The 72089-nt window shown below is 43.1% G+C and overlaps 1 protein-coding gene across 1 annotated transcript; it reads left to right on the top strand.

The window, feature by feature from the left end:
* Window positions 1–14739: 14739 nt before the first annotated feature.
* LOC119171496 (uncharacterized) lies at window positions 14740–43276 on the top strand. Its single transcript, XM_037422291.2, has 4 exons — window positions 14740–14754; window positions 40021–40177; window positions 41106–41195; window positions 42966–43276. Exons 2-4 carry the CDS (start codon window positions 40031–40033, stop codon window positions 43155–43157), a joined length of 429 nt encoding a protein of 142 aa, XP_037278188.2. The 5' UTR covers window positions 14740–14754; window positions 40021–40030; the 3' UTR covers window positions 43158–43276.
* The last annotated feature ends 28813 nt before the right edge of the window (window positions 43277–72089 follow it).

Here is a 72089-nt window from a genome sequence, read left to right as displayed (position 1 = left end):
CATGACATGCATTTCATGAGTATCATGTTTGTACCAGTCACATACCTTCTTCGTTTATTCACGTACCGTAGTACCAAATATTGTATTGTGACGGTAGCGAAATGGCCGAGAACGCATCATGAGCGCGGCATGTAGTCATGTTGTTACATTACACGCATGTCATAATTTTAATGTTAGGGTCTGTCGCTTGTGTTCGCTATGCAATCATGTCATACAATTCCTGTTTTGCAACATGCCATGTGAACGAAACCTTCGCAAGAGCAACAAGACCATGAAATGTAAATCATGACATTATGACATGCATATTATGATTTTCACGTTATGACTAATCAAATATGCTCGTAATCAGTAATGTTATGCCATACTAAGTTTGGTATCGCTACCATTATCCAAACGGCCAGGAGACCTAAAAGTCGTAGGCGGCTATATAGATAGATTGATAAATACATAGATACGCCTAAAGTCGCCGAAGTTCGCCAAGAAATGCTTCAAATAAAAAAAAATCCAAATCTCATATAGACGTGTCTTCTGAAAGCGAAACTTTCGCCTAAGATGTTACCTGGCTAAGATGCCTGCCTTTCTTGCTAATCGACGTTTGCTTTCCTGTGGGCAAACGAGCCCCGCGATTGATCGATATGGCTGCTAACTCAGGGTGTGAAGAAAAATTCTACTTGGCAATTTCAATTTTCACCATACATACTGCAGTTTTAGAATTGCTCGATATGGCTAGAAAGTGCTGAGCTGGTCTGTAGACAACAATTTGTCGTGCCTCAATGCTCGAACTCCCACATTTTTGCGAAGTCGATCACGCTCTGACTTGGATTTCTTAGCTTTGCAAGTTTGGATATTGGTAGCATTTTATGGACAGCCATGGATTGTGCTAACAACAGTGAGAACTTTCCTATAATGTTCGATATTTCGTGCACAATTATGCCATCATGTTCCCAAGACCGGATTATTAAAAACTATTCCACATTTAAAAATGACCTGGAAGCAGCTTCTGTTTCTCTTTCTGAATATAGTGATAACACTAAAGCTATTGAAGTAAGCGCAGTATTCAAGGAGCATACACAAGAACTGAATTTGCTCTTGAATCAGCCGAAAAGGTACCCCATTGCCCGTAGTAGATATTCAGACTGCTCACGCAATTGTAGAAGACGACAGACAGCTTGGGGAACCCTAATTCTTAATCTGTCTTCTGAAAACTGGTCAGACTTTATCTATAAATTTAGTGCCACTGGAATTGAATACATGGTGTCCCAAGCTAAAAGAGACTATTACAAATGTTTTTCGATTCCTAAAAATAAGAAAGCGGTATTTCAATACATAAGATCTCGCAAAACCCTGCTGTCTGCAGTAAATATTGAAGATGAAGCGGTACCATTAGAAAAAAAATGGCAAAATCTTTATTGCAACTGGGCAGATGCCCGAAAATTAGATATTCTTCTACTGTGCCATTTGCATTCGAAAATAATCTACCATTACAACTGACTTTTAAACAAAAAACAGTGTCAGAAGCATCAAACGCGATTAGACATTCACACTAGTCAGCTCCTGGTCCTAATATAATGAATAATGAATAATGTTTCATTAAAGCTATCGCCCGGTAACGTCGTCAGCATTATAGAGTACTCTTTAAACAAAGCGTGGATACCATAAGAGTGGAAAATATTCCAAATATTTCTAATCAAAAATGGCAGATCCTACGTACAGTGGCAATCAATAATATTCGATGCACGACTGCGCGAGGTTGATACGTCATTTTAGAATTGGCACAACGATGCGAAGTAGAGGCGAATGATGGCGTATCATGACTTCCGTGCCATGATTATTATGTTTGGATGTGTTCTTTACCTTCATCATCGATTCACGTCACGTGATATCAAATTTAGTATATGCGGATAGCGAAGCGACTGCGAGCACGCTATGAGCGTGGTATGTTGTCGTGTTCTTACATGACACGCGTGCCAGGACTATAATGTTTGCACCAGTAATTTATTTCGTCGTCTATTGCAGTCACGTAACACCAAAATTGGTACATGTGGAGCTAGCAAAATGGCGGCGAGCGTATCATGAAGGGCCCAATATACTCCAACATAGCGCCAACGCGCGCGCACGCTGGGCACAGCGACGCTGGGTTAGAAAAAAATTGCCCGCAGCTTCCCTCGGGGGAACACTGAGGAGGATGCGGAGCATATAATTGGTTAACGGGGTGTTAAAGTGCGACTTACTTGGGTCGATGGCTAAATTGGTTAACGTGGTTGTGAAATGGGGTGTTAAATTGCGACTTACTTGGGTCGATGGCTAAATTGGTTAACGTGGTTGTAGGAGGGGGTGTTAAATGAGTGAACACGTACACACGTATGCGAAAGGGCGGCGCTGGTCGAAGGGACGTCGATCATTGTGTTTGTGGATTCGTTGGAATTCATTTCACCGCGACCTTGGACGTCGACGCGCCGTACAAACCAACCGACGAGCGGCAACTGAGCGAGCGAGCGCCGACCTTGAGTATATATACAGCGCGACGGCGCATGCACTATCAGCTGTCGAATGTTCGAGAAGGGGGAGAAGCGCAACGGCGCATGCGCGCGCGTCAGCTTCCGATGTTCTCGAAGCGCGATGGCGCATGCGCGCGCGTCAGCTGCCGATGTTCTCGAAGCGTGACGGCGCATGCGCGCTAAATTATACAGCTAGCGAATGTTCGTGAAGAGGAGAAGCGCACGCGGTGTGTAGAGGAGGAAGGGTGCACAGATGGTGGAGGAGTGAAGCGCGCGCGGTGTGTAGAGGAGGAAGGGATGCACAGATGGTAGAAGAAGGAGGAGGAAGCTTGCGGACGGCGCCGCACTACAAGCCTCGAGTATTAGATGCTCCGCATCTAAAACGCCAGCACTCTATAGTCTGAGGCCGGGCGCGACCAGCGTTCATCGGAGCGGCTCGACGGCAACCAGCGCGAAATGCGACATGCTTCATTTCGCGCCAATGCGTTACCCAGACAACACTGCAGCTCCCTATTTTCGGGATGAAGGTACGCCGTACGCGCTGAAACGCACATGCGCCAAAAAAACGCAGCGTGGCACGCGCCTGGGAGTATACGGTACGACCGGCGTCTGGCGTCACAACGCCGGCCTGCCGCTTCGAAATGAGGGCCGGTAAGCACGCGCACCGCGCCATGTCTAAATGTATTGGCGCCTTGACTGTGGCATGTAGTCATGTTTTCACATGACACACATCTCACGATTATCATGTTTGCATCAGTCACATACCTTCGTCATTCATTGACGTCAAGTTTTACCAAATTTGACACGTGTAGAGCTAGCCAAATGGCCGCAAGCGCATCATGAGTGTGGCATGTAGCCATGTTGTTACATGACACGCACGCCGTGATTATCATGTTTGTATGTGTGTGTCATTTACCCATGTCGTCCGTTCGCGTCACGTTAAACTGAGTTTCTTACATGTGAAGCTAGCGAAACGGCCGCGACTGCATCATGAGTGTAGCATGTAGTCATGCTGTTATATGACACGCATATCATGTATATCTTGTTTGTGCCAGTATCATACCTTCGTCATCAATTCACGCTCCGTAATACCGTATTTGTTATAAGTGAAGCTAGCGCAAAACGGCCACCAGCGCATCATTAGCGTGGCATGGATTCATGTTTTTACATGGCTCCATTTACACTTTACATGGCACCAGTAACATACCTTCGTCATTCATTCAAGTCCCATAATACGGATTTTGGTACATGCGAAGCTAGCGAAACGGCCTTGAGCACATCATAAGTGTGGGATGTAGTCATGTTGTTGCATCACACGCATGTCATGATTTTGATGTCACGGTGTGTCACTTGTGTTCGCCATGCCATGCCATACCAGTTTTGCAACATGCCATGTGAACGAACCCACCACAAGAAGTGCAGGATCTTGGAATGTAAATACAAACATTCATGACATCCATGTCGTGATTTTCATGTTATGCGTAGTCAAATATTTTTTTATACAGTCATGTTATTACATACCAAGTTTGGTATCGATACCATTATCGAAATGGCCAGCAGAGTCAAAAGTCGTAGGCGGCTAGATAGATAGATAGATAGATAGATAGATAGATAGATAGATAGATAGATAGATAGATAGATAGATAGATAGATAGATAGACAGATAGATAGATAGATAGATACATAGATAGATAGATACATAGATAGATAGATAGATAAATAGATAGATAGATAGATAGATAGATAGATAGATAGATAGATAGATAGATAGATAGATAGATAGATAGATAGATAGATAGATAGATATGCTCAAAGTCGCCGAAGTTCGCTAAGAAATGCTTCGCAATTAAAATTGGCAGATCCCACCTACGATGGGAATCGATCATATGCGATGCACGAATGAGAAATGTTCATATATCCCTTTATTATGAGCACGAAGTTACGAGGTGGAGGTGATGATGCCGTACATGGCTTCTGTGTCATGATTATCATGTTTGGATCTGTTATTTACCTTCGTCATCTATTCACGTCACGTGAAACCAAATTTAGTATATCTGGAGCTAGCGAAACGGCTGCGAGCACGCTATGAGCGTCCTATGTTGTCTTGTTCTTACATGACACGCATGTTAGGGTTATCATGTTTGCACCAGTCATATATTCCGTCATCCATGGACGCCACGAAACACTAAATTCGGTGTATTTGGAGCTAGCAAAACGGCCCCGGGCTCATCATGAAGGGCCTAATATACTTTAATGTAGCGTTGATGCGCGCTCACGCTGGGCATAGCGACGCTGAGTTAGCAAAAGGCAAGCCCTCTATATTCCTATGCCAGGCGTGACCAGTGTCCGTCGGTGCGGCCCTACGGCAACAGGCGCGAAAGGCGTCATGCTGCATTTCGCGCCAATGCGTTACCCAGACAACACTGCGTCTTCATCTTTTGGTATGGAGGGACGCCAGGCGCGGTGAAACGCGCATGCGTCATTGCAACGCAGCGCGGCGCGCGCCTGCGAGTAGATGGCAGGACCGGTGCCAGGAGTGGCTATGCCGGCGTGATGCAATGAAATTAACGCCGGTGAGCACACGAACCACGTCACGTCGAAGTGTATGGGTGCCTTGACTGTGGCATCTAGTCATGTTCTCACACGACACGCATGTCATAATTATCAAGTTTGCACCAGTCACATACATTCGCCATCCATTGTCGCCACGTAATACCAAATTTCGCATATGTGAAGCTAGTCAAACAGCCGCGAGCGCATCATCAGTGTGATATGTAGTCACGTTGTTACATGATACGCATTTGATGATTATCATGTTTCCACCAGTCACATACCATTGTCATCCACTCACCTAGTGTAATACCACATTTGATGTACGTGACGCTTGCGTAATGGCCGTGGGCACATCATGAGCATGGCATGCAGTCACGGTGTTACTTGACACTCATGTCATGATTGCAATGTTAGGGTCTCTCGCTTGTGTTCGCCATGCAATCTTGCCATATTATACCAGTTTCGCAACATGCCATGTGAACGAAACCACCGCAAGCGCCGCAAGACCATGAAATGCAAATCATAACATTCATGGCATTACACTTTATGATTTTTTCGTTATGACTAGTGAAATAAGTTGTTGATACAGTCATGTAAAGCCATCTGAAGTTTCGTGTCGATACCATTATCGAAAAGGGCAGGAGAGCCAGAAGTCGTAGGTGGCTAGATAGATAGATAGATAGATAGATAGATAGATAGATAGATAGATAGATAGATAGATAGATAGATAGATAGATAGATAGATAGATAGATAGATAGATAGATAGATAGATAGATAGATAGATAGATAGATAGATAGATAGATAGATAGATAGATAGATACGCTCAAAGTCGCCGAAGTTAGCTAACAAATGCTTCGCCTTAAAAGCACGGATTAGGCTGTAACATAGAAAAACAATCGACCATCTTTCCAAGCAGCAGCGGTACGCACGGCGTTGACCCGGTTGAAACGGGTGTCGTACGCAGTGTTGGAAGAACGGTTTGAAGCGATACTCGGTGTAGTGTCCTCTCGAGTACAGCACTTGATATTGACGGGATACAAGTTCAACCTATAAAGCATGTCATTATATTCCTTCTTCCTTATATAACGCATATATTCAATTTGTGCCTTAGCCGGGCTGTTTTTCCCACTAAAATGCAAGTTGCACGCGTTACCGTCCTCTTCAAGAAAGGCGATAGAAATAACATGTCGAATTACCGGCCTGTGTCCATTCTGCCAGTCCTATCGAAGGCATTAGAAAAACTAATATTAAAACGGCTGACTAATTTTGAAAGGAAGTTTCAGTTGCTTCATGACTCGCAGTATGGTTTCCGCAAAGGTTTCAGTACAGAATATGCTCTCATGGCACAGAAAGAGTACATTTATCAGCAATTCGAACAGGGAAACGTTGTGTTGGGGTTGTTCGTAGATTTTACGAAAGCTTTTGACCACATTAACCACAAATTACTTATAGAAAAACTGGAACGGTACGGTATTCGGGGAACGGCGGGATCATTAATACAGTCTTATTTACAACACCGTATTCAGATTGTTAGCTTGGGTGGTTGCAATTCCGATTCTTTGTCAATCGTTGCAGGAGTTCCACAGGGAAGCATTTTGGGACCTTTCCTCTTCAATATTCACATTAATGACATCGTGAACATCTCCTCTAACGTGAAAATTATAATATATGCAGATAATACGAATATATTTTTAACAGGAAAATCAGTGAACGAATTGATAACACATGCAAATCTACTGCTGATTAGATTAGAAAAATGGACAAGAGAAAACGGTCTAAAAATAAATGTTGCAAAGACTAAGGCTATGGTATTTCAAACTAAAGATAAAGCGGAAATTGTAAAACAAACGATCTTTTTAAATTCCACCCCTGTCGAGATAGTCCCTTCTCTTAAAATATTAGGAGTAATATTTCAAGAAACATTATCATGGGATCACCACATACACTTCTTAGCTACGAAGGTCTTTCAGGCAGTCGGCCTTGTGTACCGAAACAAGCACTTGCTTCCTCGGAATATTTTGTTGTTAATTTACAATACCTTATTTTTATCAAGAATCAATTAATGCCACCTAGTTTGGGCTCTAACTTCTAAAGAAAACATAAACAAACTTCATATGTTGCAAAAAAGGTTTGTACGGGCGGTAGAGAACGTGCCACGTACTTATCATACTCGTTCCTTATTTGAACAATACAACCTAATGCCAGTAATAAAAATGTATGATTTTCTTTTGTCCAAGAAATATAAGCAAGACATAAAAAAACTCTAACCCGTTTCTAAAGCAGTTGGCAGATTTAATACTCAACCAGCCTAAGTATAATACCCGGAAAAATGAAGTGTGGACTGTTCGAATCTTTAGAACCACATACGGTCTTCAATCGTAGGGAAATAAACTTCCAAGGTTACTAAATGAACTTAGGGATAACGAAATTGACTTAGAAAAAATCACCTTTAAACAACTGCGGAATCAATTCCTCCAGACGTTATGATCACTCGTTTCTGTTACTTGTAATTTCTAAAGAATGTCTTTTTGTATTTTGTTTTTGTTGACGTGTATTTTGTATATTGCTTTGTGTTTTTTTTTCCCGATATGTTTCTTGGTGTCTTGTTTTTTTTTTAGGAAATTAGTATGCATTTGTGGTGTTGCCAAAGCAATAAATTAGGCATATTTCTTCTTTTTATGATGCTTTTTTCTGTGTTTTGCAAGGAATGCGCCTGTATTTCACATTGCGAAAGTATTTGTTTATAGAATTATATGTACCATTGCTCATTTTTGTCGTATACATGTTTGTATGCTTCGCTCGGATGTATTACGCAAATGCTTCCTTTTTTAAGGCAAATACGCCAACATTTTTTGCATCTTTTGAAATAGATTTTTTGTTGTTGTTGTTTAAGCATTAGACGTTTCGTTTTATCACACATGTACAGTGATGATTTCTTTCTTGTCATAGACCTGTTTATTTTACGCGTATGATGCCGAATGTTTTTATGAAAGTGTTACCGCTGCTGCGATGTGTTCGGGGAGGGGGAAGGGGGGCCTGCGGCCTTGTCAAGCTGGCATCACGCCAGCTTTTTCTGCAGGTCTCCTGCATCAAGTATCCTTGATGCGAAATAAAGTCATTATTATTATTATTATTAGTAGTAGTAGTAAACGTTTGTTTGAAGCGCAAAGACAGGGAAAGCGGGACGAGTTGAAGACGCTTGCGCTCAGCATTCTAGCTCGCGTCTCGTTGGTGTTACTCGGACGCTGTCTGTAATTTCGAACGCGATCGGGGTTTCAGGGGCGAAGCTCCTTAGAGCGACACCCGTTCGTCCCTCGTAGCCGTTGTAGTGTGTAACAAGTGTAACATTTTGGTCTCCAAGGTGGGGCCGGTGAGAGATTTCTTCTGTGCGTTGTTGAGCAATAAAAAATAGTGTTCAATGTACATGCCAATGGTTGCTATTGGGGAATGAGAGACAGGAGCACTCGTCTTTTAGTTAACGCGCACGCTGTGATCCCCATTAGCAGCCGTTGGCATGTACATTGAGCCTTACCTGACAAGAAAGGGTTGCTACATTATACTCGCTGGGTGCAACCTCCTTAGTTTTAGAAAGGTTTAGCGAGCGTTGAGCCGCAGGGACATGAATACAATGAGCTAGCATATACCATGACTGAATTCGAGGTGGTTAAAGAGGGAAGCAGATACGAAGCGCAAGCCGTAAAAAATTAAAAACTGAATCCTCCTTTCTCTCATTTTACATTAGCAGCCACTGGCATGTACATTGAGCACTATCTGACAGGAAAAGGTTGCTACGTTATACTCGGTGGGCGTAACTTCTTTGGTTTTAGAAAGGTTTAGCGAGCATTGGGCCGCAGTGCCATAAATACAGTGAGCTAGTATATACCATGAACTCGAGGTGGGTTAAGGGGGGAAGTACACCCGAAGCGCAAGCCATAAGAAAATGTGCGTGCGCCACCTCTCGTTTAGTCCTTGGAATGTCCGCTGGATGGCGCTGCTTCTATATGGGGAATGTCACCCGGAAAAGAAGACACAAACCCAAAAGTTGGTGGGATGAGGAAGTTAAGAGAGCCATAGAAAAACGTCAGGAAGCCTCTAGGGAACACATACACGCTAAGCAGCGGATTGAACCGACAGATGATGTTGAAAGAAAGTGGGAAACCTTCTAAGCTGTAGAAGGGATGTATCCCTTCTGATCAATGAAACGATTAGAAGAAAGGGAGCCCAGTGGCTGGCAGAAACACATAAAAAGATAGAAAGGCAGCTGAAAAATTTTGGAACCATATAAACTCCCTGAGAAATGAGGCGAACCTAGATCAGAGGTTTATAACTACAGCTCAAGGTGCTAAGCTAGAAGGGCACGAAGCTATTGAATATATAGAAACAAGGGTGACAGAAAAAATTTTATCACAGAATTGTTTTATGCACCACAATAGACAAGGATAAATCAAGTAGCGCAATGGCTCCATTTTCACAAGAACAGTGGGAAAGGGCTGAGAAAAGGGTTCCAAGTAGTACATCAACAGGCCCAGATGGCATTCCAATTATGCTGATAAAGACATTGGGTGCGAAGTCTAAGCAGACCTTGAAAGAGGCAATGAGCAAAATAATAATCAATGGAGAAGTTCCTGATGGATGGAAACTTAGCAGGATGAGCATGATCTATAAAGGAAAGGGGGACAAAGCTTACATAAACAACTACCGTCCTATAACAGTGACATCAGTGGTCTTCAGGCAGGCGATGCAGATTTTAAAGGAAAGACTGCAGGCATGGATTGATGATGAGGGGATGCTGGGGGAACTGCAGAATTGGTTTCGGAACCACAGGAGGTTGGAAGACAATCTTTTCTCACTGACGTACTGCATCGAAATAGCAAAAAAGGAACACAGACTCCTGTGGCTACCACTTTTCGATATCAAGGGAGTGTACGATAGTGTCGTTCAAGAGCATTTGAGAGGAATACTGGACACACTAGGTGTGGAAGATGTAGTCACTAATTTTTAAAGGATATCTATAAAGGTAACAAGTTAATTATAAAGTTGGAAAAACAGGTATTCAAGCCTGCAGAGGTAAAACGGAGGCTTAGGCAGGGGTGTCCCCTGTCACCATTATTATTCATTATGCACCTACAAGGATTAAAGGCCAAATTATAGGGAAGTGAACTGGGCTTATACCTCTCTTTCTTCAAACAAGGAAAACTCATTGAACAGGCACTACCAGCATTGATGTGCGTAGATTATATAGTGCTAATGGCCGACAACAAGAAAGATTTGCAGAAATTGGTAGACATCTGTGGTGATGAGGGAGATAGGTTAGATTTCAGATTCAGTAAAGAAAAATCAGCAGTCATGATTTTTAATGATAATGTAGGTAGTGAGTTTAAAATACAGGAAGTCACGCTAGATATAACCGATAAGTACAAATATCTGGGTGTATGGATAAGCAATCGGGCCGAGTACCTAAGGGAACACGAAATATACGTGTCGACTAAAGGTAACAGGAATGCAGCAGTAATGAAAAACAGGGCACTGAGAAATTACAATAGGTATGATGTTGTGAGAGGAATATGGAAAAAGGTCATGGTTCCTGGTCTGACGTTCAGCCATGCGGTCTTGTGCACGAGATCAGAAGTTCAAGCAAAATTAGAAATTAAGCAACGTGGAATGGGTAGGCTTGCCTTAGGAGCTCACGGGAATACACCAAATCAGGGAGAACAAGGTGATATAGCAGGGAAATCATTTGAGGGCCGAGAAGCTAGCAGCAAGATAAAATTTGAGAAGCGATTGAGAGAAATGGGGGAGGAGCGTTGGGCTAGGAAGGTATTCAGCTACTTGTACATGAAGATTGTCGATACAATATGGCGTAAGCGAACCATAAAATTGACTGGTAAATATTTGGAAAACAGCAGGGGGCCAAACCAAAAAGAATTTTCGGTTAAGAATAAGGTGAAGGAAGCTGAGACCGAAATGTGGAGAATTGGCATGATTAAGAAGTCTGCACTAAAGATCTATCAAACTTTTAAGCAGTAAATAGCCAAGGAAACGATATATGATAATAGTCGGGGTAGTTCTCTACTGTTTGAGGCCAGGACGGGAGTATTGTGAACACAGACATATCGGGCCAAATACGAAGGGGTAGACATGGTATGCTGTGCGTGTGGAGAGAAAGAAGAAACTGCCGAACACTTGACAAAGTTCTGCAAAGGGCTTCACCCTGTTGTTCAGGTTTGTGGCGCAGAGTTTGTCAAAGCACTGGGGTTTAGGGACAGTGAGGGCAAAATAGACTTTAAGCAGGTAGAATTAACTAAAAGGAGGTTACCTGATTGATGGCTAAAGTCAAGGCACGAGTGAAAATTGAACCCTTCGCTGCAAAGTACAAATCCTCAACCTCACTATTTAAGGGGAAAAAATATATCTAATTTTTGGTTCATTAAGTATTACGGCTTGGTGGCGCTATCCACCGCCAAATCTAAAGGGTACAGCCATATCCATCCATCCAGTATGTGATGAAAAAATGCTTGATGGTGGTACTTGAAGTGTTGAATAGATGGACAAACTGATACACAGACATATGCATGGATGGACGCATGAACGGACGCAGGGACGGACGCACGAACAGACGCACGCACGGACGGGCGGATGAACGCATGGACGGTCACACGGACGGACGCTTGGACGGACGGATGCAAGAACGAATGCACAGACGAATGCTTCGCCCCGCTCTCCATCATTCCCTCCGTGGATATCCGGCCAATGTTTTTGACTTGCTCCTCGTTGGTGTCACTGTTTTTCCACTGCCGATGCTTGCGTTCGGCTTCCCCGGCTCGTATCTGGTCGTTGTCGACGTCGCCATTCACGAACGCGATCGGCTTCGCTAACCCTCGCAACGCCGGTAACAGCCAGGAAAGATGCGCGCACATTAGCGGGAAGCATGCCGCCACGGCGTCCCAGCCATCGGCGTAATCACACGGAAAGCCGCGGCGCGCTGTCCACATTGGCGGCGTCGCGAGATTCTCGCGACGCGCGCAGCACGCGCACTCGCCTGTCGCAGCTGCTTTTTGCTGACAGATGGAGAGAGATGGCGCAGGTGAGATGATGCCCACGTCAGGAGTGGGCTCGAGTGTTGCGAGCGGTGGAGTGGGCGAAGCCATAGAGAGCTGACACGGGGTGAGCGCGCGGCAGGCGAGAGAGAGAGACGTCACCACCCACTGCTACGAGGGCATGAGCTACTTGGCACCGCTCCAACACCTGCGGTGAGGGGAGCGGTGTGGACGGAGGAACAGCGTTACTTAGGCTAGTAAAAGAGGTGTTTCGCATATAATGTATAAGACCCATGTCACTAACATCTAGCATGATCAAACTATTCGAGAGGATCCAAGATGGCCTATTAAATATCTGGGTGGCAAATATGTTCTTAATAAAATCAAACCAATTTCGTCTTCATATCTTCATAGTGACTGCTCGATTTGGTTTGTCCATAATGATTTATAAACTTGAATAGAGCTTGCTCTGAAAGGAAACAATACGCTGTATTAGTAACCAGTAACCCTCAACATTGCCACAGCCACTGGATAAAAAACTTCGTTATTTGTGCAGCGGCTGTGGCGTTGCTTGAGTTCATGACAGCGTCGAGCACTTCATTTTACTGAACAATCAGCAAAGCTTTCGCTATAAATGATTGATTGGATAGCAGACTTCTTAAAGCCGAGAGAGTTTTATTGCGTTAAGGATAAATGTTGTTCACCTAAATACACGCAGAAACGTGAAGTTCGGTGTGTGCTATATTCAGTGTTATTTAATGGACTGATGAGCTGTATGCCAATTGCCAAGAACGTCAATGTCTGGCTTTACGCAGATTATATCGGGTTCTTCGTTCAAGAAAGCGACATTTACTCACTATATAAAAAATATACAGCTTAGGGATCACAAGTTGGCAAAGCCCTAATGTGGGGCGACGGGAAAGTTTACTTTTGACGCTATAATTTCTATCAACTTGAAGTGAATCAGGTGAATGCACTATAACTTCTATTACAGAAACAGCTGTATAACTATCTGTACTTTAAAATCTTTTTGCTTGAGCAATAGTTTGTAAGCCTTCCATTAGCGAAAAAAGTCAAAAGACGATACAAAAAAGACCCATATAAATAGCGCTTATTTTTCTTGTAGCACTTCCGTAATCTTCCAGTTGTATATGAAGTGAGGCACATTAAAGCTTGTGGCTGCTTTAACCAGGCCTAATAACTCATTAAGAATTTTCTATCTTATTTCGTAGCTTTCCAGACATTGTTATTGTAATGACAATGTAAGTTCAATTGTTAAATATTGAGAAGTAGCAAATATTAGAGCATTGCACATTTCCGTAACAGAGAGTCGTGAAGGTCTACAGCAACATTACCGACTGTCATTTTCTAAAAAAACGTGTAATGGAACAATTGAACTACGTTGTCCCACAGTACAGAACTTAATTTTTTTCTTCCCCTTTACCTGCGATGAACCGAGTTGTCGTACACATTATAGACAATGTGGCGTCTTACAGTGTTACTTCAATTGGCCCATTCTTTGCCTACATTAAACGGAGAATGACCTCTTAGGAGGGCCAAATGTACGATTTCCTAGTAAGCGCACCTCAATAATTTTGTTAGCGGAATCTGCAGAAGGCAACAAATTTAAGAAAACCGAAAGTGCTACATTCATTTCGTGTGGGAGCGTGAACGTTCATTATGTACGACGGGTGCTGCCTCGAATTGTGCATCCAGGCTGTTGTGTTGAAAGACGGTTGCGCCTCTCGCTTTTATTTCTACGCAGTGCTGCGCAACGTTGGGTGAGCTTTATAAATGCTTTGTCTTTTTATTTCAGTGGTATTACGCAACATATCACGTGATGGCTGTTTAGCAGCTGTAAACGCCCATAATTAACATGTGGATAAAGCGCAGCGCATAAGTTCATTAGCAGGGATACTTATTTTCAAAAAAGAGAAAAACAATAGCTGCTAGGGATTGTAATGAGTGTGATCATAAAATAGTAGAGATAGTCCAAGCTTGTTTATTGCTTTATTTATTCAGTGTACGGTCGTTTGATACGATCTTTCAGAACTCTAAACTGTAACGTGAAATTTACCATTTTTGAAGCTCCATTCCGCCTCATTTTATTAACCAGTGATTTCATACGTGCGCTAAAGTTTACGCCCTGAAGCTCCTTGAACCATGATCCCAATGCTCTGTCATCGTATGGGTGAGAAGTATCAGTACCTAATTGTCATATAGGTACAGTATAAGATATTGAAAGTCATTGAAAACTATTTAATGATAGTCTTATAAAATATGTAGCTTTTGTAGTATTCGAAAGAACTAACTGGGTTCGAACAGAACCCTACTTCGAGTGCACGGAACTGTCCACGTAGTTGCGCGCGAGCGAGCTCCAAGCGACCACACGGAGTCGCAATGAACGCCCCTGGAATGTACTCTGATTGTGTCCTAGGCATTGGCGTGATTGCGCTAAGCAGATTTAAAAGCACTCGGCGTCGATCAGGGCTGAATTACCAGGCAGGTCACATTACGGTTGCCGTTCGGTGCCTGTCAAGCTGACGTAGAGACGGTATAACACGTTTGGCCAACCACAGCGCTGCCACGTCATTGAGGGCCAGTATATAAGGAGCGCCATGGGGCGGCGCGTAAAAGCTTTCCGTGGCCTGGCGCAAGTCACAGGTGAGCGATGCCTCCTTATGACAAATTTCTTGAAATTTCACGCAGTGCGGACAGAGCTGTCATTGAGTTATGGTCAGGCGAAACGGCCCTGAACCTATAGCGTTTTCAATATACGTATATATACCCTCTACGGAACTATTTCAGCAACGTGGAAGTCTGTGTCAGTTGGTACATAGATATAAAATATTATTGCTGTAAGGAGGTTTATTGGGCGAGCCTAACGAACACGCTGAAGTTTTGAGATAGGCACAAGAGGAGAAAGATGGTAGTGCTCGAGCGCCGATATCACGATGCCTACCTCTCGCGATGATTCTTCTCGCTTCCTGGTGTTTTCTTCATTCCTTCCTTAAAATTGCCCCCGTCAAGAAAGATGAAGCCATCCTGGCGTTCTAACAGGTGGGAACGAGCGGGTCTAAGTACGGCTTCAAGTGATCTACGTGAACAACATCGTGTCCACGCCGATAATATCAACTATGCAGTGTAAGCAGTTCAATGGCGTAATTCACAGGTGATGTGACCTCTGTACCAGGCGGTATGAACCATAGTTCTTTCAGAGTAGGTTGGTAGACAAACAAGGTGCACAGAGTCGTACATACAGCCATACAAGGGTTACAGTGGCGTACTTCACGGCAAGAAGGTGGTTGTAATCGTGGGCTTCTTTCTGGCGTTTTTTTCAGCCGTTGTACACTGCTTCTTTCGTATGCGGCATTCTTTGGCGGAACGGACAGCTTCGGACACGGTTGTGCACTCAGATGCATCTAATGCGTATGGAAGCAAAGTGTTCACTGTCTGCGATGGTTCACGACGCTGTAGAAGTGGTGTTATACTCGTAGGCCTCATACGAAAGAACTGATACAACATGCGTCGCGAGCATGTCACCAAGGTTCTTATTAAACCACTCTGTGAAGTCACTCGTCTGAGGGTGGTAATCAGTACTGATCAAGTGTACAATATGACACCGGTTGAGAAGTGCTTAAGTTACGTAGGATACAATTACACGACCCGGTCACTGAGAAGTTCACGAGAAGAGTCATGACGTTGTGCAAAAAGAGCGAGGATGAAAGCTGCGACGTCTGGAGCTAACGCCGCAGTATGAGCAGAGGCGTCGGCGTACTATGTCAGGTGATCAGCAGCAATGATAGCCCACCGGTTACCTGCCATGGTCAATGGCAACGGTCCATGAAGGTTAACTGTGACGCGATTGAATGGGTGGTCGGGGCAGGCAGGTGGCTGTAGTGGAGCTGCTCCGGATTGTGGTGGCATTTCCCGTCGCTGACACTCATGACAGCCGCGAAAAAACTGCCGAACAAAGTTAAACATCCCACGCCAGTAGTGCGTTTTCTGTACAATTTCGTAGGTCTTGAAGAAACCGGCGCAAGAGCTTTGCGGGACAGAGTGAAATGATGCACAGACTGTAGAGTGCAGCTTTCGGGGAATAATGAGCAGCCAATTCCTGACATCTGGCGAGTAATGGCATTGGTACAAAAGGTCGGCTCGAATGATGAAGTGCGAAGCCTGGCGTCGCATTGCTCAAGTGGTCAGAAGTGTCAGTGCCTCAGATAAAACGTCTAGAAGCGAAGCTACCCTGTAGATTGTCGCACTGTGCAGAGGAGATTGTGCCGACGTCAAAAGCTGACAGCACCTGTTCTATAGAGGATACGGAGGCAGCCTTAGTGGCCAGTGCTGATTACGAGAGCACACCAGTATCACCCTGTTGGTGGTTGGAACGCTATACCACGCGTATGTCATACTCTTGAAGTTGGCGAGCTCAATGAGCAAGGTGAGGTGATGAGCCTTGAGCGATGAGAACCAGCATAATGCAACCTAATGCCGCATGATCTGTAACAGCAGCAAACAGGCAGCCAGGCGGAACTTGAGAAACACCCAGAGTATGGCCAAGAACCCTTTTTTTCGGCAACACTGCAGCTTAACTTAGCCTTCGTGAGCGTTCTGCTCATCGTATGCGACACATACTCGCGGGACCCAGGCTTTCGTTGAGCGTAAACTGCACCGAGACCGATACTCTGGCGTCTGTGTGAATCTGAGTTGAAGCCGTGGTACTGTTGTGGCCAAGTATAAGTGGTGATATCCGGAGACTGAGAAGATCGGTAAATGCGTGATCACACTAGGAACACCATAACGAGACGTTGGCGCTGCTTAAAAATTGTATCATAGGCACAATTATGGAGGTGAAGTTGCGCACAAACTGACGAAAATAGGAGCATAACCCTATGAAGTTGCATAACTGTTTTACAATCGTTGGTTTGATGATTTCAGTGACAGCGGGTAGTTTAGCTGGGTCTGGAAGAACGCCGTCCTTTGACACGACAGGATCGATAATGGTGAGCTTCAGCGCAGCGAATAGCGTATGTTCAGATTCAGTTGGAGCTGAGCATTTTTTAGACACGTGAGGACTTGTTTCAGGTGGTCAAGGTATTGTTACTCCATCTTGGACTCCATCTTTACAGCGACTGCCGAACTTCATCCTCACCCTATAAATGAATCCACATATCCTTTAATTAATATGAAGTTGATTAATAGACGTAAGGTATGCGATGTAAGAAGGTATAACATGGAGAGAATTGAACACGCTCTGAAAACAGAGTAAGCGTCAAAGCAGTGAACAGGAAACTTGGGATAGGCAGAAGTCAGATGTATGCACTAAGGGACAAAGAAGGCATAATACCTACCAATATGGATAGCATAATTAATATAGCCGAGGAGGTTTACAGAGATCTGTACAGTAGCCGAGACAACTACGACCTTAATACTATAAGAACTAGCAGTAACCCAGATGACACCCCACCAGTAATGATAGAAGAAGTCAGAAAAGCTTTTGAGAGCATGCAAAGAGGCAAAGCTGCTGGTGAGGGTCAGGTAACATCAGATCTGCTGAAAGATGGAGGACAGATTGTGTTTGAAAAACTAGCCACCCTGTTTACGAGGTGTCTCCTGACGGGAAGAGTACCAGAGCCTTGAAAGAACGCTAACATCATCTTAATACATAAGAAAGGAGATGACAAGGACTTGAATAATTACAGGCCGATTAGCTTGCTCTCTGTAGTATACGAGCTATTTACAAAGGTAATTGCTAACAGAGTAAAGAAAACATTAAAATTTAATCAACCAAAGGAACAAGCAGGATTTCGGACAGGCTACTCAACAATTGACCACATCCATACTATCAATCAGGTAAAAGAAAAATGCTCAGAATATAACCAACCACTATACATAGCCTTCATAGATTACGAGAAGGCGTTTGATTCAGTTGAAATATCAGCCGTCATGCAGACACTGCGGAATCAGGCCGTAGATGCAGTATATCTAAACATTCTGGAAGAAATCTACAGTGGATCAACTGCTACCATAGTGCTTCATAAAGAAAGCAACAGAATACCAATCAAAAAGCGTGTAAGGCAGGGGGACACAATCTCCCCAATGCTATTTACCGCGTGCTTACAGGAAGTTTTCAGAAGCCTAGAATGGGAACAGTTAGGGATAAGAGTCAATGGAAAATACCTTAGTAACCTGCGCTTCGCCGATGACATTGCATTGCTGAGTAACTCAGGGGACGAATTGCAACTCATGTATAAGGAGTTAGACAAAGAGAGCAGAAAGGTGGGTCTTAAAATTAATCTTCAGAAAACGAAAGTAATGTACAACAACCTCAGAAAGGAGCAGCACTTCGAGATAGGTAATAGTGCACTTGAAGTTGTAAATGACTATGTCTACTTAGGGCAGGTAATAACCGCAGAACCGAACCACGAGATTTAAGTAACTAGAAGAATAAGAATGGGGTGGAGCACATTCGGCAAGCACTCCCGAAATATGACAGGTATATTGCCACTATCCCTCAAGAGGAAGGTGTATAACAGCTGCATCTTGCCGGTACTTAGCAACGGAGCAGAAACCTGGAGACTTACAAAGAAGGTTCAGCTGAAATTGAGGACGACGCAGCGAGCAATAGAAAGAAAAATGGTAGGTGTAACCTTAAGAGACAAGAAGAGAGCAGAGTGTATTAGGGGACAAACGGGGGTTAAGGATATCATAGTTGAAATAAAGAAGAGGAAATGGACATGGGCCGGACATGTAGCGCGTAGACAGGATAACCGCTGGTCATTAAGGGTAACTAACTGGATTCCCAGAGAAGGGAAGCAGCTTAGGGGGAGACAGAAGGTTAGGTGGGCAGATGAGATTAAGTTTGTGGGTATAAATTAGCAGCAGCAAGCACAGGACCGGGTTAACTGGCGGAACATGGGAGAGGCCTTTGTCCTGCAATGGACGTAGTCAGGCTGGTGATGATGATGATGATGATGATGATGATGATGATCCTTTAATTCAACCGTAACAGTTTCGTGGTGGAAGCGCGGGGTAATCAACCAAGCAACACGACGCTTCAAGCGCCTGATCTACGACGAAGCCGCCGCCTTGCTGGACTTCCCCCATTACCACTGGCAGCTGAGACGTCTCACGGCCAAGAAGGAAACTGGATCCCCGCAGCTGCAGATCTTCTACCAGTCCCAGCAGCGCCACTAGTGCCAGGTTTGCGTGCGGCTGGTCCCTGGTTGCGTCAGGATCTGATAGTGCCTCGCGCATCTTGTGGCAAATCTGGCGAGGACGTGGACGCCTGGCTCACACACTACAAACGGGTGAGCAAATACTACCAGTGGGATGCGGCGACCCAGCTGACCGATGTAGTATTTTTCTTAACGGACACAGCACTCGTTGGTACGAGAACCACGGAGATGCCCTCACCTTATGGGATTGCTTCGTTTCCGAAATAAGAGCGTGCTTTGGGGACTCCGTAGCTAAGAGAAAGCAGGCCGAACAAACGTTCCTGCAGAGAGCTCAGATCGCAGGAGAGACGTGCACGACCTATGTAGAGGCAATCTTGAAGCTCTGCAAGATTGTAAGCCCTTCTATGTCAGAGGAAGACAAAGTTGGCCACCTGTTGAAGGGCATTGCCGAGGATGTGTATCAGTTCCTCATCAGCAAAGACAACCTTGCTATGGTAACCGACGTCATAAAACACTGTCACACATTCGAGACCCTGAAGATGTGACGTATCACCCCCAAGTTCGGTCGCCTACCGAATGTAACCACCGTGGCAAGTGTTGACGAATACACGCCGCTTGATATCGCGTCGTCAACACGCCAGATCATTCGAGAAGAGCTCACTCGACACGCTCGCCCGATGCCGTACGAAGCTACACCCGCACCACCTCCCTCTCGCTCTCCAGTGTCAATTGCGACAGCAGGCATCGATGACTGTGTGCTACCGATGACTGTGTGCTACCAAGCCCCTGTGTGCTACCGTTGTGGTATTGCCGGGCATATAGCTCGGTTCTGTCGTCGACAGAGAGGGCTGACATCCCGATATCATTCCCCATCAGAGTTTCCGCCAGCGGGCACTGGTCACAACAACGGTCATTGGCCCGCCTATTCCAGGAGTACCTGACGGCGGGGAAATCACCGTGGCAGTTCTCCCGCTTCTGACCGTAGTTTGACGCCTCCATCTGGCCGACTGCATCATTCCCCTTCGCCGGGACGACGCCTGTCATCACCGCTGCCACCGGGAAACTAGCCAGCGCGACCGATGGAGGTGAGGTCGCACAACAGGATTTGCCTCAGATGCCTCCGCCAGTTACAATGTCGAAGAACAAGATACGTGTGGAAATAGATGGATTTTGTACAAGTGCTTTGGTGGACACTGGTGCTACGATATCAGTTATGAGTCTTTCTTTCAAAAGTCGCATTGGCCGCAAAGTTATGTTTTCTTGGGGCGAATCCACAAGGTTTTGTGGTGTTGGTGGGGAAGTACTTCATCCAGCCGGAGTTTGTGCCGTCAATGTCTTATTGGTAGGACAGGTGTTCCCAACAGAGTTTCTTGTGCTGCAACGTGGTATCCACGATGTGATTCTCGGTCTTGACTTTGTTCAAAGATGTGGCGCTTTCGTCGATTGTGGAAGCGGGGAACTTTCCGTCAGCGGTGACATTGTTCCTGCCCTCGTCGATGAGGCGCCGCAGGGCGCGAAAGATGCTCTGATTGTTTCCGACGAGCTGACAGTGCTGCCGTGGTCAATGAGGTCAGTTGCAGTGTTCGACCCAGAATCTGCCACATCTTTTGATTTCATCGTTGAACCTGCCATCGTTCAATGTGCTATGAAAGGCATACTCGTCCCTCGTTGCTTGGTATCTGTTGATGAAGTAGAAACCTTTCTGTGGGCACTAAACTCTTCGTCAATGCCGGTTGTGCTCGATCGAGGAATGAAGCTTGGCGTCTTCGATGATTCCACTGATGGTTCTGTAGCGGTCGTTAACAACGATGGAAGCGAGAAAGGTACAGTCTCTGGCAAATGCAGTTACTCTTATGAGTCGCAGATCCTAGGTATGATTAGCGCCACTTTGTGGTCACACGAGCAGCAGACGTTACGCCATCTGTTGAGGTGACATGCTTCTGTGTTTTACTTTTGCCAAGAGAAGCCACTGCCTTTACCATGTTCTCGCGCTCACCATAGGATTGACACCAGCACTGCCCACCCGATCCGACAAAAGCCTTACTGAGTGTCGTCATCATAACGGAAATTTATTGCCGACCAGGTTCAGGAAATGCTGAAGAAGGGTGTCATTGAAGAGTCGTATAGCCCGTGGGAACACCGGTCATCTTGGTTAAAAATAAAGATGGTGCCTGGCGGTTCTGCGTTGATTACAGAAGATTCAACGCCATGACCAAAAAAGATGCATATCCGCTGCCTAGGATTGACGATGTTATTGACTGCTTACACTCGGATTCGTACTTTTTTTCAATAGACCTACAATCAGGATATTTGCAGATACCTATGCACCCTTCAGACAAGGAGAAGGCCGCATTCGTGATGCCCGATGGACTGTACCAATTCAATGTGATGCCGTTTGGGCTTTGCAACGCCCCCGCCACTTTTGAAAGGTTTATGGACTCTGTCCTTCGTGGTAATAAATGGCAGGTGTGCTTATGCTACCTGGATGACGTCGTCATTTTTGGGCGTACCTTTGAAGAGCACAACGTCCGTTTAAGCCTTGTTTTAGACTGTGTCGGAAAGGCTGGCTTGGTTTTGAATTCTAAAAAGTGCCGGTTTGGTGAACGACAAGCTTTAGTCCTCGGTCACCTAGTTGACAAAGATGGAGTCCTCAGGCGTCACCAGACAACGTCGTCCTCCTCTTCTACCTACCCGGCACTTACTACAGCCCGGCTCATACCGTAGCAGTATGTTGCGAAATGGATTGCAAAGACGACAATACCGTGGAAGTATCAGAAGAATATGTTCCGTTTCACACCCCGTAGAACCATGTCCATCATGCGCTCGAATGTTACCGGCGCATTGCAGAGGCCAAAGTGCATGAAATTGAAATCATATAGCCCGTAGGTTGTTACTAAGGCTGTTTTTGGACGATGGGCATCTGCTAAGCACACCTGTCAATACCTGGAATGCAAATCTAGCGTTCAAAAAGAAAAAAAACACTCAGTGCCTTGTAATAAATCAAGAGCGTCAACAAATTCTGAGCAAAGGGTATACATTTCTTAGAGTCATCTTACTTGAGCGCCTGCAATTTACGTAGAAGCGAATCAAACCATCCTTCTTAACGAGAAGGACAGGTGATGCCCTTGCACTTGGGAAGGTCGGATAACGTTGCGCTTGAGCATAACATCAACCTCTTTGGTGATATAACCTAATGTTCGGCATTGGAAACAGGGTAAAAATGCAATAGATGCTTTACAACCCGGGTGCCGGAGCATCATTTGGTTGTGAGGTTCACGAGACGGCTTTGCGCTTTCCTATATTCAAGTACGAAGTACTGAAAATTATTAGCCACTTTTTCTAAACACAATCACTGTCGTACTGGCGCATTGAAACCTGCAACGATGAGGTGAAAAAAACTGAAAGTTTGAGCCAGGGTAGATTGAGTGACATCAAAGGATTCGCGGAACTGGTAGAACAGCTGGCAAAGCTCAGAGTGTTCGAATGGCGACAGTTATTCAGCGATTGACGAATTGAAAAAATCTAAATGTGGTACATTGGAAGGTTGAGGAGGGCACTGATGGTACCGTAGTCACTGGCAGGATCTGGTGGCATGGTAAAAATTTGTTTTATTTGTAAATTGTAACGGTATACAAAAATTTGTAACGGTATAAGGGTGGGAATTGATAAAGCAGAGAGCAACGTTTCCTTCAGAAATGAAAAGGGTCGCATATGGCAGAACAAGTGGTTTTAGACTAAGGAAGAGGCTTGATGGTTCAAAGAATGCAGCTTAGTCCCAAATGCTATCACAGAACACGGAAAGCAACACAGATTCTGTCGGGTGAATTTCAGTGCCTTCTTTGACGACGACTTTGTGTACGGCGGGCTGAGTGTGTTCGGCGAATTAGTCGTAAAACAGAAAGAGTTAAAGTTCAGACCTTGCACAATCAATAAGGGCATGGTTACACATTAAAAGATCACAGTGAAGCATGATGTCGTGTGAGCGTGTTGAAAGGACAATAAACTCAACCGTGTAGTGGTCCTTCGCGATGATCAGTGGGACAGTACAGGAGGCTACAGGCCCAACAGGTTTCCCATGCGCTGTACGCAAGGACATCATATTAAGAGGCGTAGTCACTTTTCGAAGCGTGTGACCAAGCTTAGCGTCTTAAACGGAAACGGCAGCACTGGTATCAACAACAGCCTATGCACAAGTATCTTCTACAAAAGCTTCGACAATATTCGATGCCAAAGCTCGAGGACTCGAATATTTCAAAAGCACAGTTGTTGCCTCCGGAACTGCGGCGGCTGGTTTCCTCGTATTCAGGAGCTGGCTGGGTGACGACGCATGGGTGACAAGGGGCAACGACGGGGGGAAGGTGAACGACCAGACGCAGTTCGCAGATAGTGGCATCAAGACTCGCTTGACTGAGTATCCAAATTTTTAAAGCGAGGCAGAGGAGGGTCCATGTACCTGTTTTGTGTCTGAGCGTCTGTGTATCTTGGCATGTGACGACGGCAGTATCGGGCGATAAGGCCAGGGCCACCGCATGCAAAACAGATGGGCCGGTTTCTGTGCGTTCTCCAGAACTTTGCAGCAAGGGGAGCAGGCTATGCAACGGACAGCTCAGTGGAGGTTGTGGTAGCAATAAATGGAGCCCATGCGGGGGAATCTTGAGTCGGGGCTTAGGTATTCAGCAGGTCCTGGAACGGCAGCGGCTAATGAGGATGCTGCTACCTTACTGCCTCAGCGTAAATAAGAGGCACGGTGACGGGGTGCGGCTGAAAGGGCCCCAGCATAGCCTCTGAATTCTGCTCCTGGGCATCACTTTATAAATTTAAACTGGGAGAAGCCAAGAAAAAAGTATTTCAAGAGTTTGGCCGCTGAATTTCCTAATAAGAAGAGGCTTTAGAAGTGTATGAGACATTGTGGTAGTGAGAAGGTTAGTCCGTCAAATCTACGTTACGGTGGCGATATTGTAACTGAGGGTAGAGATAAAGCCACACTTTTCAACAACTTTTTTAAATTGGTTGTCGGCCCTCCTACACAAGTAATTTCGCGAATAAAAAGAACAATGTTTGCCTGTGGGTGAGATAAAGCTTTCATTTATTGGCATAATCAAGTTGTAGCACATTGAAGAAGGTAAAGCGACTGGCCCAGTTGGCATATCACCAAAAGCTTTAAAACACTGCTTTGGGGCAGCAGCTTGTTATCTTTATGTTATCTACAAAAACTCAATCGATGAAGGCAAGCTCCCTGATGACTGGAAAATGGCTAATGTTGTGCCTGTTTTCAAAAGTGGTTCTAAATCAGGCGTATAAAGTTACAGACCAATGTCTCTGAAGCCGCTTTCTTGTAATGTACTTGAAAATGTTCTTTTTCTGCTTTATAGAATCACCTGACTTCAATAATATTTTGATCCTAAACAACGCAGATTTAGACAGAGTTTTTCATGTAGATTCTAATTAATTGAAATATATCATGATACAGCATCACTTTTGGATATTAGAGGACAGATTGTTTATTTTTAGATTTCAGAAGGGCCTTCGACACAGTATCACACTACATTCTTATTCAAGAACTGCAGAACTTGAACATTCATCAAACCATTTGCCCATTGATTGTGCACTATTTACCTTCAAGTATACAGAAGGTTGTTCTAGGTAGATCATGTTCATGTTTAGTTTCGGTGACATCAGGGGTACCTGAGGATTCCGCATTCAGCCCACTTCTCTTTCATGAGTTTATCATTTATATTTCGTATACAACTAAGGGTCGTATTAGAATCTTTGCTGACGACTGTGTGTTGTATACTGAACTGACCGACCAAACGGATTCCACCCAGCTTCAGGATGACCTTAATCACGTGGAGATATGGTGTAAAATTTTTGACATAAAACTAAACACTAATAAATGCGTTCACGTTAGTCTCACTTTAAGGGCCAAAAAATTTACATATCAGTACATCCTAAACAATGAAGTTATTACGAAAGAACACAAATACAAGTACTTCGATGTCACGTTTTCTGAGGAAGGGGTATAATCTGAACGCATTGCGAGGGTTCTCAGCACAGCTGGAAAAGCCCTAGTCTTTTTACAAAAAAAATCTAAACATGTAACCAAGGAGGTTAAACAGGCCGCATATTACGCCTATGTCAGACCAATAGTGGATTACGCCTGTCCTGTATGGGATTCAATTCACAAAGTACATATTCATGCACTAGAGCGCATTTAGTCAATACCAGCAAGATTTGTTCTGGGAAAGTATGGCCGAACTGAAAGCTCCCAATATATGTAAAGAGAACTTAATTGGTAATACTTACAAGATCGAATACGTGATCTAAGATTGAAAATATAATATTCAGTCTATAACAAGAAAACAGGCATTAATCCTTCAAAATATTAGAACCAGTGCTATATTTATCTTCTCGTCATGACCACAAATTTAAAGTACGGCCACACGACCCCACAAAGGATCTGTTTAGGTATTCTTTTTTTCCGCAAGCCATTGTCAATTGGAATATGTTACCAACTGATTCAGTTGGCCGCAAGGCTGCGGATTCATTCTATGAGTCACTGTGCTCTCCGCATTAATTTATTATCATTTATTTAATAATACTCCCAACCTCATCAGAGATTATAGCAGGGAGGGCATGCATATGAAAGCAAATATATGTTTACAAAAAGTCATGCTGATGGAAAACTCGAGAAATAACCGGAATTACAAAATAACATACAATTGATAGATTATACACTATCATTATAAGAACAGACAATTGAACAATTTTAGTAATAGCGAAATCATGAACTAGGTTATGGTTAAAAACAACTGCAAAAAGATGATGCATGGTTTTGTAATATGGGGCAGGAACAACAAGTAGGCATTTTTATTGAACAACTTATTCAAACAATTTTATGAACAATAAGCTAATAAAAACATGTCACTTTAAATATAACGATAATAAAAACACAACTTTTGTATTAATAACATCACACTGACTCATCGTTTATTGGGTTTATTGATGATGTGATGTCGTTAGTGCGATTTGCGAGGAGAGCAATTCGCTTTCAACTGCAGCTGTGAGTAAGTTTGTGGATGATTCAGTGCTTAAGGTGGGTTTCATTGAGCTTCAAACTTTATTGGTCAGAGAGTAAAGTTAGTATTTAAAGCAATTAGTGTTAAAAGAGTAATATACAAGAGTATGGGAATGATTAAGATTGGTTGGTCTGCCGCGAAAAAAAGATATATACCTTGAAGTATTCATTTTGATTATGTTGTGGAGTAGTTGAAACATTAGCTTTAGTCTTGTTTAGTTTCTTCGGTTTTGTAGTGTTAGAATTCCAGCGTTATTGAGCAGGTGCGTCGGTGAGTCTGTCAGTCTATACTTGTTAAAAGTATACAATATTAACTTTCCTTGAACCGCTGCTACTTTATTAATCTGTGGGTGGTATACGGGAACCAGACAGGGCTGGCATATTCTAATATAAATCTGACGAGGAAAGTGTAAGCTATTAGTCTGGTATTTGGTAGTGGGTGTTTAAGACGTCTTTTCAATAAAAAAAGTCTTTTAAGAACTTTGCTAGTAATAATATCAATGCGTGTATCCTATAACAGGTCGTTTGGAATCGTTACTTCTAGATATTCGTGGCTAGAGACTGTGGCTAAGGGTAGTTGTCAATAGTGTAAGAAAAGTTGAACATGTGTTTTTTTGCGTGTTGTTATCATGAAAACACATTTACCAATATTAAGCGACATTTGCCATTTTTTCGCACCACGCGTTTACTTCTTCTAGTGCTCTGTTAAGAATTAGGTGATCCGTAGGAGTATTATTTGCTGGTAAAATATGCAGTAGTCTGCAAAGAGCCTTATTAGCTTTACTTCAATTGAGAGGAATGGATCTATAATGAATATTGTGAATGATATTGGTACTAACACACTGCCCTGTGGCACGCCTGACGTGACTGCTGCTATTCTAGAGGTGGTGTTCTGTAGATGTACAAACTGTCAGAGATTGGCTAAATAATTCATAATTCAGTGAAAAATGAAACTATCTTCAAGAGTAACTTCTAACTTACTTATTATTTTGTATAATATACACAATCAAATGCTTTTGAAAAGTCTAAGAAGATAAGGTCAATTTGTTTATGGCTATCAATGAACTGGGCTGTATCGTGTATTAATTCTAAAAGTTGAGTAACCATTGAGAGGCCTTTTCGGAAACCGTGTTGTGAAGAAGATAGGATATTATTTTTTTCAAGGTAAATACTTATGTGTTTCAATGTCATATGTTCTAACAATTTACACCCAGAACAAGTTAGTGATATTGACCTGCAATTTGAAATCATGGATTTGCTGCCGGCTTTGTGTATTGGTGTAATTTTTGAAGTTTTCCATACTGCGAGGATAGTGCATGATTGCACTGATTTAATAAAGATTACACATAAATATTTAGCTACCCATTCTGCATACCTTTTAATGAATATGTTTGATATGTTGTCAGGATCCCGGCCCTTAGTGGAATCGATATTTAATAATAGATTTAGAATACCTTGCTCGGTAATTGTCGAGGGTTCTATTGGTGAATGGTCTGAAGATTGTATGAGTAATATAATTCCGACATCTAAGGTAAAAACTGATTAAAAGTAACCATTGAAGGAGTTGGCAAGATTGTTGTTGTCTTCAGAAGAACGCATGAGCTCATCACTTTTTTTGCATTTATATATTTCCAAAATGTATTTGAAGCGCTTATCAAAAATGTGGGAATTATCTTTACAAAGTAATTATTATTAGCAACCTTTAGTTTACTTCTCATGTCACTAACAGCTACAGTCAGATAATGTCTACTAAGAATAGTTGGTGTCGTGTTCAGTTTTTTTAGACGTTTTACCTTTCGTTTCGCGTGTATCACGTCACGTGTTATCTAGGGGTTTAGTCGCCCAGTTTTTTTTTCTTTTTAATCGGTACGTAGGGTTTTATGCATGACGTCCCAATGCTTGTAAATCTACTCCAAACTGTTTCGATGTCAATGAATAGGTTATCTGTAAGTAATACGAATGAATCATATTTGAAAGCAAGACAATCGATTATGCTTGTGTCGTAAGCATGGGTAAATTCAGAATAATAAAGCGACGCCTGTTAGTGAGATTTATAGTCATTCACATCTACAGCGCAATAAACCAAGTTATGATCTGAGATGCCCTCCATTATTTTCATTCTAGTTGTTTCTTGCGGGAAATGATCAACTAAAAAAACTAATTCAAGAATTTTCGACGATGTTGCATGTACTCACGTGCGTTGGGTTATGTATATTGAAATTGAGCATGAGATCGCATATCAATTGTGAGCTATCAGAATTGAAATACAACGCTTACCAGTCTATTTCTGGCATTGAAGATCACCCAGAAGGATTAGTCGGGCATTTGATACATCACTCTGCATATAACTACAAAGTGAAGTAGTGACGTCACTAGAAGCAGATGGGCTACCGTTTACACAACCCACAGTGATAGCACGGGAACCTATGAACAAGCTGCAAAATATTGCTTCTACACCTTCAACTCCTGGAAGAACCTTGAAAGGTAATTTTTATTGGCAAAAATGTCGAGGCCACCACCACGTGTGGGCCGGTGTTTTCGTACTTCCTGCTCACCTGCATGAAGTACAGAAGAGGATTAGCCGACCGCATCGTTGAGTTGCCGCCGTGCCCTTCAGCCCATAATCGACTGATGCCAGCATTTAGAGCCGGACCGGCGCATTCCACCACCAGGAAAAATTGTGTGGTGCCTTGCCCGTGCGTGGTTGTCGCTGATACTTGCTGCTCCCAGATGAAGGCCACCTGGTCAAGGTTCAGGATCGTCGGTGACGTGCCTAAGACGGCACTGCGGGTAATGTTCCAAATAAAAATTGCGTTGTGGTTCGTATACCACAACTTCGTAACATTAGTGAGATAAAAGTTGACAGTACCCAATATAGGAGCGTTATTATGCCTGTTGGGTCCAGTGACTTTTTCGTAGGATGACCGCCAGTTTTAGACCTCGTGGTCTTCGGTGCCCGGATACATCAAAGGTCTCACTCGAAAACCGGGCCAGGGCAAGCAGTGGCTGCGAGAGGTACTGTCTGTTGGGCAGCGTGAACTTGCAAAGTCGACGGCAGGGTGCAAAATCGGAGTTTCGGGGTGTAGGCGGGGTGGGTACCCAACCGAATCTACCAACTCTAAGGAGGTTTATTGGCCGAGCCTAACGAACAGGTGAAAGATCGGAGATCGCCACAGGGCGAGGAAGATGGTGGTGCTGGAGCAGCCATCTCGTGGGGCTTTCCTATAGCGATGATGCTTGTTGTTCCCTGTTCTCATCTTCATGCCTTCCTTATCATTCATTCAAGAAGAGTATAGAAATTTTCAACGTGATGGAGCAGTAATTATGGCGCTTTGGTTGCTAATCGGAAGGTCTCGGGTTTGATGATGGCCGCGAAAGTCACGATTTGATGCAGGCGAAATGGTAGAAAGCTGCGTTCTGTGTGGTGTCAGTGAACGTTTAAGAAAACCAGCTAATTAAAATATAGACATCACACCACTACGGCGATTCTCATGAACATGTGGTGTGTTTGAGACGTAAAACCGGTAATAATATTGAGCGAGATACAAGGTTGAGAAACGCAACTTGGATGTTAATACAGTTCATGCGATGGCCACTTGTCTCACTTGTTTGTCGTCTTCTTGACTAGTTCATCAAGGTTTATCATTGCACGAGAAAATTGACCAGAGCCCCACGTCAGTGTCTCCTGTAGGCAGCTGGACATGTCTCATGCAAAAATAAATCTCTAGATAACGTCATTGTGACTTGAAAGGTCGTAGAAATTATTGGCGTCATCATGACGCTTTAGTAGACTCCACTCACGTAACGTCCCACGAGGAGGCTATCAGATGCTGTGGCAGGTTGGTGACAGATAAAGAAGACAGGCTTTTGAAAACCAAGTTAGGTGGAGGTAGCTCTGTAATTACTCTCTTTTTTTTTCTTGGTGCATTAAGCCCTAGCAATCATTATTACTAAAGCTTTCAAGGAGAAATATGAAAATTAAGTTTAGTTTTGAAATGTCCCTATATGAGCGTATAGAACTGTGAATCGGTGACCAAGACTTCTTCCTACTTATGACTCGCTCTTACTTGATATGAAGTATTAAGAGATGACTGCTATTTGCATTTCAAAATAAACTATTCTGTTTCACTCAACAAAAACATGTCAGAGGCCTTTAACAGCTCAGCACTGTTCTAAAAGTACAGTGTCAATATATGTCATGAGAGACAAAAGTGATAAAAAGTATTATCAGCAGATTTATGGGAAGAAACAGCAATATGACTATTAGGAACGTCGTAGTGGAGAACTTCTCAAATTCCTACCATCTTGAGTTCATTAATCTGATCGAAAATCTGAGCCCTTGAGCTTCTAAAGTTTCGCTTTGATGGAAATGCCACCACCGCAGCCGAGAACGCCTCTGCGACTTTTGGATCACCAGCCGAGCACCTGTCCCGTTGTGCTGCCATGTCAGCAGATACGAACGTGAACTAAGAGTCCAGTTGACGAGACAGTTAATCGAATCACAGTTATCAATTGACATACGATATTGAATATATTTAGTTTTAACGTGAGCAATGCCACTCTCCAGAAGCAGAGGGTGAGCAGTGACTCATATGGCTAACGGAATATAGGGTGAAACAAATGGTCTATTCAACAAAGCTGACATTGTGAAATCAGTGTGTGCAATCTCCGCGCACACGCAGAACCTTGATTGTGCTGTAAAAGTCTCCAAAAGATTTGAGAAAAGAATCAGTTGATGATAACGAATGATTGCTTTCCCTCCATGAATTTTTTACACAAATGTTTGTGGTTTGTAGGCATGTGTTCTTTCACATGCTCTGATATCATCATATTCTCATCCAATAGATAATGTTCCTTCTCCAGCATAACATATCCTGTACCCATTTTTGCATTTCTTGTATCGTTTATATCTGCTGACTTGGCCACGCCGCAGAGGTGTAGTGGCTAGGGTACTCGGCGGATGAACCGAAGCTCGCGGGATCAAATCCCGGCTGTGGCGACTGCATTTCTGATGGAGGCGGAAATGCCGTAGGCCCGTGTACTCAGATTTGGGTGCACTTTAAAGAACCCCTGGTGGTCGAAGTTTCGGGAGTCCTCCACGACGGCATCTCTCATGATCATGTGGTGGTTTTGGGACGTTCAGCCCCACATATCAATCATATCTGCTGACTGAGACATGCCATTGACGAAACACTGACTTCTCTTGATTTTCATTTTTATTTAAATGTAAATACTTCATTTCACCTGTACTGAAACGTGAAGTTGTTGTTTTATTATTCGCATAAATACGGACTTTGTGATATATATTTACAGCACTGTGAGAGCATATATTATTAATGCCATAGGTTGTTCTGCAAACCTTCTTTCTCCTTTCCTAGTTTGATATCTTGGCAAAAATTGAAATGATGTGCAAACGCCTTGAGCAACTGTTCACTGGCTCATGATAATACTAACGAGGCTCACACTTTTGGCAACACTAGAACAGTACCCAGTGCAAATGTCCAAATTAACACACTAACCCTTTCATAGCTGACAACTTCAAGATAGTAAGTCTGTTGGTGGTTAACAAGCTGGGTGCATCAATGTTTTTGGGTTCGTTGGGCCGATGGATGCTAGACAGCTTTATTGAAAATTTACTCGAAAGAGAAAGTCTAATGCTTCACTATAACACACCATGATATTTAGGTGATCATATATTTTATTATTATTTCATGCATATTGGCCATAAAAAAGTGCTGTTTGACACCATTTTCTATACCTATGCTGGAGAATATTAAATACAACGTTGTTTAATAAACTGGAATACACAGTGCGGAATGCTGCACTTTAAAAGCTTTGAAAGATTTGAAGTTATCGAGAGGGGTAGGCGACTGTGCATTTAGGCGGAGAATAATTCGTTACAGAAGGATAAATACGTTTTCTACTTCAGTCTATATAGTGTGGTACTTTGTTTCCAGAAACAACATTCATCGGTTACTATGAGTACAGGACATTACAATACAGATAACGAAAGCAAGATAGTCATTTTTGATTACTATTCCTTGCTTTGTTCTCTTCTAATAACCGTCGATAACACACTGTTTCGTGGGACCAATAATGAGCTAGATCACCTCAGTGTCACCCTGTTTAGGTTGCGCGCAGTCACAAACTATGAAGAAATACTACAGAAAGAAAAATTTCTAAGAAAGGGGAGAAGGAAAGCAGGGGGACACAATAAATGTTTGTCATACCAGGGTTGCGATTTGGGTAAGCTAATTACATATCTCTGGTACTTGAACAGCTTCTCCTCGTAAGACACCTGCAAGCGCTGACACATTGTAGTCCGCCATCTGATTGGGAGGCCTTGGCTCTTCATAACGTGGTGCAACCATCCACGGCTCACACGGAACCCGTGATGTAGGCCTAGCTGCACCTACAGTTGTCGCGCGTCCACTTGGCCCGTCTTGGTCGATGCGGCGTGGCTTGAAAAGCAGCCAGATTTCAAGCTAAAAATAGTCATTGTGGTCACGCCGTTTAAGTTTATTGGCAAACTTGAAGTCAAATTTGTTGTAAAAACAACTGTCGCAGCTCGACATCTAAATCGCACTGCCCAAACAGAAAGAAGTACGCACTAAACAAACGCACAAGCATACACAGGACCAGCGCGAACTATCACAGTTGTTGCTTCATGTGTCACAGCGTGCTCCTTTTATACCTGTGGCTGCCGCCGCGAGCGAAGTGACCTTCGTGCTCTGCCGAATCAAGAATCTGATAAGCGCGTGAGCAGGAGAGACTACGCTACGTGTAAGCAGCACTCATCAAAACGCTAAAGACTAGGACAATCTTCAGAGTACTTTCAACGCGAGGCCTTCGCGTCTTCTCGAGACCACTGACAAAAGCGCACTGAAGTTGCACAGCTCCCAGGAGCACCGAATGGAGTATGGTGTATATAAATGGCTTGCCATTAGCGCTCTTTACAACGTGCGCTGTTTGGCGTAGTGGTTAGTGCCACATGCTACAAATTGAGATGTGACTGGTACGACGCCTCATGAAAAAAACACTTTTTACTGAATTTTTCGAAGCAATTTGTTAATATATGTTTTGCAATGTCATATCCTACGGAAGTACGTCGGCAGAGCTCTGGTGGACCCCGTCATAAAGAACATTCGTGTAAAAATATTTTATACGCCACACATTAAACACTCTGGCATTATATTACTGGCGCTTGCGTGAGTACTGGTGTAAACGCAGTTTAGCGCGTAACCTGAATAACCTCAAACAATCATAACTTCTCCGAGAATCGGGATGCTCTCTGCAGGAAGCATTCCTAACAGGTTTTGGGAGTGAAAACCGGATACAGCAAAACTGAACGGAGAAAGGAGCGTAACGATGCCACCCTCTCAAAAACATGACCCTTGTGCGTAAAACAAAACAATTAAAACAGTAACCTTCATGACCATTTGTATCTTGATGACAGCCTCTGAGCTGGTAACGCTTCAATGTATCGCCAGCTTCCTGAGTAACAGACAATTATATATTTCAACCAACAACGGTGAATGATCGCTTCAACATGAGCAAAGTTGTATCCCGTGGGAGCGTTCTAAGTTCGCTACTTTTCAATGCTGCAATGGAAGGTCTTCCAGAAGTGCTGCCCGAAACCTTGAACATATCCATGTATGCAGACGACATATGCATATGGACGTCCCACAAATCACTGGAAGTGATCGAACATCGGCTTCAACAAGGACTAAATGCAATAAGTAATTACCTCAAAGAGCAAGGCATGCAGATTTCTCCCACCTAGTCGGTAGTTCTGCCATTCAATAGAAAGACAGCGAAAAACTTGAAGCTTCTTGTGGATGGCCACAGAATTGAAATCGCACAAAAGCATCGCTTCCTTGGCGTTACTTCAGATAGCCAACTCCGATGGAGTCAGCATATTGCTGATCTAGAAAATCAAGTGAACTGCACCATAAATGTTATACGTCACATCGCGGCAACAAAATAGGGTGGTACACCAGTGTCTCTACTCCACGTCCATTGTACACTAATCCGACAGAAACTTATCTACTCTGCGCCAGTTCTCCACAACATCTCTCAGACGTCGCTACACCGACTTCAGCTGTTACAAGCACGAAGCTTATGCATATGTCTGGGGGCTCCACAGGCAACATCAAGTTCTCTGACACTGGCAGAGGCAAGAAAACCCAACTTTATGGTAATTGGAAATGTGGAGGCAAGTCAGCACCTCTTTCAACTATTCACGCAACACCCTTTACATCTGCCTATATCCAACATCGTGAACCACGCTGGAGCGCAAGTACACCATGTGTACCAACAGGACATTTCCCGGCTTCCTGTGTCGAGTGCCAACCGTTGCCGCACAGCAGTTGGCATCACGTCATCTGTTTGACAGGTACCGAGGATACACTCACATGTACACTGACGGCTCCGTCACCAAAAAGACAGCGACATCAGCATTTTTAATTCCGGAATCACGCAAAGAATATGCATGTCGGTTGGGCATCCTGTTCTCATCAACAACGTCGGAACTCGTAGCGATTTTGCTAGCCATAAGCTATATTTAACTGTCAATGACACCAAGAAAATGGGTGGTAATTACAGACTCTCTGGCAGCACTCGCAAGTGTGGAAAATGCCACTTCAAGACACATTGATGTGCGTATAGTATATGCTATACTAAAATAGCTTTCAGAAGGTACGTAGTTGAATCATCGAGTGGCATTTCAGTGGGTTCCCAGACACTGTGGAATTAAGGAAAATAAAATGGCGGATGAGTTGGCGAAAACCGCTCATAATTCTACGCAAACGTGCCTCATTCCAGTATCTCAATATGACGTAAATAGAACTTTGAGAACACCAAAACGGTAATTATTCCTGTCTACCTGGTTCAGAGACAAAACAAACAAAGCGATTCTATATTTTCTTTATCCTAATCTTGAATACCAATTAGACCGTGATCTGCCAAGACGTATCGACACACTCAATCATCGCCTACGACTCGGATCTGCTTACACAAAGCACTTCCTTCTTCGTATTCATCGTGCAACATCGTCAGCATGTTCATGCTGCCATGACGACGAGGATATCTGCCACCTCTTGCTCGACTGTCCGAAACACGACACACACCAAAGGCGACTAGAACAGGAACTCCATAAGTTACATCCCAAGTGGCCATTTGCGTTGAATAAATACTAGGTCCATGGCCATTCAAAACGAATGGCAAAGCAATGAAGGTGCTGCAACACTTCAAAGAAACGACGATTCGCTACGACTGCTGAGCGGACAAAAGGTAAAAGTGAGCATGGCGTATACGTGTTTGTTCTGCCCTGAGGAGAACTTTTACTCTCACCCACGTAGGATTGTATATATGTATATATGCTATTGTTTTTTTTTATTCGTACCAACCAAGCGGAAAGGGGTAGCCGTCGCCAAGTAACGGTGACAAAAAACTTTTTTTTCTTTTCTATTTTAAATAAAAAAACACCCTGGTGTAACCATCTGTTCTTAATTCCAATAAATAACTTAATTTGTCAGAGACCCAATTTTTAGGTGGGTGCAGCGCCTCTTGAGGTCGCTTTCGATTTTCCTGTTCAGCTCCTATTCCTGTGAAAAGTTGCATTCGGCAAGACGTCGTCCGCAAGATGAGGCTTCTATAATATTCTTCCCCGTCATACCAACTACGTACCCAAAAGTAACATGTTGCGTTTAGTAATCGCAAAACGTTCATAGTGGAACCGGAAACGCCTTTATCGCAATGCATTTACACTGGAGACTGGAATGCCAGCAGCTATGATGTCGAAATGTATTCACAATTAGGCTCAAATCACGTACACAAGGAAATGACCAAGAAGAAAGACTGGCTAGTGCCCTGTTTCTACCGGCACCGGCCTGAAAAGCTGCCTAATTGTTGTTGAGCAACGAAACATAGCAACCTTGTATTTCAGCCTATTTAGTCTACCATGCATATCTGCAAGCCGAAGTCAGACTCATAAAGTCAATCAAATGTTTCAAATGCATCTTCTACCTTAATCGCTCAGCAAGGCTTTGTTACGCAAAAGCCCCGTTCCCACCCTCGTGATGAAGAGAAAAGCGCCTAATTATCGTGAGATAAAAAATGTTGAGTTACAGGTACATACAAGTGTTTTTCTTTTTGAATTACCTCTAAAGGCGGCTTGTTAGCTACAGTAGTATTAAGCCGCTGTCGTAATAAATTTTTCTTTCTTAGCGAGAGACCTGCTTTCGTAAGCAGTGTCGGCAAAGCTATGCTTCGGTGTGAGCTACCTGTTTAAAAATATATCTGCAAGCTATTTTAGATATGTGTTTCGGTGTCGTCATGGTGGACACTGCCGTTTTGTATAATTAACAACTATATAACAGCATTATTGCAAACGGATACACACATAAACGGTTGGATTGGTGTTTTCAACATTTCTTGACATTTTCAATTCACTTCGTTATGAAAAAATAGGAAGTTCGCTCAGCAGCTCAGGGTGGTGTTGCCCACATGTCTTAAGTGAAATCGTCTATGACATCATGTCCACTGTAGCTGATTCAGAGGAAGTAGCGGTGATGGAGATCGATTGATGCCTACTCTAGGGGATGCGCACTGACTAGGACACTTCAAAATCAGGAGCAATGGCAAGACATTGGATGTACTATTCCTTTACAAAGAAGGCATTTATTGGTTTACTGAGAAAAAGTATTGACGTTGTAATTGAACAGCCTGTTTACATTTGTAGGTATATATTTTTTCTACTAGTTGACATCAACTAAATCAATAAATTTGTTCAGGTGAACTTTGAAGAAATCTCACGTATTCGGGCTATACTAATGGCGATACTGGTGGCTATACTGCAGTGAAAATATTATTCGAGCCTCATTTTGCAGTGGCGATGGACGTATCTCTAACCTAAAATATACAGCTATTTTTCACAGAAGTTGCAGCACCAGCGTTTCCTTAGAGGTGCTTTTGTCCGTCTTGATATATTGGGGTCATGGGGCAGTGTCCCCAAAAGGGCTCATTTGTGCAGCCACTGGTCATCGTTGAAAAAGTTTGTGCTCGATGATAACATCTAGCTAGTGTCTTTTGCATAGAAAATGTTGACTCTAAAGACAACATTTTTGATGTTCTTAGAACTTAATTAAGGGATAGTTTTAAGTGTTTCATTGAACAACTAAAACAATAAACAGGTGGTGCCACCAAATTTTGAGGCTATCCCAACCCAGTTGTGGGTTTCCTCTGTATTCAAGAAATCTTCACACGCAGGACTGGACACAACAAACGCGTTAAATATACTTTGATTCACTTCTAAATGTGTAGCTGAATTCTCACTTTTGTGATCAAGTCTCATCGCTTGCGCAGCCACACTGACGTTTCAGAATAGGAGAAGCAACGGCAGTTGTCGTGACGTCACACTACATTTGTAGTGACGTGAGCAGTTCACTATAGACGTGAGTGACCTCCGCCATCTCCGAAAGGAGGCTGCTGTTAAGAGTCTGCTTGCAGAGACACTCTATACGAGTGTCAAGGACACCGAGTGCTTTCAAAGAGACACTCGTCGCGTCCTTCACGGTCAACAAAGGCGTCCGTCAGAGACGCTGCGTGCGTTCCAACAGAAGCGCATCCCCCTCCTCCGTCAGCGTACTGTACAGACAATGTAAATACAAACTTTTGTTTCTTTCTGGCTGCCTTTTGCCTTGCCACTGCTTGGATCCTACTGAGGTGGCAGTGGCGACTGTCCGCGCGTTTGTTTTGCTGGCACTTGTGTTGCGCTTGTGTATTAGAGCAGATGAAACTCGGCACGATGTGCTTCACAGCCTTGTATAGCCATGTGACCAAGTCACCTATGTATCGACGTCACTACCCAACTCGGCGCCGCGAAACCAAAACCGAAATTGGGCCACATAAGTAGAGAAACTATCTATTATTTAGCTAAAACACACGAATTTTGTTGCGTGTATTATGCTTCCTGGAGCAGAAGAAAACGCTTACAGCAAAGAAATTGTATGCCACAAATTTGGTGACAACACCCCCTTAAAACAGTTTACGTTTTTCAAACAGCAAATGCCAACATTTTATAAGAAAATCCTAACCATTTCAGAGATCCTGCAATAAAACATAGGTATTATATTCTACAAATAAATGACCAATGCAGTACCACCAGTTTGTTTTTCATCAGCTGACTTGGTTGCCCATAGTAATACTAGACTTGCGCATAACAATAACGTTCTTTTGACTAAGGTAAAAACAGACTATAATAAACTGACTGCTGAATTTTCATCTATATCATTACAAAATACACCACTAGCTTCTATGAAAACTGCAAGAAACTAGCAACAATTCAAGGCAGAACTAAAATGACACAATACACTTGCTTAGCAATACTGTTACTTTCCATGGCTTCACCTTATTTTAATGTCCACATTTCACGTATTTCAGCTTTTTGTATTCTTCTTCAATTGTAGTGCTTGAAACATTCACTCGTTTCATAGTGTTTTCCTTTGTATATTCTGTTTTCATTTAGTATATATACTATTGTTCGGTTTATACTTTCGATAATCGTTCATTTTGCCTCTAACATTGTTTTAGCACTATTTGCCCTTAACAGCAGGTGCCGATGTAGTCTTCAACTTTGGAACCTCATTTTGTATAATAAACACATTCAAAATTCTTGTATTCGTATCAATAAAAATGTGAAATATGATTTCGAAAATCATTTCCTTCCAGAAGGTTGGATGATGAATAGAAAATTCTTAAATTTATTCAAATATGTCTTATATGTATACAGATTGTAGCGATGCTGAGGTATACAGGCTAGTAAAACAAACGTATTTATTAAGGGGAACTTTTGCCCACCACTGTACTGGCGTCTTCCACTGGCAGATTTGAAGCACTTCCGGTGATACTTTCTTCTGCTCCATGTGGAACAAGTCTATTCCATTGTCAGAGTAAGAGTGCTTTCTGTATGTTCCATTGGCAGATCTCAAGCAGCTCCGTCACGTAATCCACTCCCCGAAGCAACTTTTTTTACTACGTGAAAGTCGATAGATCTTACCGAAAGTCGCAAGTATCCCGTAATTTTAAACGGTGCCAACTTCTGGCGTGCCGACGGACGCCGGTTGCGTCAGTTGCGCCTCGCGTCGGAGCGCACGTTTCACTAGCGTAGCGCAGCTGTTCCCAGCGTGCGCAATAATGCGAGAGACGCGTGAATCGCGTTTCATATTGACCCTGCTATTTGCTCCAGAAAGAGCGCGTGTATTCCATTGGTAGATTCCTTTCCGTTGCCCTCCGCCTGAGTGGAGTGCTCCCACGCAGAGTTCGTCAGCCACTCCAAATCTTGTCGCTAACTCCAAGCCATGACCCCATAACTGACTATGGTCGTCAAGGTCCGAGTCAGTCGAATTGCTCAGTCGTAGCCAGAGCACACCAGCGCGTCGGCATGAGAGCTGGGTTCGGCCTTGTGCTCGTGCCACGATGGTCGCGGCACGCTACTTGAACGTGGCCAACCTGTCGCGGCAATACATTAAAGTTAACTATGATCAGTGTTGTCTATTAGTAAGGGTTGTCAAGTATATCTACAACATACACAATTTATGACTATATTTTTATTTTCCCTTGCATTAACTTGATGCTTTTTTCAAAAGTACATCTCTTACTGTCACTCCCTTGCAGTGAAGCCGTCATGTCGGAAGTCACGTGGTTCGGGACAGTGGTAGCCCTTCTGGCTGGATTCCTGTCCTTGCCTATCGTCCAGGCTCAGTATGTACAGCTATATGGTGATGGGCCAGAGCCGTACCAAAGGAGCCTGCAGCGAAGCCTTCCTTCCATGGTAAACAAAAACCGCATCAATTTGAAGTTTACGTAAAGAGGCTTTATGTAAAGTCACAGACCGATATAATAAAACTACTCGAAGGAGTAGGTTTAGGACCATAAATGATAGTTTTAAACATTGTGGTGAGGTTTCGGTGCTCTTATCGATGTATAATATATCCGCAGAGTAGCACTGTCGCTGTATATACGAACAGTTAATCAGCCTTGTACCACTGCAAAATGCGATGAAATATCACTACCTCGATGCATAAGCAGAACCCCACTTGATACAGCGACGATTTTACTGCGATACGAATGTTCTGCTCCCTACATATTCATTGCGGATAGTTGGTCAAGGTGGTGGGAGCAGAAGGCTGCCATATGCCGCGTCACAACGTACCAACCACAACCTCACGTCAGGGGCACTAACCTGTGGGATGAGAAAGCTCAACACAAACGAACATTTATTAGCAGGGCGACAGAGCGTAAGTCACGACCATGAAGCTTCTCAGCCTCTTAATTTTTTTGGACGCAAATCACACTGTCCACTACAAAGCCAATTAGAGAAGCCGCAGTTTCGCGAAAACCATTAATGTAGTGTAAGCGCACTCATCGCACAAATACATTTTGTGTGTTGCCTCTTGATAAGACGCCTAAAGTTGAACAGTATCAATGCCCCTCTACAAGAGTACTGCAAGTTCTTAACAGCTTCGTACAGTATAACTGCTTCTGCCACGACGTTCTGACCGTCTTATGCTTTTTCGCCGATTGAAACACAACATCTGCGTCAGCAGCTTTTGTAGCGATTAGTAGATTCCTAGCGACTACGATATTGCGCTAGCTCACTCTCATCTGTGTGATATGCATTTTGTTAAATTTATCAGCAACGATGTCAAAGAGTTCTCAGCGTACGCCTTCCTCATTATATTTGCGTACTTTATACGCAGACTGGAGTAGAACTGGCAAACTTGCTGCAGAGGTTGCTGCGAGACGCCGCGTTGCTACGCAAACGCTCGACCGAGAGCAGTGACGGACAGGTAAGGCACTTCCCAAGTCAACATTCGCTTGCTTGACTCGAATAGAGTACGGCAACTTTTCGACATGAAGCATACCATGTTTAGTTGGCAGGCTCGACAACTGTAATCTCACGGAGCACTTGGTAACCTGTGTTGTTAGGTTCGAGCCTCACGTAGTACCACACCTATCACAAGTAACTTGCGTAGATATTTGCATGCATGCATTAATATCCTTGACTGCGCACCTTTTAAGAAATGATGACGTATGTGAGCTTTCAGAGAACTTTCAGGGCAGCTTTTGAATTCCCGTAGAAAAATTGCTTCGGGGCAATTTTCCTCCATTTCATACACATCAATGACATATATGTGCTACCCTGTGCTGTTATCTACTTTACAACTTGTTTGCTATGATATGAACAAAAATTACAGCACAACCACAAAATTAACGATGACGAGTGGGCGAAGCTCTGGGAGATCATTAACTTCCGTACATTGCCCACTGAATCAAGCAGAGACGTGACAACACATGTTTAAAGTATATACGAAGTTTCTTAATACTTACAATGCATATATGATGTTGAGAGGTCCACATGGGTATTTATATTGACATCTATTCACGTATGAATATCATTGTCGACTTGAATATTAAAATCTAGATGACCATTTATATTCTAATCTATCTATATAGCTATCTATATCGGTATGGAAACCCATATGACTATGGATATTCATATGGATATAGACATCCGTACTGTGTCAAACGGATAAACAGGGGACATGGCTCGAACCTGAGGAGCTTTGCCACTAATAAAACCGCCTACACTGTTTCCTTTTCACATTTCGTTGCTGGAGTAACATCCAAGACAGATGAAGAAAAAGATTGATATATCTTGCTGATTCCTCCCTTTTTTGAGATGGTTGTTTAAAGAACTCAAGAAAACTATCGCCGCGCAGTGGGAGCTACAATAGCTCGCTATGATCTGTTTTCTTCTTAGTGCATAAAAATTATTTTAAAACCCGGACAAGCTGAAAGGAGAATGGTTATTGCCCGGTACCAAGGCAACACCGTTGTGTCAGGAAGTTTTAAAGGACTGTCCCTACATATATATCACGTTAAGGTAGAGAGACACTTTTCTCGCGTTATAAAATTAGTTATTCGGCTAGATATAGGTAAATAATGTAATAAAATACTTCCGGTGTTTATAATTACGACAATGTGCCCCACTTCACGCAACCTCGTTAAAGTGTCGAAAACTGGTTTCTTTTATTTTATTCTAACTGTTATTTTGAATTGCATATCTGTGAATGAAATCGCTGTATTAGCTGCATTCATGGCTGAATAACGACAGACTAGATCATATGCAGTAAGTCAGGTGTGTGTGCGATCATATACCGTAATGAGTTTACAAAACAATTCCATACGCCACACAAGCTGTCGTCAGATTGAGAATTCTCGCTCTAGTCAAATCATTCATTTGGCGGAACTTCATCTGCTTAATCCCTCAGTCATCTCCCAATAGAGAAAAAAGAGTTGAGGCACAACACATGCAAATCAAAACGGCTGCGTCATTCCGGCTTTTTTCACTTGGCATTGATGTTTAAATACGAACCAGCCGTTGCGACACCTTGGGAGTTGGGCGCATTTCCGTAGAACGACTTCTTGAGTGCTTCACAGACTGTCGAAGTTGTCTATATGGCGAGTAAACTGGATTGTTTCGTCAAAACTTAAACGCAGGCGCATGCTCCTTCTCTTTCGTTTGTGCTCTTACACGGATTTCTGTATTTTTCAAGCCCGGTGCAATCCCTCCTGGCTTCGTCGGTGCTCGTGGCAGGCGTCACGACGTGATTCTCGAGCAACCACCGGGATTCGTGGGTGCTCGGGGCAAACGTGGCTCGTCGATGCCGCTATTTCTTGCCAGCCTGGCCGAAGCTGGAGCCGACTCGTCCAGGTCTCAAATTGACAGGCCACTTGGTTCGCAATAAACGCCGGCTCGATGAATGCGAAAAAAAGAAAGAATAAATGGCACGAAGTGCCATCACCATGCACTATTCGTGCAGACATAAAAATAAATTGAGAATATGAATAAATACTGGAAATAAAAGCGTGTACTGTGCATTATTATGTTTGACAAGCAGCAAGGCTTTAGAAGTAGTAATAAATAAAATCAACGCCACATCCACTAAGTTGATTTATTGATATGTGAGGTTTAACGTCCCAAAACCACCAAATGATTACGAGAGACGCCGTAGTGCAGGGCTCCAGATATTTTGACTACCTGGGGTTCTTTGACGTGCACCCGAATCTGAACACACGGGCCTACAACATTTCCGCCTCCACCGTAAATGAAGCCGCCGCAGCCGGGGTTCGATCCCGCGAACTGCAGATCAGCGGCCGAGTACCTTAGCCACTATACCACCGCGGCCGGGCCACATCCACAAAATAACTGATGTTAGAGGAGCTTGCTCGGAGTGTCATGCGGTTTTTCTTGGCGAGACCTTTTCCGCAAGAAAGGCTTGTTAACGAGCCGGCGCATAGTGTGTACGTTGAAGGCAGCGTTGTCGGGCATGTTCCGCAGGCGGCACTATACACAATGTTGGCCACGTAGATCTGCATGTTAGCCACCTGCCCTTCATGGCATGATGGCCGCTGCCGTGAGGGCTCATGAGTACACTCATATAAATGGCAGACGTGGAGCTATGAGGACTTCTGCATTGTGGCCGAGAGCGGCTGGTGAGGGGGCTTGGGAGAACGACGGTACCCGTGCAAACACTCATCGTTAGAACTTGTTAATTGGTGCCGTGCTTAAAAAGTGACGAGAACCAACTGGACATAGTCGCAAGCAGCAGAGAGCCCGGACAATCGAAAACCGACGCCTCAGTTGGTGGCGCACCATCTAGTGAGAATTGTCGCAAGCACTGAGTGATCACCTTGAGCGAACATGCCTAGCGCCGTGGTCTGGCTCTGACCGCGAAGAATGGATGACGTTTCTGCTGCGTCATTCTCGTGACCTGTCACTATGATGTAATATTTATGTTTTTTTCTTTCTTATGTAGGGTTTGAATTTTCTCCGTGTTGCCACGGAGGGCCGAGTATGCCACGGGGTTGCTGAAGTGCCTTCCTAACCATTTCCACCTCGGCAATCGTACCGTTGACGTTACCCCTCGCCGTACCTGAAAGATAAAAATGCCGCAAGATAGATAAAATCCGCACGTTGCATTTACCTCAATTACGTGAGGATTCTATACCATCTTACACAAGGAAACCTAATGAGTCATTAGATGCGCCGATAACGGAAGCGGAAGTTAGACGCGCCCTCGCAACACTCCGTACCACGTCGGCTTGAGGCCCCGACCACGTTAACAACAAATTACTTAGAAATCTTGACCCTCTTTTTATTAAAGCTTTGACTGAGTACTTTAACGACTGTTCTGACACGGGCACCCTTCCACCTTCTTGGAAAAATGCCAGAGTCGTTATTTATACATAAACCGAACAAAGCTCCCTTGGTAGAAAGTCTGAGGCCCATTTCGTTAACAACGTGTCTCGGAAATATTATGGAGCAAGTTGTGCTTGCACACCTCCAGACACACGTGGAGGATAATGGACTACTGCCTCCAGAACGGAATGGCTTTAGGGCCTCACTTTCAGCGCAAGATGCGATGCTTCGCCTTCAACATGACTTCATAACTCCTAACCGGAGTGAAAATACTCAGGCAATCCTTGGTCAGGACAAACATGGAGCATTCAGTAACGTAGCCCACTCAGCTATATATGCTGCCATCAAATGGATTTCTTGTGGCGCTAAAATGTACTCTTACATCAAAAGCTTCCTCACAGACCGCACAGCTACATTAACATTAGTACCAGAACATTCCTCACCCTATACACTAGGCTGCTTCGGAACACATCAAGGGTCAGTGCTCTCTCCAATCCTTTTTAACCTGGCTATGCTACCTATACTCAACGCTTTTCAACGTATCCCTGACTTGAACTTCTTCATCTATGCCGATGATATCACCTTATGGGTGAACGGAGGCTCAGATGGACGCATTCAAGACACCCTACAAACAGCTGTAGATACAATAGCAGCACTAACATCTCAGATGAATCTCTATTGTACCCCAACTGAATCATAGTTACTCCTTCTAACAACTCATCGCTGGAACGAACACGTTCCAATGATCAAAATTCACATAAATGGGTGCCTCATTTCGAGAGTATCACGCATTCGTGTGCCAGGTTTATTTATCCAAGACAACCGACTTAATACGCACACACTCGAAGCTTTACGGAATACCACTGAAAACACCCTAAAAATGATAGGAAGAATGTCAGGGAAAAATGGAGGGCTCCGAGAGTCAGAGTTACTTCGTGTAATACAAGCTTTTGTGATTAGTAAAATCACATATACCCTTCTTTACCTTCACCTTAAATTAGCAGAGGAAGAATCGGTCAACCCTCTCCTTCGCAGAGTTTACAAATACGCGCTAGGCATTGTAATCAATACCTCTAACGCTCTACTCCACCAGACAGGAGTCATAAATACCCTGTTTAAAATCCGTGAAGCCCATTAACAGCTCAATACGCAAGGCTCGCGACCACTAGCGCAGATCGCCACATTTTATCGTCTACCCGAATTAACTTCACCTCCCTCACCAATGCTAAATGCAACATTCCCCAAAACATACACAAACAATTACTCATACCGCCACTTCCTAAAAACATGCTTCCAACATATCATAATAAGCGCCGAATACAAAGAGCAAAAGCTCTTCAGAAAAAATTGCATGGAGCCAATGACGTGCTCTATGTCTATGCGGCAGAATACCCATTCTCCTCATCCTATGCCCTCTCTGCTGTTGACTACAACAGCAAGGCGCTCACAACGGCATCCGTCACTGTCAATTCTTCGGAGGAGGCAGAGGAGGCTGCCTTCGTTTTAGGTCTATGCATCCCCAATATCACTATGATTGTAAGAGACTCCAAAACTGCCATACGCAACTTCAGCGCAGGTCGCATCTCACCAACTGCCCTTTCAATTCTTTAGAAACATCCTCCCACGCAACACGTTGCTCTCATACGGACGCCCGTGCATGCGGGGTTGAGTGGCAATGAGGCGGCTCATACCTGTGCTCGAGGAATGACCGGCCGAGCGCAGGCCTCTGATGGCGCCTTAGACCACGCAGCCTTTTTCAGCGCGAGAGATCGTCTTAACATGCGATATAACACTATATCACTATATAACAAATCACGATTAACACGATATAACAAATAACTACCGCCTACAGCGCACTATATACCCCCCTTACATCATGGAGCTTCGCGCTACCGTAAAATACTATGGTGCCAGTTACAGACCCGTTCGTTTCCTACCCCATCTTTTCGCCATCTTATACACCCTGCGATATACCCCTCCCCTTTGTGCATTTCCTGTGAACAAAGAGCTAACCTAGACCGTATCATGTGGGGGTGTACTCGAAACCCACCACCCGATTCTCTACACATTAATAGTAAGGAGCAGTGGGAGGCTGCTATGTGCAGCTCGGCGCCCGAGGTCCAGGACCAGATCTTGGATTGGGCCAAGAGGGTAGCGGAGACCTACGCTGGGTAGGCTCCTCTGACACTCCACCACCGCACCTTTCCCTCTTGGGATGAATAAAGTTTTTCTCCTCCTCCTCCGCAAGATAATTTACGGTTCTTTTTGGCGTTGCATTAGTCTTTTGCGAGATTCGGGGGGTCAGTGTTACCAGGCTGCTGCCTGATTTGGCGGATAAATTTGTCCCTGTAGCTGTGCCTTTCTCTTGAACGCTCAGTGTCGTCTGAAATACATTTAGCGAGTGCCTGTGAGCAAGGTACCGTTCTATTTATGGAAATGAACGTACAACGCACGTAGCAAAAGTCAAGGCGCGTTCTCTTGCGGTGTGCGCATTTGTGCAATTAAGAGGTTGAATTCGATCGTGCTTCAGAATTAGAAAATCAACGCGCAACGACGCGTTTTAGTACACGCTCAAGGGGAATTGATTTTGTGCGGCGTGTTCCAATACATCGGACTCGTGTCGTCGAAGCACGGAATATCTTCATAGCTTTGCGTACCTAGTCGACCACGCACAAAGAGCTCTGCTATTAACAGATCGAACTTGATCTTGCCCCAGATATAAGGAATCATCCCGCAACGGCGCATTCGAGTACACGCTCAAAAGGAACTGAAAAAGTGACTGGCTCAGCAGTGCACGGCAGGACAGTTAGGCTACCTTCACAGGACGTACGTGATCATGGACGTATAAAATGTGTCGTAATTCTGATGCCCACACACCCAACATTCACATGACGTTGGAAAACTCACACTGCAATTCAGAATTTGCACCTGTCCCTTTGCTCCCTGACAATCCTAACTATGGTTTCGCCCTGTATTGTTTCATCAACCACTCGGCATGGACCAAAGGTGGAGGGGGCGTGGGAATGAATAACGCAGTACGCGATTTGCACACGCGAATCACCATTTCATCAGTCCTCCGAATTTAGCTTTAACTGTGAAATAAACGCTCTCCACATGATACAAGATTTCCCTTTGTATGGACTGTGTGCGCCCATCGGATCATTTCAAAGCTATCCAACTTCTGTTTCTAGCTGTGCCTCGGTAAGCCGGAAAAATTACAGTATCGAAGATTAGAAGAAAATGAAAGACATTCATAGAAAATAAATATAGGTCTCCATATTTACAGCGTAAAATAGTGAGAGCAGCCATATGTGGTGTGCAAATATTGAAACACTGAAATGGTCAAAGATAGAGTGAATATGCCTTATGACCAAATTCAATAGTAACTACCATCATGTAGAGTTCAAGATGTCAGTTCTTGAAGGTGACAAGGAAAAAAAACATCTCAGGAGACACTCCCTTTACTGTGTCCTGGATGCCATGTGCGAAAATGGCCAAAGCAGATGACTTAACGCAGAATCATGTTCATGCTGTAGGATACATTGAAATCATCATGTAATAGATCAAGGGCTTCAAACACTCTGCTTGCAGGCCACACAAGCATGTTTTTGCCAAACTTTTTTAATAAGTATGTTAGTGGCATTATTGGTCTAGAGTATTGTTTTCATGAGGCATCCATATGATGACTATCTTCTAAAACACAACTATGAAAGAAAATCTCTACAGTAGAATCAGCATCCAGATACAACCATTCTGGATATCGGCGTCAATAAGCTGTTGCAACCCTGATACTGAATCTATTTTAAAATGATCCGTATATGATCCAATAACAGACCCTTTGTTATTCAAGACTGCAATTTCTCAGCAATGCTTGTAACTATACGCAGTTTCCATTATCTATCTTTGTCTTGTATATGCTTGAATTCTTATACATTTTTTTAGTTGACTTATGTTGCCTTCCTGATTTGCGCATCTGATACTTGTTTCTTTATTTTGTCTTTTTTTTCTTGTGTGTTATATATGTTGTACCCACCCCCTCTGTAATGCCCTACGGGCCCTGAGGGTATTCTAATAAAATAAAATAAATAAATATGAATTATGCAGTGATGCTATTGGCTTAGGTTGTTTGGAAGAGGCGAAAATTCATAATGGAGCAGCTAAACTGGCTTTTGGAGCAGCTGTCACTTGAAGAACTTTTAAAATATAGTAACTGGATATGGTACCTACAGGACCAGAGTAGCGCCACTGTTTTCCGACGCCGCCCATGCCACCAGCAACCATGCATTGCGGGGAAACTGACACTCAGGCCAATTTTGTGTGTTCCGACGCCGCCGCGGCATTGGCGGAGAGCATCGCCAGTCAAGTTCAAAGCGAACACGGCTTGTCCTTGCACATTTTCTGAACGCGGTTCATAGATGCGTGCGGGTGACTGTGCATCAGCTCTATGTGCACACCAGGTCTGAAGTTCTACTATCGCAGCCATTGGAATGTTACAAAGACTGGGTAAACTGGTAAAATACGTTCTTTTTTATTATGCGGGGTTTAACGTCTCAAAACCACCATATGAATATGAGAGACGCCGTAGTGAAGAGTTCCGAAAATTTTGACCACTTGGGGTTCTTAACGTGCACCCAAATTCTGAGAACACGTACCGACAGCATTTTTGCCTCCATCAAAAATGCAGCCGCCGCAGCCAGGGCTCGATGCCGCAACCTGCGGGTCAGCAGCCGAGTACCTCAGCCACTAGACCACCACGGCGGGGCTAAAAGACGTTCTGCCAGTTTCACCAAGCCGCTTAGTGCTCCTTTATTTGTAGTGTACATGCTAAAAGAGAACTGCACTGTTCTTTGTTGAGTAATATTATCTCTTCAAGTGGAGCCTGATTACCTATCGTCATGAAAAGAAAACATATTTATTCGCCACTGACGTAGCTGAAGGGTGCAATTGTTGAATTCGCTAAATTTTAGAGCAGAAGCTTTTGGGATCACATGAGCCGATTCGGGTACCGTAGATGTTCGCTGCCGCTGGTAACCATGACCACGCGCGAAATAAAAGAAAGAATAACCTAACTAAAGGACACTCACGTGTCGCATTTGGGAATCGAACCCGAGCCTTTTGCGTGGCACTCCAGTATTCTACCACAAAGCTACGCCAACACTAGGAGCTGAACTCAAAACTGATTTTATGCAGGCTGCACATCGAATAAAAATTTGCGTTTACATGTGAAATGGATCATTTATTACAGTGAGGTATCAAACATGTGTCGCACAACGCGTATTGTGCAAAGAGTGCGCCGTCAGGCCCTTACGCACTTCAAAAGCCTCAGGCATAACTCTTCATTGAGTTACATTCACCTAGGCTAATCGCGTGATTTCATGTACAGGTAAGGTGAAAGAATGTCGCCTCACACCAGCGTAACGTGAATACTAAATGTTCCCGCTCATTACCCGGTCGGAAAATTTCAAAATTTACGAATTGTGAATGTCACAAACAAAAGAAGTTCATAATGTTCGCTTTGCACTTTTCGCTACGCGCTGAGCAGGACCATCACTTCTTTTTTTTTAATCTGAAGCATTTCTTAGTGAACTTCGGAGACATTGAGCGTATCTATCTATCTATCTATCTATCTATCTATCTATCTATCTATCTATCTATCTATCTAGCTATCTATCTATCTAACTATCTATCTATCTATCTATCTATCTATCTATCTATATATCTATCTGTTAAATGCGAAGCATTTCTTGGCGAACTTTGGCGACTTTGAGCGTATCTATCTATCTATCTATCTATCTATCTATCTATCTATCTATCTATCTATCTATCTATCTATCTATCTATCTATCTATCTATCTCTCTATCTATCTATCTATCTATCTATTTATCTATCTGTTAAATGCGAAGCATTTCGTAGTAAACTTCGGCGACATTGAGCGTATCTATCTAGCTATCTAGCCACTTACATTCCGGTACTTTCGTGGTCACCCCCTTAACTTGGCCTGAACCAAAATTAGCATTGGAGGGTAGAATGGTTTGACGAATATGACGCGCTGGTCAAGACATGAATGTCCCAATCCCGTCACGTACGTCGTCAAACACGTCCCACCAGACATTGGCACATACCCATGGGCGGGTACGTGCCACTGGTATGCGGGTATGCGCCACAGGTGATTGAAATTTAGTATTTACCCAGGAACGATGAGAACCCACATGGGCAATTTTAACACCGGAGCGTTAAGGAATACCCGATATTGGTAGCGTCGTCCCGACGAATGCAAAGAATAAATGTTGGGGCCCCAGCTGGCATTGAACCCAAGCATTCTGCGTGGCATTGCAACATTTTACAACAGAGCTACGCCAGGTCTCGGAACTATATTTCAAATAGACGCCAATCTTTTTGAAACGTCAACAGAGGTTGCAGTGCTGCCTACCCCTTTTTATAAATATTACTTATCTACTCCTTTGATACGGCCCTTACGTTGGTTTTGCGTCACTTTTGGTTAGTGGTCATGCACTCAAGTTGATTTATGTAGCAGTGCTCAGGGCCAGCATCCACGCGAGCATCAGCGCTCCATATCAGCTTCTGGTGTTAATTATACGCACGCTCCAGTTGACATCGTTGCGCAAGTGCAAACAACTGGTTATATAAACATCTACAACTCTTCAACATATGTCTGTGCGTGCAACATATGTACGTGTATTTAGTGTCATTTCCATTTCATGATATTGTGCTTAAAAAAATTGCAACATCGTCACCTTCCATGAGCACGCTTTGCATAACGTCGCTTTTCAGCTACGTGGGCTCTGCCAATTTTTTTTTTTGCCACGTTACTTAGTCAGCTGTTACGTTTGCACAGCTTAAGCTTTGCACAGCTTCACATCATGCGCCACCAGTTGATTTCAGGAGTTATTGCTTGCTAGAGAGTGCTTAAGATCTGTCGCCATGTCTATGCGAAAAGGAGATTGCTCTCAGAGCTAAGCAGTTGTTTAATATACTGTATGAGCATAAACTAAAATGTACAAACACAAAAAAGGTACACTGCAAGCCTAAAGCTTACTTTTTTTAGAATTGAACATCTTCGGTCGGTAAGAACTCATCTCATAACTCTGTTTCTTTAGCATACATGTTCGCTTGCGTACCCAGCAGACAGACGTGTTCTTGTGAACAGAACTTCTAGCTGTATCAATTCTGAAACTTAACTATAACGAGAAGCGTATGACGAGAAGCGTGTTTTTCCTACGCCGGTGCTTCTGACTTGTTGACAAACTAGCCTTAGGCAGGCTTGATGTCGGCAAAGCAATCGCGTCAATATGACTTATCAGCAACATGATGATGATGATCCCTATAATACTGGCGCACACAAACAAAAAGGGATCGGCGAAGAACTGGGTGGCAGGATCGACAGGAAGTTAAAGGGTTATTGTTTTACAAATAGAATGTCACTTTAGGCTGAATATATATATATATATATATATATATATATATATATATATATATATATATATATATATATATATATATATATATATATATATATATATATATATATATATATATATATATATATATATATATATATATATACATAAATTGAAGCGAAGGCACTACAGGTCCGGGTATTTTCTATATTGAATGAACTTGCAGATAGCACATTTGAAAATGAAATTGTCTTTACTAACGTTTCGGCCGTGGCACGGCCTTTGTCAGAGTAAGCAGGTATGATACAATGCAGCCGTTTTTATATGCTTGCGTGATGAACTCTCGGTACAGCAGCTAGGACAATCAAAGTGAAAAAAATGGTGATTTTTATTATTATTTTTATTTACAAGTACTGCTGTCCCATGCCTGGGACATTGCAGGAGCGGGTACAGAAAAATCAACAAAAGCACTTAAACAAACAATAGTGCGTACAAATTGATGTGACTAACACATAAAATTTTTCCCGAACTCTACAGTGTTCAGTCTACGCAATGGACCGTCAAGCTTGTTCTAAACTTCCACCACACGCGAAAAAAAGAGAATTTGAAACAATCCAAACGAGACCTGAAGGGTACAAGGTTAAAAGCGTCTGTACTACGTGTTGTACGCGCTGGTATATCAGCGAAAAATAAGGGCGCGTGAACGCGGGTCATTTTTTGTACAATCTTGCGCAACAAGATAATACTCTCACCTGTACGGCGGTGTTCCAATGAATGAAGTGACAACAAATGAGCATGTGAAGACGGGGAGAAGTCCCGATCATATCGGTTAAAAACGAACCGTATAGCCTTATTCTGCAGAGATTCTAACCTGTTTTTATCTTGCTCAAATGAGGCAACCAAACCACATAGGTGTAATCGAGTATAGGTCTCACTAGTGTCTGGTAGGCAGTTAACTCACAATCTTTTGTCTAGTTTTTCAATCTTCGCTTTAAGTAACCAAGTTCCCTTAGAGCTTGACAAGTTATTTGATCAACATGTTTGCCCAATTTAAGGTCATGTGTAAAGGTGATGCCTAGGTATTTGAATTCACTCACATGTGCTAGGGTGGACCCATTGTAGTTTTAACTGAAACTAAGAGGCTGTTTTGTTTGAGAAAGTCATAGCTACAGTTTTCTTGTAATTTATGGGCATTTGCCACGTTGACCTCCAATCGCAGAATAACGAGAATACGTTGTTGAGGACTGACTGGTCTTGAAAGGTAGTAAAGTTATACAGTACACAATCATCATCATACAGACGTATGTTTACAGGGGTTCGAGAGATGACATTAACAACATCATTAATAAATATAATAAACAAGAGAGGCCCTAGCACAGAGCCTTGCGGCACACCGAATGTGATTTCAACAGGGGATGACTGCACCTGGTTGAAAGTAACGAACTGAGATCGAGAACGCAAGTAATCCGCAATCCAACCGAGTAATTTAGAATCTTTAAGAAAGGAACTAAGTTTTAGAAGAAGTTTTTTATGGCATACGTTGTCGAAAGCTTTCGAGTAGTCTATGAAAATTGCGTCTGTCTGACCCCTTTTGTTAAGTGATGTGGCAATGTCATGGGTGAATTCTAGGAGCTGCGTTGTTGTGGAAAATCCAGCTCGGAAGCCATGCTGACACCAGGACAGAAGGTTGTTTGCGTCCAAATACTCAACAATATGTTTATGAATGATATGTTCCATTTTTTTTCAGCTTGTTGAAATTAAGGAAATTGGCCTATAATTTGGAATGAGCTGCTTATTGCCAGGTTTAAATAACGGGACAACATTAGCTGTCTTCCAAAGTATGGGAACAGTGGCCGACGCAAACGATTTATTAAAAATGACTGTCAAGTAACGAGCGCGCCATTCGGAGTACCGCCTCAAAAACGTATTAGGAATGCCATCAGGACCAGAACTTTTAGTCACATCGAATTTTAGTATCGAATTGTGAACACCTGAAAAAGAGATTGTGATGTCTGGAATTGTAGACTGAACAAAGTTGCAAGCATAATCTGGGATAGTGCCATCATCACGAGAGAAAACGGACTTGAAATAGTTGTTGAAGCTTTCTGCAATAGTGTTAGAATCGGAGCATGATTGGTCATTTATAGGGAAGCAAGACTGAACAGATGACTTCGGGTTAATAGACTTCCAGAATTTGGTCGGGTTTTCTACCATAAACCGTGACAATGTATTGTTGAAATAGAAATTTTTCTCTTCCTGCATTTTTGCCTTCAAAGTACACTTCAAAGAATCTGTCAGAACCTTGTGACAACTTAAGAAAAAAGGAATGCTCCCGACGAGGAAGCATGCTAACTACAGCTGAAACGCGCCAGCCCGAGCTGGAAAGTAAATCATCTGGACAGGATAACAATATAAATTTGTCATGTTACGATCTATCAATTGAGGAACGTAGTGTGTTATCTCGAAGACTTAATTTTTGCCCTGCAACAGGAGGCTATGGTGAATTTCAGTTGGTGAAGGATCTTCACAATTTCGAACGTAACATGCGTCTCCGTGAGTACTTTTATGATCGGTCCTCGGCTCACAATACCGATAGCTCATCATTGCCTACTTACAAGCATTGGACACCTCCCTCCCAAAGAGACAAATGTCTGGACCTTTATATCAGAGCTGTACAACGTGATGTCATGCAGGCATATAAAGAATGTACACGATTGCACCGCAACCTTACTGACAGAGACCAACAAGCAATTGAATCCCTCGCTAGTCGTAATGACATAATTATAAAACCTGCAGATAAAGGAGGCGCCGTTGTTGTAATGGACAGTAGCAACTATATCAGCGAAGGCCATAGGCAGCTCAGTGATGCATCATATTACAAGCGGCAAGATCATGACCCAACAAACGAGTTCAAAGATATTGTCTGTGATAGTTTGACTGCGCTCTTTAATGATAAAGAAATGAGCTATGACACTCTGAAATCCCTAATACCGTTGAGCCCAGTAGCTGGCAGGTTTTACCTTCTTCCCAAAATTCATAAGGAAGATAATCCCGGTAGACCATTATTTCTGAAATTGAAACAGTGACTGAGAACCTTTCCCGTTATGTAGAAAGCTTCATCAACACCATTCCGTCCAGCTTTTCTTTTTACATTAAAAATACCAATCACTTTCTAACAGATATTGTTGACCTGCAGGTTCCTCAAAATTCGTTTCTCGTTACGTTAGATGTCACGTCACTATACGCTAATATCCCTCACTCCGATGGCATCGAGGCAGTTATCTGCGCGTACAACGATTGCCACGCCGACAAACCAGTTTCCGCATCTACGTTAGCTATGTTGCTTAAGCTCATTCTCGAACTTAACAATTTCGAATTTGATGGGACTCATTATGTTCAAGTTAGCGGTACATCTATGGGCACAAGAATCGGACCAAACTACGCAAACATATTTATGGGGCTCCTTGAAAACAAATTTCTTGCAAATTGTGAATATAAGCCATTTTACTATAAGCGGTTCACCGGCGAAATTTTCCAAATTTGGCATCATAGTGAATCGCAACTTCTTTCTTTCATAGCAGATCTTAACAACGCTCATCCGGCGATTTCTTTTTCGCACTCGTATTCACCTGTGAACATAAGCTTCCTTGATGTCATGGTCACTCTACGTAACGGGAAGCTGATGACTAATCTTTACAGGAAACCCACGGATAGGCGGCAATATCTGCACTTTAGTAGTAGTCACGTGAAACACAATAAAACTAGTATTCCCTACAGCCAAGCAGTCAGTTTTAAAGAATATGCTCTGATAGCAGCGAATTTTCCCGCCACTGCAAACAACTTCGGAGCACGCTCGAAAAACAGAGCTATTCGGCCAGCATAATCACAGATGCCATCAAACGTGCAGAAGAGCTCGACCATTCAGACCTGTTGAGTACTAACAAAAGACCCAAAGATTGTTCGCGGACTAATCTAATTTTGACACATGCGGCCTCAGCTCCAATTGTGAACAATATTTTAAAAGAACATTTCAACATTTTATTACAGAGCGAGCGGCTCAAAGGAATTTTTACAGAGCAACCACGCGTGGTCTACCGACGATCGCGGAACCTTCGTGATTTACTAACCTCATCTAAAACCACGTGTTCACATCATGAAGGCTGTCATCCCTGCAACAAACCACGTTGCAAAGTGTGCGCGCACCTGACGACATCTAAAACAGTTTTAAGTACATCGTCCAGCTTTTCTTTAAAGATAAATGGGAACTACACATGTGATAGTGTTCTCGAGTGTTCAACATGCAAAGCTCAGTACATAGGTCAGAGACAAGTTTCAGAATTGGTTTTAATAATCACCGTCCACATGCCGTAAGCCTCCCTAATCTACCACTGTCGAAGCACGTCAGTATGCCTGGCCACGGTTTCGACAAAATTAGGGCAACTATTATTCAGTCCGGTTTCAAGACAAATCACGATAGGGAAGTGAGGGAATCCTTCTTGATCCACAAATTTAACACCATTCGTTCAGGTATCAATGAAAACGTAGGAAAGCTCACCTGCCTCGCCCTATAACAACACGACTTCTTAGATTAGTAAAATACTTTAGTGTATAATATATTGTATATTAGTCAACCGTGGTTTCTTTACTTCAGAGCTCTTGTACATGTCATGCCAACCATACTGCGCCCCACGTGTTGATGCGCACGGATATTTGAAACTTGTATACTCATGCACCCGTCGCATGTCAGTCATGTAAACACAAGGTTCTGACAGATTACCATTTTTTTTTCACTTTGACTGTCCTAGCTGCTGTAACGATAGTTCATCACGTGAACCTATAAAAGCGGCTGCATGGTATCATACCTACTTACTCTGACGAAGGCCGTCCCACGGCCGAAACGTTAGTAACGACGATTTCCTTTTGAAATGTGCTGTCTGCAAGTTCATTCACTATATATATATATATATATATATATATATATATATATATATATATAACTTAAAGAAATGTATATTTATGAGCTCGTTTTTCCGTGTTTTTTACACATTATTGATAAGATCTAGCGGACATTATTGCCAAGGAATGTATAGGGAAATAGACCGATGGTAATGTAAATGTGAGGAAAGAAAAGTGGGTGAAAAGATGACTTGACGTGAGCAGGAACCGAACGTGCGACTTTCAAATAACGCGTTTCATGCTTTACCACTGAGCTATCATGGCGGCTATCCTCCCAGCCACTTTATTGAGTTTATATGTGAATTTAAACGTGGGAGTGTCAGTCAGCGCCACGTGTCGCCGTGGAGGCGAGTGTGGCACACTCTTTATGAGACTGTTTGGCGTCTTGTAGTACGTGAACCTATTACAAATGATATATATATATATATATATATATATATATATATATATATATATATATATATATATATGAGATTTAAGAGACAACGAATCTCATTGTTATTGTGTAAAAACGATAAAACGAGCCCTTAAGCACACAATTCTTTCCTCAATATATATATATATATATATATATATATATATATATATATATATATATATATATATATATATATATATATATATATATATATATATATATATATATATATATATATATATGAAGCCAATATTCGTGAAAGGAGTACATTAGGATAGGGCGATCGCTAAGAGATACTGTGGCTAGTGCATACGCCATCTCAATGAGGTATATGCCACGATGGCCTGGTACCCATAACAGCTGAAGTTTTTGCAAGTTTGTCGGCATGAGTTGTCGAAAAATGTCAAGTGGGTTCACGATGACAGAGCAGCCCATACTAAAAAAATAATGTAATTATGACTGCTTATGATTCGCCCGAATGAAGTTTTTGCAGTGCCAGTAGAACAGCAAATAATTCTGCTATGAAATTGGTGTGTAATGCGCAAGCCTAACCGAAGAAGACCAATCTAAGGTACGCGAGATGATGCCTACCCCAGCCTTTTCATTTGATACAGATGCACCAGTCACAATTATGTCGTTTATGTTCACGTGTGCCAAGCAATCCTGTAGCCGATCATTTAAATATAGAAATGACATTTGCTTCGCCTTAGAGGGGTAAATATTGTCAAATTCTATTTAAAGGTCCAAATTAAAGTTACTTGTTGGGGAAATTGTTTGATTTTGACGTTCAGTAGTTCCAGCAGCGCTTGAACGAGTGTGATCTGTGGGGAGTGGAATCCCGACCACTAAGTTTCATGAAATAAGCTTGGCTCTTTAATAAAAGCATGAACGATTCTGTCTAGGGCGAAGTGTATAGTTTTAAAAATTTTTGGATAGTTTGTATTTCAAATCTATTTAACAATGATGGGAGACGCGCTTCCGTGTATAGCACATTGTTAGCACAAACTTGGGCAGTCCAAGGCACAATCATAAAGCTTCCCTTTCTAACAGTATTAGCGGTCTCATTTTATAAGTCACACTCCCAGAAAATAACGCACAGCCGAATTCCATGATAGGACGTATGTAGATTTTATAGATCATTACCAATGCATTTCTTCGCAACCCCGTTTTTTCTATTGCTGAGCTTGCGTAACCACCCCCATGGCTTGCGTTGCCTTGGACCCAATTTGGCTGGTGTGACTTTTCCACTTTAACAAGCTGTTATATATGGTGCCTAAGTATTTGAGTGAATCCACCTGGGGAATCAACTGTGCCATACATCAGGGAGATATTGACAGGATTCTTGAACAAGCAGGCTAGAAGCGCACTTATGTTTACGCTTAGAGACATGCGAATTTTCAAGCCATGTTTTCAATAATCATGTTTAGGTAATTCCGGAATGTCTGATGGAGTAATTGCACATCACTATTTGACGCAAAGAAGGCAATGTCGTCTGTATACACATAAAAATGAATATCGCTATGTGTTAAAATCAGTCTGAGGAAGACGATAAACAACACCGGTGAGAGCACTGCCCCCTATGGTACGGCTCCGTATTGCTGAAATATTTTGAAGAAACAAACCCTTTGAGAGCAATAAAACTTTCTAGTTCTTAGAAACTCTGCTACCTTTGCTGTCATGTAGTTTGGTAAGCGATACATATCCATTTGCTGTATTAGTATTTTATGCTCCACTTTGTCGTACGCCTTGGCCAGATCTAGATGAACTAATGCACAGTGTTCTCTTCTACGGCGAGACAACTGAATGCGACTTTCTAAATCCATGGGTGCACACCAAATGTAACATCCCGACCTAAGCCAATTTCCCTAAAGTTCAGTAATAAATTCACTGCATTGTATTTCATTATACGTGCATTCAAAACTCTTTCAATTAGGTTAACCAAACTAGATGCAATAGAAATTGGCCTTACCTTGTCAAGATTAAACCCACGTCCCTGTCTTTGAGTATAAAAATTATTTTGGAAATTTTTGAACCTGCGGGTATGTAAGAATTTTCAAAGAGTAATTGACCATATTACGGAGTTCTTGTGGGAAAAAGTCGTAAAGTACATTTATTTTGCTGAGGCTACCCCATCTGGTCTAGGTTCAGCCGGAGGTAAGTGCCTAACTACATCCTCTAGTTCCGCTATTGTCACTTCGTTGTAAACTTACCCTGCAATTGGCTTTACTAGGTGTTCAAGCATTATTGACTTAACTCTATTTTCTATTCCTTAAGCAACATTTTCTAGTAATTCCGTTAGTTCGCGAAGCGATAGAATTCTAGAATCAATATTGTCGGATGGTGGTATGAATTTTCTGGAGCGCAAAACACTAAAAAGTATTGTAGCACCGAAAGGCGGGCGAGTTGGAACTTATCCGGAACTTATCAGGAGATTGGTTTCATTGATCGGAAGTAATCTTGCGTAGCACTTGATTTTCTGTGTACACATGTATATATATGCTTTCTTTCAAATAAAACTTTCAGTTGTTAGACCAGCGCTTGTCCTGATTCCTTCTCTTGTGTGTTTCCTTTTGTGCGCTGCCCACTATGGACTAAAAAGTACTTTTCTATTGCTTGACTTTTGTTAGTGTCATAGTCATCTCTTGCTTTGCGTACTGTACGTTTAAAATCGGCGGACATGTATTCAGAGTCGCACACAGTTTTTTGGGCACTGGTTGAAAGTTTCTTCCACGCCACTTTTCGTTTTCTATACCCCCTAATACAATCAGCGTTCCATTATGGGCTAAACGATCCTCCTGTGCCTGATGTTTTCGTTTCAGCCTTTTTTATTGCTCTTTTCAATACCACACACCGGCTCATAGCCCCGAATGTCTTCCTGCATGTCCTTACGAAGAATCAAAGTAGACTTTAGGTCTTTTTGTAACCGGTCATAATTTGCAAAGAGCCAAGTTTGTCAGTTGAAAATATCCTGGGAAAGTTAACATCAAAACTGATAAAAAGGTGGTCACTGTTTGTTGCGCAATCTAAAATTTTTCATGAAGATATTCTTGGTAAGTATCTGGAGAAAGTCAGATCTATAGCCGACTTGGACCTACCTCTAACAAACGTAACAGTGGGGAAATTCACAGAAGATAATTGATTTTCAACAGTCCCTTCCCACAAGCGCCTTCCCCTTACATCAGTCTTGAAACCGCAAGACACTTGGTGTGAATTGAAGTCACCAGTTAATATTACCTACTTCCTGCAAGAAGCTAGCATCACATCTAAGCATCTTGTGTCCTGTACTCTAGTCGGAAAGCATGGATTAACAAATGAAAACGTGCCAGAGTCATGTATAATACCATAATTTCATAGTAAGTATCCATACACAGGTAGTTAATCTTCACTCTGTGACTGAAGTAGGTTGATATAAAAACGGCAAGTCCGCCGCCTCTGCTAGGTCTATCTAAATAAAATAAGCGATAATTTTAGGTAAAATTTGTCCATTTGTAAGCCTGGTTTCTTGTAAAGTAATGATATATGGGAAAATTTGTGAAGAACCATATAGTAAATTTGTGGTTGCCCATCCTAATGATCGACAATGCCGCTGTAATACTTTTAGGAAGACTATTTTGCCACTATAATCCGGTCGCAGAGACTGCTTGACGCAAGAAATCTTTCTTCAAAAAGTTTTTTTTTATGAGAGGTTCTCAAAGAAGTCTTTCTTTCACAAGTACTTTTTAGATTTCATTTCTGAGAAGACTTTTTTTGAGAGGGGAGATCTGGCACGCTACAGGGAATTTAGAGATTTTGCGTCCATCTCTGTGAAGCCATCAGTATCATCTGATATAGGTTCTCGATCTGTCCGCATTATTTGTTTGGAGGGTCCTGCTTGAGGAGATGCTTATTGTGTAGGAATTATTGGGTTTTATGTCGTTGCACTCCTTGAAACCACTGAATCCGTGGAAGTCTGATTTTTCATAGACAATGAAGCAAACATTTGGGTCAACTCAGACGTCAATATTTCTGCCACGACTCTCATACCATTGTTCACAAGACGCTCCATTGCCTGTCCTGTTGCCTTTTCTATGGCCTCTGCTATGGTTTTTGCTAATGCTTCATTGGTAGCACTGGTATGTCGTGCTGTTACGCTTGCGTATCCTTTCGAGTGTTCTTGTAATTCCGTCACAGCTTCCCCCTACGAGAACTAAAGTTTTTTCATAAAAATAAAGTTTTTTCATTCGTTCCCTCTAGGAGCAACGCCTGCGTTCTAAAATTTCCAATAGTCTACCTTCTCGTTCTTTCGCCACGCAATCTATAGAGTCTGCAGAATGTGCTTCGTCGCATAAACAGGTATTACTACCACTACCGAAATGCCAGACCTCAGTGATCTTTTGAAAGTGTGGTGTAGCTTTTCGAAGCTCTATTTGATTCTCCTTCGGAATCTATATCGGTATTGTACGTCCATTAGTCGGTACCAGAGACACGGTGTACCATCGGTCGGTACCAGAGCCACGGGGTACGCAGGGGGGTTGATAACCCCACTGCATAGAAAAGAATCAATCAGCCAATACTTTGCCGGTATAGAAGCTAGCCAAGAGGACGACCCTTGGCCAGGTGAAGAAACTGGCGTCGAGATATCCTGAGTCACTTGAACTCTGAAAATCAAATAGCACAAACCACAAACAACTGCCAAAAAGCACTCGAAACCACAAATAAGCCAACGTTAAACTCAAGAGCTTCTGACTTGTTGGCAAAGTTGCCTTAGGTAGGCTTGATGTCGGCAAAGCCATCACATCAATACCAATTATCAGGCGTTTTAAAACAATGAAAGACCAACCAGTCATCCCGCAATGCAAATAGCGTAAGGAGTGGGCTCGTTACGCTATTCGTAACGCTTTTCGTTACCCTATTCGTTACGCTCCAATGCTCAAACTTATTACAAAAGCTTGCTCGTGTTCCCCTATTAGCTGAGGCGCATACCCACTTGAGGCATAATTCCTCATGCCCGTCAGCCACTGCATGAACAATTGGCACGAAATTCCTCACAACAGTTTAGCGGATACCACGCTTCTCAGAAGAATGACGGAAAATAGCTAACGAATGCCGGTTTACTACCTTAAATTCTTATTTATAATGCCCTACTGGGTATCAAGCAAGTGTGCTTGCATTTAGTCACCCAATGAGTATTTAAAATGCCTCTGAAAGACCGCTCTTCTAGCTTTTGCTGTGAATGTTCTGCGCCTTCCGCGCCGGCCTGTGGTTTTTAGGATGTGCGGAGTTTACTGTAGCATGCTGTGTGCCTTGAAAGGTGTTCACAATATTGATTCTCCTTTACGGGCGATTAAATTGAGAGTATTGTGTGTGGTATGTAGAGTGTGAATAACGATGCCTCTTCTTTGCGAAGACATTGACACTCCTATTGTACAAGTGGCATTAACCGGTTGTCGAAAAAATTTCATGGTTCCAGATTTTGGTGAAGGTAAAAATAGACTGCATTTCACGCAATTATCTGCGGGTGGGTAAACATGTGAGCCTTCGCGCTACATGAAGAAAAGAAGAGTATGATCTCCGGGCCGAAAGCTACAAACACGCATGAGCTCTTAGCATGTTTTAGCAGTGCCTGCAGAAGCTGCCTATACGGTGCGCCACGAAGAATACGCAAACTTTCTAGATATAATGAAAACAGCGGAAATTCTTGTTCCTTAAATACTTGGTATCATTACGGTTCGATCTTCATGAGTAACACTACGTATCCCAAGTTGTGTATCATGTGTAAAAGAGCAAAGTAAGTATTCAAACACGTCGTAGGCATCAGATGGGGCGAAGTAACTGCGCAAGATATCTTGAGAATGAAGTTATCGGGTTCAAAATCGCAAAAACTTTCAATTGCAAAATCGCAAAAATTTGGCAACTTTCGACGCCGCAGGGTGGCAGCTCAAGACCGCGTGGCAGCTCAATACCATGCCACTGGGAATGTTGTATGTTGGTGAAATTTTCAGTGCTCATGTCACGACAAAAATCAAGTGCGTTAACATTGACATCATGCAAATCTTTCTCACACTGCCATTCATCGTTAACTCGCAGAACATGCGATATTGAAAAAGATAAGATTTTTTTTTGCTGCCACCCACAACGACTGAATTGCCACAGGTTAACCGAACATAATCGTGTGCTATAGGCAGCGACTTTCCGCCTTAAAAACTGTGAGTTTTGAAAGTAGAAATTTCCGACAAAATACTGTAGCCACACGCAGCGCTTATGCAGAAAGGCCCCGGGATCCTGGCGGGGAAACTTCTTGTCAACCAGTGGCTGCTCCGAGGGAGATGATGGTGGGCAGATGCTTGCAGTGAGGTCGCATTGTTTGCAGGCAGGAAGAGGTTCATAACCAGAACTTCGCCGACTTGTTATGATTCACTTCGTAGAGACGCGTAATTTTTTGTGCGCTGGTGGCCACACCCAAGCAGAGTACAAAAGCAGGCAGTTATTTCGGCACTCGAGCCGCAAAGAAATCCTTCACTCTCAAACTCTATGGTCTTCCGATTGTGATTGTGGTTCTGTTCAGTAGTGAACACGGGGAATTGTTTTAAACCCAAAGACGATGCTCTTAACTGCCACCGTTTCAGAAGACTCACAAACCGTCACTTTCTGGAATAAAACAGCCAGGAGAAGCTGTGTCCCTCATCCGCTTACATATATGCATGTCCTCTCGTGTACGGAATGCCCCGTTCACATCGGTGGAGGGGGGACGCAATACCCGCGAGCCTCGTATGAGTAAGTCCACCTCCCGCGCAAACTGCGCGTCGGGGAAGCGTCTCCAATCCCAGGCGGCAGCGGTGGCCAACGCTACGCGGGTCGCACAAATCGTGCCCATTCATCTTCCTAATGGTGGCCGCCACCGTTGTGCCTGCGCATACAGGAGCAGAATTAGTGACTGCGGCATCGGGTACAGAAGACGCGGAACCGAGAAGCCGCCCACGGGACCTGGATGTGAGGTTCACGGTGCCGTACCGCCGGAGCTTTTAGGAGATGGCCGCGTGGTGCAAACGTGTTCATGGCAATGAAAATGCCTCCTACAATACCATAGCATACGGAACTTCAATGCGCTTAGGCAGTAAAAGCAATTACTGCAAATAGCTGCGTGAAAAACTAAACCACTGTGTGAACGGAATATCTTCACAGTTTGTTAGCAGTGAGTTGCGTTTATATCGATACGTACGCGTTACATACTCGCAAATTTCATGTAGATTCTCATTCTTCGAAGCGATGACCTTCCCAGAAATGCAAAAACGTGACATAATCAGCCATATTATTAAGGCTGCTTATGAAATACCGGCTCGTTCTCGGTGGCTTTTATTGGTAGCGTTGTGGGTTAAGTACAGCTATAGTATGATGCGCATTTAGAACAAATTGGTGAAAATGCGTGTGGTGTTAGCCTGTGAAAATTTAAAACATCGACTCTACTGTTGCTCTACTTGTAAACCATTGTATCTAACCACGTGGCATAAACGAAAATTCCCATTTCGCCGCGATGGAGTCTACAGTGGGGTACACCAGAAAGGCTGCTCCTCCAGCTATCGGAGCCACAGTTCTGCGTGCTCCTAGCAAGTCTGCCATCTTTATATACAGACATAACAGTAACGGTCTCGCATTACTCACATAATTTTCACAATGAAAATTCTGTCAATTTATTCATTGTGAAGCTCTGCCTAGAACAACGTCGTTTTAAAACTACCGTGTTAGTACTCCTGTAAAAAGCAACAGAAAAATGATGCTTTTGTTTCTCATTCTTGGTAGAATTAATAAGTGGAAGACTGTGGGTCTGATTACTCGGTCTAATTTTATTCCGTTTCAAAGCAGGAACAAGTCGTGCTCCGCGAATTCAGCTCAATCGTTGTTCACAAAGAATGCGTCGACGTCCTTGTCGAAGAAGCGTTCGGGCCCGCCGTTCTTCTTCACGCGCAGCGAGTCCTTGAACGGGCGCTGCCTCACGTACGCCATCTCTGGAAGCGGCGATGCGGCGTGCACTGCAACACGCCCGCCTGCCAGGGGTCTGGGCCCACGTTCCTGGAATCAGCCCGACCAGGCGATTTCAAGTCTAGTGCATGGTTGTTCCGCGACATAAAGTGAGAATGTGACACGGGACAATGAATGGCAAATGAACTGTGGTAGGCTATATGTTCGTATGGAACAAGTTTCAATGAAATAATTATGAATACAAAGTTTACGTCAAACCATCGTGCTAGTTTTGTAAGTGTAGCTGCAATAGACATCACCAAAAGGATGTAAAACCATGATGAGAAAATTCAAACAGATTCACATCACAAAATCTGTTAACTTTAGAAACTGTAGAAAAGAGCATAAATATAGTCTGCCCAGTCCCACGCTTGCTATGTATATGCTTGTGCGAGTCAAAGCTGTGGGTTTTCCTGTCTTTGTTGCCGCTCAGGTTGCGTCTCAGTCTTCTGCGGCTTATATGGTCAGAAAGCGCCGCTCAAACTATGTCGGCATCAGTATTGGCTGTACGCTCAACAGGTCGTGGAGGAGAGTATTGGTGAGAAAAGCACCATATATGATAGCACTTTGATGCTTTGATGCAAGGTTCACCGGTTATTATGCAAGGTGAGTAATTTTATGAAGTAGTAGCCTAAACGTTGGTAAAATTTTTAAAAGTCTTTTCAGTGACGCTATGAATTGGCGAGAAATCATAGCAACTGTAACGTTGGTGTTGCTAAAGTTTTTACATTTGGATTTATCATCACCAAAGCAGATTTTATTGACACAAGTCCGACCTTCGAAGCGTTAGCTTCATCGACAATACATGTTTTAGTATTTTTCAACGCATATGAATATAGCCCCACGGACTCATGACTAGGCCATGTTGTATACGTCCGGAAGTTGGGTTAAATTCATATTATTGTTAGAGCGGCCGTCAGTGCTCGCGCCACTGTTAGGAGTCGTACAACACTACCTTTGTACCATGCAGTGTGAATACAAAAGGCTCTTTCAAGTTTCACGTGAAGTTTATTTCCTTTCATACAAATGAGGAAGCCAGGGCTAAGGGCTGGGGTGCCTGACAAAGGCCTCGGCTTTATTGTACAGTCTGGCAACAGTTAACAAAACATACAACTAAATACAATACATATTAAATAGATAAATCAGCTACACTTGCAAGTGCAACAAAATAAACTGTTCTTAAGCATAGAGGAGTGAAAATGTTATACCTAAAAAAGACCAGAGTCGAGTAAATATTATTTGTTTTTTTATATATTTTCAGTGTAACATAAAAATTAACATCTGTATACAGTTTATTTATATCAACATTCACCTGATAAGTTTTTTTTTGTCATAGTACGCGTCTTAGGGACCCGAAGGCTTTGCTAATACCGAAGGCTAATTAATATCGAGAACAGCAAGTAAATCATGATGTGGGCGCTGTGAGCATCTTTTTCAATTATGCATAATTTGAAACTACAGAAGTATGGTGAAATTGAAAGGCTACCGCGGAAGCGTAAACCGGTGTACAGCCAGCCAAAACTTCAGCTATGGAGCGCAGCGGCCACTTTTTGTACGTTAGCGTCTTATATCATAAAACCTAATTGCAAAATTTTCTGCGTATGTGCCATGTGTGCATGCACATGTCCGCACCATTTTTGGAACTTATTTCAGTCATATAGAAAACATACGTAGAAAACACTGTCCCTCGTGCACTATAAGTAAGTATTTGGCAATCTCTATACTTGCAGTTAATAATGAGGACGTAATTGCACTCGCAAAACGTTGAATACTGGTTACTGGTATAAAGCATGGTAGGCAAAGTTCAAAAAAGAAAACAGAATTCTCGAGACTTCTCTGACCGCTGGTCATTTTATGAATACGCAGTGTACTTTCCAAATATGAAATGCACCCGAAACAATGCGTATGGTGTCAGCCTATGGGGGGAGCCCACCCGTTGATTATCTCGTGTTCGTGGTCGGTTACCCAATCAGACTGTCAAATTAGCAATCGTGAGCTCATGTCCCTCTCTTTGCCTTTCTTTCTGACCCTTGCGACGCGCTGCTGGAGCGCTGTTTGAATGTATGGCTGCCAGCTGCCCTGGTGTCGCCACGGCTGCTGAATCGGCCATGGCATTGCACTCTATGTGCTGTTTGGATGTACCACGTGCGTTTTTGTGAGCATCTTCATGTTCAAACAGCGCGTCGCATAGTTTAACTATGTAGTACACTCAACTAGCCTAACTAGCCCCTATTGCGACCTTTATTTTTGCCTTTCTGCAGACAAACTGTTTGCAAACGTTTTAGATCAACGGAAACAATGGGGCCACTTACAGGTTGCTTCTCCTGGGGCGACGCCTCGCAGGTGATGAAGAAGCATAGGGTCAGGAGAAAGGCGGCACAGACCAACCTTACGAGCGCTGCTTCACAAGCCATTGATGTACGAGTCAATGAAGCGCTCGGCTTTTGAAAAGGTGGTCCTTCGAAAAAAGAAAAAAAAATTGCATGCACGTAAATACGTCAACTGCGTATTATCAATGTGTGGGATGTAGTATGTTATTTGAAAGCCTATGGCATGGTACAAAAGTGAAAACAGCGAATAAATTAATAAAACACGTCCACTGTATATACACGTAAAGCAATACCATTGTCATTGCTAAATACTACTACTACCAGAATGTGAATGCTACTTGTTTTCTCACACTGGCTTATTTTGTCTTGTTTCGATATATTGTCGATCTACTTGACCCAAATATAGCTACAGCGTAGAAATACTTCAGACCCCCCGGAATAAAAATCCAGGCTGTTTTCTAGGCATTGCCAAGATACGTGTTGATGAACAAGACATCTACTCGTCAAAGTGACGTATACTAAATCTAATGCACATTCTTAGTCAAGCGACCCTTGGACACGGCCCAAGTGCTCCAACATGACTTATTTGCTCACTTTTCCGTGCATCTGGTTGGTAATATTGTGTGGTTGAACAAGGGGTAAATACGGTTTTTCTGCCGTCCTAATGAGGTAATATGGTTTTTACAATAAATAGGGAAAGATAGCAACATAGTGGAAGTAAATACTGTTGTATTTCTGCAGAAATTTTATAAATGACATTGGGGAACCATAACCAGTAGTTGGCACTGGTGCCTGTGGTACCAGATTGCTGACGCGAAGTTAGCGGGATAAAGTATTTACGGCGGCAGCCACGTTTCGAAGCAGGCGGAAGGCAAGAGACCCCTCACATACATTTATGTCCACGTTTAACTACACCAAGCGGTCGAAATTTCGGGAGCCCTCCACTGCGGCGTCCCTCGATCATAATTCCATCGTAAGCTTGCGAATGAAACAGCAACAACTCTTGACTATCGCATTTGCTTGCGCTCTTTTTTTTTTCTTCAACATTGTTCACTTTCCTTCACGGGCCACTCACCAGGCCCCATAATAAATTTTATTTAGACCGTGGAAGTTGTTGGGAGCCCTGTTAGGAACATATGACCACAACAATTTTTGAATGGATTCATTACGAGCTGAGAAAACTTTTTTTTTTAAATGCGAAGCATTTCTTAGCAAACTTGCATCGACTTGCATCATATCTATCTATCTATCTATCTATCTATCTATCTATCTATCTATCTATCTATCTATCTATCTATCTATCTATCTATCTATCTATCTATCTATCTATCTATCTATCTATCTTTCTATCTATCTATCTATCTATCTATCTATCTATCTATCTATCTATCTATCTAAACATCTAGCGCTGCCTACGACTTTTAGCTTTCCTGGCCGTTTCGATGATGGTATTCGTACCAAACTTGGTATGGCATAACGTGACTGTAGGATGAACATAATTCACTTGCTATAACATGAAAATCATGATATGTGTGCCATGAATGTCATGATTTACAATGCATGATCCGGTAGCTCTTGTGGTGGTTTCATTCACATGGCATGTTTCAAAACTGGTATGGTATGACATGATTGCATGGCGAACACAAGCGACAGACTCTAACATGAAAATCATGAGATTCGTGTCATGTAACAACATGACTACATGCCACACTGTTGATAAACTCGCGGCCAGTTTGCTAGCGTCATGTATATCAAATTTCGCACGTCGCATTTCGCACCGGTTGCCGTCGGGCCACGCCGATGGACGCTGGTCACGCCTGGCGTCACAGTATAGAGTGCTCGTGTTTTGCTAACTTAGCGTCATTGTGCCCAGCGTGCGCGCGTGTCAACACTACATTGGACTATACTTGGCCCTTCATGAAGCGCTCGCAGCCGTTTTGCTAGCTCACCATATATACCAAATTTGGTGTTACGTAACGTCAATGGATGACGATATCCATGACTGGCGCAAACATGATAATCCTGACACTCGTGTCATCTAAAAACATGACAACATACTACGCTCGTAGCTTGCTCGCGGCCGTTTCGCTAGCTCCACATATGCTAAACTTGGTATCACGTGACGTGAATAGAGTACGATGGTAAACGACCCATCCAAACATGATTATCATGGCAAGGAAGCCGTGTGCGGCATCATTGGCTTCCACCTCGTAATGTTGTGCTGATTTTAAAGTGAGATATCAACATTTCTCATTCGTTCTTCGCATCATTGATTCCCACTGTACGTGGGATTTGCTAATTTTTTTGTAGGAAGAATGTAGCCATTAGAGATACAGCCTAGAACACTATATAGGCCAATAGCTAGAGGTGGGGGGGGGTCTCTCCCCCCTTTCTTCTATAATTCGTATGAAGGTGTGTCTTTTACCGAATAGAATATTAAAAACTGAGGTTTTTCAAGGCCATCAACAAGACATCCCTGCTAAAGGCCCTGCTACCATTCCCTGCCACATTTTTTTGCTACTGTCTTTTGTATAGCGGTTGTGTAGAATTTCTTAATTAAGTAGATTAAAGTACACTTACTCCACGAGAACTATGATATCCCTTTTTCATTGAAGTAACACAAAAACACAAGTGATTAACATCTATCAAGCCACAACGTATGTCGTTTACTTAAAAGGCCACTCACCAGGTTTGACAATTTTAAGCTGACAAGCGCAATACGTAGACGAGGCGTTCATGATCACGTCTGCCGAAATTTGCAATGCTACGTGCCGCGGAAATGGGTCAAAATTCAAGATGAACGCTCTTCCCCCTCCTCTCTGCCGAAGCATGCCTATAGAGAATGAGGGCATGACGTGGACGTATGAATGGCCCTACGTACACGACAATGCAGTGACGTTGGTCATCTACGTAGACGACTTTGCTCTGACGTTGTCAACAGTGTACCACGTGACATGGCAAAAATTATTTACCACAACATGTGTTGTTTTCGTATTTGTTGCCTTAAGAGATTAATGAAATATGAAATAAATAATAAGGCACAATAAAAAGTATGCCCGTTTTTCTTTCTTTATTTCCCGTGAAATGCTACGAGATGCGGGGCTAATGTGCCAGCGTTTCACATGTGTTCGTGTCCCCGTGGTCAGCGCATTGAGCAGACGACCACCTTGGAACGCTCCTACGCGTTCGCGCACTCATTGTGCTCATCTACTCTACCGCGTCTAAGCCAGGGTTCCCAAACCATCCCGCAGAAACAGGCAGAAGACCACAAAATAACGCTGGTCAACAAAGCAACGCTGCTCAAGTGCTCGGGAATGGACTTGTTTGGGCACGTCATGCGCACGTCACCTCTTGGTCGGATGCCGGAAAGGGCGGGAAAGAGTTTGGCTTGCGAAGGCTACGCGGAGGAGCGGCAAGGGTTTTGAGCTCGCCTCCTCTTATCCTCGTTTCGCGCCACTTCAAAAAACCTGTTTTCTCCGCTCGTGATGAAACGGTTCGAAAAAATTTTGTGGCAAATTGTTCCTCATCAGACACCCAACAACTTCCACTGTCTAACTAAAATTCAGTATGGGGCCTGGTGAGTGGCCCTTTGAAGAGACGTCTTCATTGTCTGTCATCAACTCAAGCGTCCGACAGGCTTCCGCAGAAGAAAGCACAATCGACGCTTTCTGTTCAAACATCTGCGTTCCGAAGTCATCCAAAGGGGGCTACCAGGTTAATAGGCGAAACACCGGCAACAATTTACCGCAGTATGCTCATAATAAACACGAGAAACAGGATCCACTGGCTGCATAGATAATATCGATGCTTATATATCCTTGTTTACCCTGGCCGCAAAACTAAAGAGACAGTCTAATGGTCTTAACTATTATATTTTACTACGCAATTCGGAACAGCGTACTTACTGCGTCCAACGTCCACGAGCGCCTTGCGGCTTCGTTCACTTCTTTGCATATAAACAAGGAAGCTTCAGTCTGCAAACATTTTCGTTTTTTTTGTTTTGCCCCGCCCTAACATGTCCCCCGCCCCCCTCCTGACAAGGAATCCACAGTTTTTTTTAATTCAAAAGACGCAATTCGCATTCGAAATTTCGGAAATGTAATAATTTTGAGCCATTGCTGCTTATTTTGAAGAAGAATCTTTCAATCATTTTCGCAAAATGTTTCAAAAAGCAAGGTTACTTGGCCGCGAGAAGTTAGGGGTGGTTCACGCTAACGGCAAGTCTGCCGTAACGGTGCAGCGCCGTACACCGTCTGCCGCCGCCGTCCCCGGGATGGCTGTTCGAAGCGCACGGCGAGCTTCTCCGACAAACATGGGTGCCCTTCCGAATGCAGTTGTCGACCGCGTCGAATCTATCAAG

This window comes from Rhipicephalus microplus, chromosome 4, assembly GCF_043290135.1.
Source record: "Rhipicephalus microplus isolate Deutch F79 chromosome 4, USDA_Rmic, whole genome shotgun sequence".
Taxonomy (NCBI): Eukaryota; Metazoa; Arthropoda; class Arachnida; order Ixodida; family Ixodidae; genus Rhipicephalus; species Rhipicephalus microplus.
The sequence above is the reverse complement of the archived record's forward strand: the minus strand, read 5'-3'. Positions and strand labels throughout refer to the sequence as shown.

Bases quoted from the DNA above. Each gene is read 5' to 3' on its own strand.
- LOC119171496 (XM_037422291.2), top strand. From the start codon at position 40,031: ATGTCGGAAGTCACGTGGTTCGGGACAGTGGTAGCCCTTCTGGCTGGA. The intron at 40,178-41,105 runs GTAAACAAAAAC...CTTTATACGCAG, and splicing joins AGCGAAGCCTTCCTTCCATG to ACTGGAGTAGAACTGGCAAA. The intron at 41,196-42,965 runs GTAAGGCACTTC...GTATTTTTCAAG, and splicing joins CCGAGAGCAGTGACGGACAG to CCCGGTGCAATCCCTCCTGG.